Consider the following 72,089-nt stretch of genomic DNA (forward strand, 5'->3'; position numbering starts at 1 on the left):
TTGTCTCATTCGAATACCGGCCACTGTCACAACCATCATTCTCAAGATTGTGGAACATAGAGTTCAAGACAGTTGTACGGCAATCAAGGTCAAGTTGGAATCAACAAAAAATCAAGAGGAGCGCGCCAAATACATGGCACAAAGAAGGGCACACATGTTGCAGCAAATGAGTTATAGAAATCTATACTATGCTTGAAAGAGCTCTTCCCCGAAATGAACCCAAACAGGTATTTGTGTATTATACATGATAAGATGGACCAGAGCAAGACTGCCATACCACAAATTAAACCAGTTCCTAAATCTCTCAATGGGGTTGAGAGGCTTCCAGTATCCTTAACAGGAATACTCACTCATGGACATGGACAAACAGCTTATGGTCACTTTGCCTTGGGGTTATGGCCAAGTGATCCCAACTTCACAATTTCATCTCTCTCAAAATGTTTAAGAAACTTAGAAAGAGGAGAGCAACACATGTATGGTGACGAGCTCACAAAACTCAGATGCAGAACCACAAACAGATCTTTTTGATTGTGTTTTGTCTACTATGGCCCTGTATCAGCATATGGAAGTGCTGAAGGAGAGAAACGCATATTGCAAGCAGAGCATTGAGGATGCACATGCAGAGACACGTGTAGAAATAAATGTGGATACAGAGGGAAATTGTTCTTCACATATACAGTCAGTCTTTCATACTAACACACATGTGCAGGATAGGGGCAATGGCAATGCCTCAAGTTTAATGCCATCAAATTCAAGGACATTTTTCAAGAGATTGCCAAGGGCATTGTTGTTGCAACTTGACAATTGTGGTTCTGAAAATAAGAATCGTTATGTATTTGCCTATCTATCCCTATTGGTTGCACAAGGAGTGTTTGACATGGTGCAGTTCTTATGGTTGGTCATACTCATGAAGATATTGATGCATTGTTTAGTCGCTTCTCTGAGAAGTTGAGGAAACAAACCATTTTCACATTTCCATATTTGATGAAGATCTTTAATGAGTGTGTTAGCATGCATCCAGCACCCTTTCTGTTGGAATTAGGGTTGCAGGAAAGCACACAAAGCTTGGAGAAGAAGAAGCAAGAATGTACACAACACACAATGTATTAGATTGTGTCAATGTACAAAAAATTAGTTAGCCCTAGAAGGATGGGCATATATACAAGCCGGGGAAAAAACCCCTAAAGAGGGAAAAAGTGCCCCGGCGGTCCTAAGTGTATTCACACACATCACTGCCTATATATATATGGCAACAAATCCCCCTAGGAGTGATGGTGTGAAAGAGAGCTGGCACTCATGTATAGGGGAGTGCCATGCCCGAAGTAGATCAGTCCACAAAGGGAAGCAAGCCCAAAGCTTTGCGGAAAGCTTCAAACTTCTCACGAGGAAGCACCTTTGTGAAAAGATCGGTGAGATTATCCTGTGTTGGCACATAGGCCAAGCTGATCTCTCCTGCTGAGAGTCTCTCATTGACATAGTGATAATGCACCTCAATGTGCTTTGTGCGAGCATAAAAAACTGGGTTTCTCGCAACTGCCAATGCGCTCTGACTGTCAGTGAAGATAGAGGTGGCAGACTCCTGTCCAACACCTAGGTTAGCCCATAAGCCGTCTGACCCACACACACTCAACCGTAGTTGTGAAAACTGCCCTGTACTCAGCTTCACAACTAGAAGTGGCCACAATAGGTTGCTTCTTGCTCAACCAAGATATGCATGAGCTACCGAGCATGAAACAAAAACCACTTGTGGACACTCTTGTGTCATAGCAACCAGCCCAATCTGAGTGTGAAAAAGCATGTAAATCTGGCGGCAACGATCTCCCCTTGGGATAAAACAACCCAAGATGTATGGTGCCACTTAAGTAGCGAAAGATGCGTTTAACTGCCTTCCAATGCTGAGACCCTGGGCTATGCATAAACTTGCTCACCTGTGAGACTGCAAACTGAATGTCCGGCCTCGTAATGCATACATAAATGAGGCAACCAACAGCTGTCTGATAGAGTGTGACATCAAAGTGATCTCCAGCGTCATGAAGACTCAACTTCAAACCTATCTCCATTGGAGTAGTAATAGGCTTGCAGTCTTCAAGGCCAAATCTCCGCAACAATGTCTCAATATACTTTGTATGACACAAAGTATATTGAGACATTGTTGCTTGCAGTCTTCAAGGCCAAATCTCCGCAACAATGTCTCAATATACTTTGTCTGACACAAAGCAATACCTCCATCACACTGCTTAAACTGTATCCCCAAATACTGATGCAAATGCCCCAAATCTGACATCTCAAAAGAGGCATTCAAATCAGCCTTAAAATCAGCAATATGACTTTCATTTGGTCCTGTGAGCAGCATGTCATCGACATAGAGAGCAATGATTAGATGTACATCATCCACACATTTAACATATAAAGTGTTTTTTCCCCCGGCTTGTATATACGCCCATCCTCAGAATTCGCATCTGAGGTCGTTTCGGGCTCCGTTTTTGCATTTCAAGTTCTGCACAGGTGTTTTCGTCATTTTGTGCAGAAATTTCAACAGTGCAGTTTTTTGCAAAATAGGCATACGTACTCTATTGTGGACCGTGCTACATAGCACGAGTTGTTTTCTGTTCAGTGTATGCGAAAAACTGAGCCTCTTAACCTTCAAGTGGAGGATAATGTAGATGAAGGGTTTGATGTAAATGAGGACCATGATTGTGGTCCAATGCACAACAAACCTGCTGAAGAGTTCAACCCGACTCTTGATGTGTCTAAAGGAGATTTTGTGCTTATACAACCTTGTGATGCAAATTACCCAATATGGTTGGGAGTGACAACAAGTGATGTTGATCAAAACAACAACTCGATAAACTACCTACTACAAGTTCAGATACAATATTGGGCACCAATTTCAAAGAAGAAGAATGCAAGTGATGTGGAGGTTTATAAGGATTGCTAGAACAAGTATTAGCAAGAGAACAGAAATGATCCTCAACGCTGGGAAGACACTACCTGCATCACTTGGGCATGGAAGCCCAAGGGTGGACGACTTCCAGAGAAAATCAAGATTCCAAAGGCTATAATACTCAAGGCTAAATAGAATCAATTGAATCAACATGAAAGTGAGGCACCATCACACGTCAGTGCAGTTGAGCAAGAATGATTTGTTAGCACATGGACAACTAGCTTCGTAATCTTTTAGCAATGTTGTATGAAGCTACCAAACTCATAGTTCAATCATTATTCAGATTGTTAGGCTTTCTTAAGCTTTTAGATTTATGGTTCAAACATTGTTCAAGAATTTTAATTCAATACAGATGGTGATCTTTTTAATTCTATCACCTAGTCTTTCTTATAACTTAAAGTTACATTGAATATCCTTTCTTTGTTAAAGTTTTTGTGTTTGATGGTCAACTGGAGGCTATGTGATATAAACAAACTTAATTCTTGGTGTGCATGTGTGTGTGTGTGTGTGTGTGTGTGTGTGTGTGTGTGTGTGTGTGTGTGTGTGTGTGCAGGCAAATTTACATCCCACCAACATCATATATACTTGTTACAAATGTATAATAGTACATAAATCATATCGCATTATTCAAATGCTTGTTGAGAACATCCAATAATAAATCTTGCATATCGCACAGTAAACATTGTATTGGATCTAACAAAGAATTGTCCCAAAATTGTGCATATTTCTTGAAATTTCTAAATTTGAGTTATATGCCTCTATTATATGTTCTTCTATTTCCTCAAGGAGAGAATAGTTGGCATGTTGGAATTCCACTCAATAGAGAAGGCTCAACTGAGGATTAAAAGACCGTAACTCAACGACAATATTATGCTTATAGACTACATATTAGGGAAGATACAAATGCATGCCTCTATTATATGTTCTTCTTTTTTTCTCAAGGAGAGGATAGTTGGCATGTTGGAATTCCACTTAATAGAGAAGGCTCAAATGAGGATACAAAGACCGTAACTCAATGACAATATTATGCTTATAGACTACAGATTAGGGAAGATATAATTGCATGCCTTTTACGCGATGGTCGTCTTTTGCAACAATACATTGTTGATGCATTTAGTAGCGTGGAAGAATCTAGATTAGTATGGATACGCAATAACCAGAAAGCATTGCGTGCAGAAGTATACTAGGGTCTTGCAGATATGATTAATTTAAGTGATGGAGTTAATAGAGTCTCTGCACAGGCATTGCTAGACGCAGGGTGGTACTGCCATCTACATGTACTAGGGGGCCTAGATATATGCATCAATTGTACCAAGATTCAATGGCTATTGTTAGAAAGATGGGTAAACTTGACATATTTATCACCTTTACTTTGCAATCCTAAGTGGGATGAAATAACCAATGCTTTATTACCAGGTCAGGCTGCCGACCCAACTTGACTGCACGGGTCTTTTATGAGAAGCATAAGGATATGATGCGCTTATTGGTGAAAAAATCAATATTTGGAATGGTATTGGGATTTGTTTCTGTTATTGAATTTCAAAAAAGAGGCTTGCCACATGCACATATATTATTGATTTTGGAAAGTGGATGTAAACCGATCGAGATCCCTCACTATGATATGTTGGTGTGTGCTGAACTTCCTAATAACAAGGTAATGTTTCCAGAGTTGCATATCATAATTAGTCATTGCAATGTCCATAGACCATGTGGTGACTGAATATGCGCTCTCCTTGCATGGTTAATTGGAGTTGCATTGCAATTGGGATGATGCACATGGATATGATTGCATTGATGATAATGCATTCGCGTCGTGGGATTATGCACCCAAGTTGACAAAAGAGCAAATTTTGGAAATTTGCCTAAAGACACTTAAGGAATTGAAAAAGCAATGGGCATGTAAATTGATTGGGAAATTACACAAGATGGTGAGATAAAAATCATTGAAGGGTACGATATTCTCTTTGATGAGAGCGATGTGTGTAATGATAGGAATGCAACTATAGCATTTGTTGATGGTCTAGATGATGACCATAAAATTGGCACAAATATGATGTGAAATGATGCATGTGACAATGTAATTTGCAATGATGTATTGGATCATGTAATGGCAAGACTGAATGCATAGATAGCATTCACATGTTAGAGCATGAGCTTGTGAGTAACCTCATTGATTTGGATTGAGTACATGTATGTGTATTCAAGAGGTTCTAGGTTTGGACGAAGACCCATGAGGGGTGGAATACCCTCAATGGTGACATTCACGACATCAACGTCGACATTGGCTACATCCTACCCCCACATGATTGATGTATCTTTGTACTTTCACTTAATGCTTTGTAAAAGAGCAATGGTTCACATATATCACATCATTTCCACATTATGTGAGTTTGAGAAATCAAGCATAGGTTAAGGGGGGGACCTAGCTTTCAAGAATAAGAATACTTGTATTTCAAGGGGGGTGCTGAAAGTAGGAAATCCAAGTATTAGTAGTGTGGTGGATTTAATCATTTTATATTGAGGTAGAGTGGAGTGTCTAGCATGGTGACACACGGCTCACATACATGAGCTTTGTCTTTGTATAAAGGTGTGCTATCCTTTGTTGTATGGTGTGAGAGAGCTCACCACTTGAGTGAGAGTTATCTAGTTTGTTTGGGTGCCACATATTGTGTCTACTCTCTCTCTCTCTCTCCTCCTCACTCCATTGTTTGATTCATGAGTTTATTTCATGGGTGTGTGCAAGAGCTTATGAGCTCTAGTTTTCCCTCATCTCATAATTTTAACATGTCTCTCATTCCTTTGTATGTGGATGTTTCTTATTTAGACTCCTTCCCACCTTAGGCTAAGATGAGCATTGTACAACCTACCCAATCTCTACACCTTTTTAATGTGGCGAACCAAAACTAAAAGTATGAATGGCCCTACTTATGATATTGATAATGTTATAATTTAGTGTTGACTCGATAATAGTGCTCCTTGCATTCTAGATCTGAAGATTTACTTATTTTTTAAGCATACAAGTGCATGGAGATGTGCATGGAGATCTAGTATTCTTTCTCTTCAAAAAATAGAAAGTTAGGAACAAGCCCTTCCCTTCTTATAACAAAGTTTACACATGACTTAAGTGTGATCAAAGATTTCAAGATTCTTGAGACAAATCAATGGTTACAAGATACATGAGACCAGTCAAGGGTTATAGGTTAGCTTAAACTAATTAATGGCTTTACATGACAGTGTGATGTGTAGACTACACAATAATGCCCCTTGATGATTATCATGCTTTAAAAACCCTATAATTTTAAAATTATCATAAAATAGTAATTGAGATCTCGTATGCTTATATGAGAGAACATATGGGTTCAACATCAAGGGTTTATTGGTATATTTTAAAACAACCTATTGAGATATATTTACATAAGTAATATCTTTATGTAATTTTAAAAAATTAGTATAAGTTTGTATGAAAAAAGGAGTCATTTTATCTCTTAAACTAAAGCAAGATATTACTTCTACAACCAAAATTTATAAAATTTCAGATGCTTACAAGTCCAACCCATCAAACACTTAAAACCTTTGATAATGCCAACTTTAATCACAAGTGGTAAATACTCTAGCTACACAAGGGAGAGTGAGGTTGGCTAGTCATAGCATCTCTACACTAAACTAGTGATTTAGCACACTCCCATGTTAGTATTTGAAGGATCTATCCTAAGGGGTTGGGATTGTGGAGTCTCCTCATCAACATTTCCGAATCAAGATGGACAGTTGTGCCTTCTAATATATTTTCTTCATTATTATAAAAGATAAGACAAAATCAAATGAGTGGGTATTCATTAAGCCATGAAACCACAACTTTTTGCCCAAGCTTTGTAGTTCTTGTGAATAATCTTTTGTAAAAGAACTAGCCACCAATTATATTACTAAATCATGAAAAAAGATTAATCAGCCACTAGCCTTGATGCTCTAGACAACATATCCCATACCAAACAAACCACACATAAGCATCTTTGACAATTCTAGAACAAACAAACTCTGAAGCATGATTATCTGATAACAAAATCTAGTTGCTCCAAGGAACCCTGATAGTCTAGGAGCAAGCAAAGAATTTGATTCAATTAGGATCAAGGATAAACAAATGATCAATAGTTCTTGGCACCCCACACATTTTGCATGCCAACACCCCAAAGCTCCTTTTATTCATCATGTCACCTATCCATAATGCTTTGTGATATAGTAGCCACCCAAATGCATTAATTCCCAAGTTTTATTAAATCTTATATTCTAAGTCTGATGTGAAAAATTAAGGTTACATATGTTGTTAAGCCTCTTAATAAATAATTAATAATAAATAATTAAGAAGAAGGACATGTGAGACTGCATTCCTTTCCACTTGAAAGGAATGGAGTCTCCACTTAAAAGACCTAAGGGAAAACTAGTGAGAAAAGGATTTGGTCCATAGACCAAAGGAGATTTTTAGGAGACCTTAAAGGAAGCTTGAAGTTCCTCTCAATTGTTTGTACTATCTGCCCACCTTAGCATGCCAAAGATCTCTCCACTCTTTGCTAGCTCTTTTAACTCATCTTCCTCAGCTAGATTGGATCCAAGGGAAATTAAGAAAAAGATAGCTAGAAACCAGATGGATTCCTAAGTAGCTATTGAAAGTTAATCTCTATTCTAAAGGGTGGTCCTCTTATTTTTACCTTTTCTTCACCTTGCTTATGTTTAAATGAAGAGAGGGAGGGGAAGGGTTGATCCACTTCCATATCTTTAGAACCATCTTCCTCATTGGCTTCTCCTTCAATGATAATGTATGGTCCTTCAACAACCTCTAGTTCAACAACCATCATAGAAGATCGTAAAGGGGTGAATTTGCCCTAGTGGTAGTTAAAGGGGAGTTCTTATAAGGAGAAGAGGGACAAAAAGAAAGGTTAGGAAGAACCAATTTGGGAGAGAGAAAGTTTCATTATTTTTGCAACATTGAAAAGAGGAGTATTCTTCATAGATATGTCCACTCTTCTCTCATATTTTGAAGATCACGATTTGCTGGAGGAAACCTCTTGCATATAGTAGAAACATTGTTGGGTGCATTTACAATAGGAGCACCCTCATGAGAGGGAAGGGGTGGGATGGGGCATGGGGTTTGGGTCTTTGGAGGAGGAAACCATACAATTTCTAGCAAAGTGACCCAAACCCCACACTTGTAGCAGCATGAAAAAGGTTCCAATAGATGACTTTTTACAAGAAGCATTTTCATGTATGAAGAGCTATGTTAATCTCATCAAGGTGATTCTCATTTGGGCCTGATTCTCATTTGGGCCTAACAATAGAGAATCTTGGGGATGAGGTTTTAGGGTAACTAAGTCTTCAAATTTAAATGATTTAACCTCACCCAAGGCTAAAGTGATAGTTTGTGTAGGAAGGGACAAAGGGAAAATCTTTAAGACCAGGAAACTCAACCCAAATTGAGATCTTGGATGGTCTTGGTTTCTCTCATAATCAAATCATGAAAATATTGAAAAATTAGAGAGGTTGGTTCCTTATAGACCAAGAGTTTTGAGCAATAACCTTATGCCCCATAACTAGATTTTCCAATATAAAACATTCATAACCATTGATCATAAACCATACAATACATGCTACACAATTATAAACACCACTAACTCAATGAGTCATAGCATAAGGGGAAACAACACCCATAAACATAAACAATCATATTTTGTGTAACAAAAATTGGAGGTACATGGATCTCCTTAGAATTTAGTCCAAGGTAACCATCAGCCACCACCATTACAATTTTTGGGGAATGTCCCCTATTTTTTAAAGCCTTAAAAAAGAAGTTAGTGTTAACAATAATTTTTCAAGCCTGACCACTAATTTAAACCATGAAAACTCGGTTCTAACTCTAATGGGAGAGGGACTTGGGATGGTTAGACCACGAAAGTTTTCAACAAGAAGTACACCATCACCATCACACTGGACCTCTATACCTTATTCTCCTGCTCTATCATTTTATATAGCTAAGATTCATAAGTAAGGGATGTTATTAATATCCTTTAAACATGCACAATATATATGAGGTTTTTTTTATAAATGAATTTGTTAACTAATTGGGTTAACTTAACTTGGAGTGAAACTACAACTCCTAAGTATACATTTTTTTGCCAAGGGCATCTCTCTCTCTCTCTCTCTCTCTCTCTCTCTCTCACACACACACACACACACACACACACACACACACACGCACGCACGCACGCATGCACACGCACACATGAAATTATGTGAATATGTCTGGACATATCAAAGCTTAGGGTTTGGGAAGGCAATAATGCCCTCTTCCATACCTCTTCATCTCTTGTTCTTCTTCTTCTCTCCTCACTTCTTGCAGGTTTAGACAACCGTACGATCCATGGCCTATCAAATACACTACCTACCACACTCGAATCTCAATCTGACAATAATAACAAAAGGACCATGACAAGTAATCATTACATATGATACGATAAAGCTCTTGAGAGCATTGCTTTGGTGGCAATTTAGTAAGTCACTAAATGACCCTTGCATCAACAATGTTAAACATCTTTAGTGCTGCTACCAGGGATAATCTTACCACTTTGCAAGTCATGGTTTCCATTCCATAGTTCATAGAGTGAGTCTACCTTTGTGCAGCATGTAGTAGTAACACATCATGAACCACGTGTGGTTTTCCATTAGATTGGATGTATGATTATGTTTGATTTCTAGAATTTATTAGGTTTATGGATTAGGTTTATATTTTATAGGTTTGATTAGGTTTGTTTTTAAATCTTTTACTATATCCTCTTCTCTCTATAGTTTTTTATTTTAACTCTTTTTTTAAGTTTAGTAAATTTAGATCTAGTCTTATGCTCGATTCAACATAGAACATGCTGATTTTAGGTCCTAGCTAACTAGAACTATTAACCAAGGTTAATAATAGACTTAATTAGACTATAAATTAATTTCTTCTTAACTTAATTAGGCTTTAAATTAAGTTCTAGTTTTAATTTTTTTTTCTTAGTCAAATTCTACTTTTTAATTCAAAATTAGGGTCAATTTCAATTTCCAAATTAAGAGTAAGTTTAGCCACAAAAAAGGTAGGCTTAACTTTAATCTTAATTCATGTCATAATCCATGTGAAATAGCTTAAATTCTAGCTTGGATTATACTCCTTTTTGGGTTCAAATTAACCTCTAAATTATCCCCTAATCGGGTTAATAATTAAAGACTTAAGCATGTTGTGTTTCAATCTCTTATCTACTGGTAGTCCAATTATGTTATTTGGGCTATAACTTATCTTTAAATTGTTATTAAAGATGCTTAATAACTTCGCCCAATTCAATTCAGGATGTAGAGTATTAGCATAGTGCTTAATTAAGCCTTAAGAGTTAATTAATGTTAATCAATATTCCTAATCCTTATTGTTTAAGTTTTGGCTACTTCCCCTTTTGCATGCTTGAAAAAAGTGGACAATTAAAAGCAAAATATATAATAGGATCCAAACTAAATACAATGGGAAGCCACTCTTGACATAAAGACCACACATGAGTCTGAACCCTCGAGGCATGCCCGTCCCATACCATGCACCCCTAATCTTCATAATTGTCAGTGATGCTATTATTTAGAGGGATAGTCAATATTTGAGCCCTTGGGAGGCCCCTCTCTTTAAGGTCTAAGTCCCACATAGGAAATTTCATAAAAATGATCCACAACCCATGTAACCCACAACCCAATTCACACTAAGTAAAATGTCTTCTTTGCTTAGCATTAATCATGAACACGCTTCTGCAACGCATGTTACACGACTGATTGATACATCATAGAGGAGGAGATGCTAATGGTGGTTCGTACAATGAGCTGGTGGAACTCGGCTATAAAGGTCTACTAACACCCTCAATCATTATCCAAAGGCTTTTTAGATTGCACCGAATGGTCCATTGATTTCACCAAACATAAGTCTTTTCTGGTCCATTGATTTCACCAAACATAAGTCTTTTCTGGTCATGGATATGGGGTGAAGATAGAGCTCTCTATGCCTAGATGAAGGTAAGAAGAGAATTTCCTTCATGGTGGTCCTCTCTGACAAAAGGTTGAATGGAGAAAAAGCTAATGGAAGAGAGAAACCTACGATCAAACCTATCTAGCAATCCTTCAAGTATGCAAGATTTAATAGAGCACAAGCAAGAATAAAGAAGAGAAGATTTCACAATTATTCTATTGTAAGGGAATGAATGTCTATTGCTTAAGAAGAGAAGATCTCACAAGCAAGCAAGAGTAAATAAGTGAAGATCTCACAAGTATTCTATTGTAAAGGGAATGAATGTCTATATTGCTTAGTGTCAAAACCGACACATATATAAGTGACTAGTTTTCACACTAGGGTGACCAAAATTTAAAAAATGGTCCATCACTAGTCTCAAGCAAGTATATATACAAAGTTCTTAAACTTTCCCTATTTGACATTAAGCTCAACATTAAGGTCATGGTAAGCTTTCTTTATATACTCCCATGTCGTCTTACAAAAGATAGGCACCCATTCAAGTGGGTAAGATGGTTAAGCACCTTATGGTAGGATGAGCAGGCCAAACCATGATAACCAACAATCAGGAAGGGTCATTATTATGAAGGGTCTTAGGGTGTCCCTTTTATATGAAAAGTGGTTAACACTAGCTTATGATCAATCATTCTTATATTAAAAGGGTCTTGCACCATCCCTTTTAGCTATAATGTGCTTCTCTTGACCTACAATATGTTGAACTTGCCTCTCTTACACCTCCATAAATATCACTCGTTCTAGTTGTACCCCCTTGCATTGTATTATTATGGTAGGTATTGTAAGGCAACATTAAATCATCATCAATATTTCAGTTACATCTTGTGTAACCACCATAAGCTAGAATCTTATCCTTGTATGCTTTGAAGTGCTAGTGTCCTAACCACTCTACTATAAGCAAAAAATATGTTATTTGAAGGGAAAATCTTGTCCTTGTATGCTTCGAAGGGCTAGTGTCCTAACCAATGTATTATAAGCAAAAAATATGTTATTAGAAGCTTTATCCACACATTCTAATCAAAAAATAGTTTTTACAAAACTCTATGTGTGGATCTATTTTTTTTATAACTAGAACCCCTTTCAGGTAATTTACTTTATTAAGTTCTCTTTTGATGGGTTGATGAAATTCTTCAAAAGAAAGAAGTTTATATTAGAAGGAAGTTATCATAAACCCTAGTTTGTTTGACTATGTATGAGTGCATGTGAACACTCTCTTATGAGTATGAGTGTATGTGTATGTGTGATCAGTCTCTTAAGGCTAGATATTACATGGTTATGTAGTAAGCAGTGTATGTGTATGTGTATGTGTGATCAATCTCTTAAGGCTAGATATTACATGGTTATGTAGTAAGCAGTGTTGTCATGTGTCATTGTTTTAGTAAGTGTGTGACTTAATCAAAAGATAAGGCTTATGCCTACAAAAGGATTGTATTCTCTGAAGTTTACATCTAATCTGAACACACTATCATTGAGTCGTGCAACATTATCGCTTACGATTTGTTCTCTCTCTCTCTCTCTCTCTCTCTCTCTCTAAGTGTGTGAGAGAGAGAGACTCATTTAAGAGTGAAAAAGAAGTAGTAACCATTGAAGCAAACCTTTTTTTAAATTACACCAAATTGTTGACAAAGGACTTGTCTTGGTTTGTATTTATGTGTGTGTGTGTGTGAGAGAGAGAGAGAGAGAGAGAGAGAGAGAGAGAGAGAGAGAGAGAGAGAGAGAGACATTTAAGAGTGAAAAAGAAGTAGTAACCATTGAAGACTTGTCTCGGTTTGTATTTGTGTGTGTGTGTGTGAGAGAGAGAGAGAGAGAGAGAGAGAGAGAGAGAGAGAGAGAGAGAGTTTTTAAGAGCCAAAAAGAAGAGTCTAATAACAATCATTGAAGCAAACCATTTTTTTAAAACACTAAAATTATGCCAAATTGTTAACCATAAGAGAATAGGCCCAAAGTTTGACTATAAACACTATCGATATGGCTTCCTCTGCAAGGGAGGCTTTATAATAGAAAGAAGAGAATCCCCGAGGAGGAGGAAGACTTAAAGCAAGGGAAAAATAGATAGAACTAGCCCTAACAGAAGTGCTAAATTTTGAAGGCTATATAGAGGTGGCCTTGAGATCCCGATGTAATCTTCAACAGAAGCTCACCTTTGAAGTTGGGTTTCAAAAGAAGGCCAGAGGCCAAGGTAATTGCAAAAGCAAGATCTTGAACAGCCTAACAATGTTGGGTTTGTGAGGATTCGAGACCATAAATAAATATTTATTAAAGCTAAAAATAGAAGCAAGGATTCGAGACCATAAATAAATATTTATTAAAGCTAAAAATAGAAGCGAGGATTCGAGACCATAAATAAATATTTATTAAAGCAAAAAATAGAGGGGGATTCTCAAAGGCCGGCAACCCTAGGATGGTTTAGTAGTGGGGGAAGTGGCCGTTAAAGGTACGAAGGATGAAAGTGGAAACTCTTCTATTTTGTGAAGGGAAAGGAGAAGGGAGAGGGCCATTCACGAAAACCTCCCCCCCCCCCCCCCCCCCCCAAAAGCGAAAGCAACGCGTTTGTGGCGCGCGCGCGCGCGCGCGGGAGAGATAGAGACAGTGTGCGTAAAGGCAGCTCGCTCGCCTCACGACTCAGGTACTCCCCTTTCTGCCATCGCTCACCTGCATATCTGCATCTGCTCGTAAAAACCTCCTTGCTTTGCTCTCCGTCTATTTGCCTGCTTCACTCCTTGACTCCATATACGTGTGCATGTCTATCCATTTGCATCTATCTTTCTTGCTTGCATATCTACATATATTAATCTTCTTATGCAAATCATGTAGAATACACATTTGATGTCCTTTGCCTATCATATGTATGTGTTTGTACTTCGCCTATCATATGTATGTGTGTGTGCTTTGCACACCATATGTATGTACGTGTACTTTGCACATCATATGTATGTACATGTACTATGCACATCCGTTGTATTTGTGTGTACTTTCCACATCTTGCACATGTGTCTTACATGAGTCATGTATGGTATACATATCTTTATGTGCTTTGCACATCATATACTTGTTTCTTTAAGTACACAACCATTTACTTTGCACTATGATGCATTGCCTCTAGATATTTCATGTATAAAGATCGATAATGCATTATTAACACACTTTATGTGCATTATGTACCTTGCTTGTCATACACATGTTCTATAACACACCCCTCCATATACTTTGCACCATCAGGCACTTTGTATTTTTAATAAACCATGTATAATATACACACCTTATGTGCTTTGCCCATCAAGTGTTTCTCTCTTTGTTAAATTGTCCATGTATCGTTAATTACATATATATAATTTTTGAATATAAAAGTGAGTGTGTGTGTGTGTGTGAGAGAGAGAGAGAGAGAGAGAGAGAGATTAACATCATCTTTGAAAGACCCAAAGGGTCAATCAGACCGAAAAGCTGTTACATGTGATCCATGAGTAAACATGATGTCAAGACAACATGAAAAAATAAAAGACTAGCTATCGAAAGGATTGACAAGGTCAACACACTACTACGCAGACCCTAGCTTTATAATAAAGAAGGTAGAAGAAGAACCTCATATGTCCGGCCTCATAAAACATCAGCCTCCTCATGAATCGTGTACTTGGCCTCAATATCCACCATCTTTGGGGCTGTCTGTCTATGTTGTTGAAGCAAATCCTTGATCTAGAGTTGGTGAGTGGAGAGTGCGGCTCTCTAGAGGGATTGTGCTTTCCCTCAGAGGGGCGTTTGACTCTCTGGAAGGATTGTGGAGAGAGAGAGAGAGAGAGAGAGAGAGAGAGAGAGAGAGATTGAGATTTTCATGAGATTTACTATCAACTTGAATGGGTGGATAATTGGATATTGTTGTACGATGATTGTTTTTAATTTGTGATTATTAAATAAATAATGATGAGAAAAGGGAGCAATCAAAATGAACTTTAGGTACGAGCCTTGTTTTTGGGATAATCTTGAATGGTGCTTTATGAAGTGTTAGAAGCTTATTTAGGAATGACTAGGTAGAAAAGGGGAGGGAGGAGAGGAGGGAGGGAGGGAGAGATGCATTATCATGAAATATCTAACAACTTGAATAGGTGGATTCTTGGAGATTGTTGAACGATGTAAAAAAGAAAGAAAGATAAAAACGTTTGAAATTAATCTTGAGAAAAGGTAGCAAGCAAATCTAACTTCAGGCATGAGCCTCATATTTGTGATCATCTTGAATATCGCTTCATGAAGCATTGGAGGCTTATTTGGTGCGATAGAAAGGAAGGACTGGGGACTAGCACTACGTGTATGTGTAGTGAAAGCTTTTACGTTAGGAGGTGAGTTGTGCTACTTAATTTTATGGGTTGGTTTGATGTTGTGCAAATTTCAGGACATCATTGGATCAAGTTTGTGCAAACTTGAGGACATCATTGGATCAAGACTTAGTACGTGTAAAACACAATCAAGAGAGTACATAGGCACATAAATTTGTACTTGGATGAATTGAAGCAAAAAGAAAGGCACAAAATTTTATTTTTGTGAAGGGTTTTTGGATATGGGTGAAAGTTTGATTCATATGGTTGAAGTTTCATGAGTCTTATATCTAAGATAAGGTAACTTGTCAGTGAAGAGTTAAGAAAGGCACAAAATTTTATTTTTGTGAAGGGTTTTTGGACATGGGTGAAAGTTTGATTCATATGGTTGAAGTTTCATGAGTCTTATATCTAAGATAAGATAACTTGTCATCGAAGAGTTGGACTTCGAGCTATGATTGATGTTATATATCTATGGAGATTTCTTTCTTGGACGAGATTTATATAGATATTGGGCTTCACAAGTAATTTCTATGGACGAATTTGTTGAGTTTATAGACAAGAAATATCTGAATATCTCATGGATATGATGCTTTTATGGATTTTTCTATCAATGAGCGAAATGTTGATAAACTATAAGTCCACCTCTACTCCAAGGTGTGGGGCCAGTACGGAGCATGTGGTAGCGTTATGATAATTAGCTGAATTATTAATTTAAAAGCTTTTATGAGCCTTAATTGTTATAATCAGCTTGCATACTAATCTTTTAGCCTCCCTAACCCACAAATTAGCAAACCTAACCCTAGGATTAATCAACCTAATCCTAGTGCTAGCCTTTGGGACATAACAGCTTGCATGGGAGAGCCGAGCTGTGCTTTAGTGTAAGAGCTTTCGACAAATGCTTCAAAAGGAGGAAGGTTATCTACGGTTCAAGGGTGATGTTGATGCTAATGTGGCATCCTCGAGGTGTCATGTGCATCCGTTAATCCCGATGCTCAGACATGTATATTCTCATTAGCAAATATATGGGCAGATTTAGGGTGGATTTTGCAACCCTACAAGCTCTGGCAGCAATCAGCAAAAGGCCAAGGAGGAATCACGTAGGGTTGTGAAGCAGCCCATGATCGAGAGCATTGATGCAACCAAAAGAGAGCTTCTAAGACGAGAGTTCTTAGGAGACATGATCTCAGAAAGAGGTATTTTCGAGGAGGTGCCATTACTGGGGATGCACGAGCTAGAGCCGAAACCGGAACTAGAACCAGATTCAGAGCGAAAGCGAGAGCCAGAAGCCAAACTAGAACCAAGACCGCACATCAAGTAAGTGGATCTTTCCAAATCCTATTTGGAGGAGGATGTGGTTAACCTGATAGTTCCCAAAGAGCTTGGGGATTGAGCCGATAGATATGAAGTGCAGTCTTTAATTGGACGACCAGAACGGAATCGGAGCAAAAGTGTATGGATTACCCTAGTGCTCCAAGCTCTGCAGGAGGGGATGTCATGTGCATCCGTTAATCCCGATGCTCATAGACATGTATATTCTCATTAGCAAATATATGGGTAGATTTCGGGTGGATTTTGGAGCCCTACAAGCTCCTAGAAGTGCCCAAGACATAGCCCAATGGTTGGGACACCTTTTGGGCATAGTTTTGACACAAAATATGGCTTTTTGGACAATGTTTTGTGGGAAAAATAGGCAAAACTGACTTGATTACGAATTCATGCCTTTTTGAATAGGATCATTAGGCATTCATTAGAATCTTCATTCAAAGATCAAGAGGATCCATTTGTCAGTTTGCAAGGCTGCAAGGACACAGTGGTGGATCGGCAAGAGCTTCGTGGTGGATCGGCAAGAGCTTCTCTTGTCCGATTGCAAGTAGAAGGTATGGTATGCATCATGAAGCTGTGAATCAGCAAGATCATTGTATATATAGCATGTTTTGGCAATATACAGTAGATTAGGTCTATCTCTCCTTCTCTTTTGTGTCTTTGCTAAACATAGGATTAGGGTTAATCTTCTTTGCTTAGCATTAATCATGAACACGCTTCCGCAATGCATGTATGTTACACGACTCGTGAGGTGCCCTCAAGGATTCATTGAAAGGCCTCAGTTGGTCTCCAAGTTGGGGAGGGGCTAGAACCCACCTAGAGTTCGTAGGATTCCTTCCGGTCGATTCTTGCCCTAGAGGCGGGGGAAAAAAAAACCTTGATCATGGTGGATAATATGTTGCAGGCTTCCCTCCATAGTAAGGAGGTAGGCTGCTGCGTCGTTTGTGAACTCTTGAGTCCAAGAGCTCCTCTAGGATGTGGAGAGACCTTGTAAGCCTATATCCTACGCTCCCAAGAAGTTGCGCATGGCCTCGGTTACAAATACGAGGAGGGAAGGGAGCAGGAGCAGCAGAGTTTAATATCAATTCCTGGCTATTTTGGGCTGAGAAAGAGTGTTGGAATTGTCCTTAGTTAGGCTGAAGAGAGCTGAAAGGCGTGGCTGATGGCTAAATGGAGCTGAAAGATGGCTGTGTATGTTTGTTGCAGCCCACAGGCCAAAGTGTTTCTGTTAATATTGTGAATAATGCTTATGTTAGCATGTGGTGACTTCTAGCATGGTAAATGAATGAAAACACACTATGGTATCTTCTGTTCACATCCATCATTTTTTTATGAAACAGCTTTTGTATGTGCGTGCTGGCAGTGTCAGTTTATGTGAAGCAGATGCAACCATTGACTGTAACACGTGCCGATTGAGTGTTTCAAAAGGTGAAAGAGACATAGTAATGGCTGAAGGGAGCAACATAGCCCATCACATGGCTCTGACAAATGATTTCAGGTAAGGCATTGATGATTGTAGTAATGCTGAGGCTTTTCAAATGAGCTGCTTAGGAACAACCTATTGTCTGTGATAATGCAGTTTATATGCAGCAGATGCCTCAAACCAGTATGGCTTCTCAGTAACTGTGGCAGCTGAACAAGACATGCAGTTGGCTACTACCATGACAGCTGACAATTACAGTGAAGCTCAGAGAATACAGCTAAACCCCCATGAGCTGCTGGCAGATAGCACCCCAAAGGAAGATCTTGTGGTGGCTGTCCATAGGCTCCTTGAAACTCACCATGAGAATGAAACAAGACCTTTACCTGTTCTTCTAGGAGGGAAAGAAGTTGACCTATTACGGCTGTGCGCAGAAGTAACGGCTTATGGGGGCTATGAGAGAGCCACGGATACCTCAATGTGGTCTGCTATTTCTGAAAATCTTTGCTTTGGACAAGACTGTGGAGCTGCCCTGAAACTGGTGTATGCGAAGTACTTGAAGGCGTTCGAAGACGGCAGGGGGTTACTGAAAAGCGGGCTGCATCCATCCAGGACAAGTGTGGAGTTATGGGTTGCCAAGAATGCAGAAGAGTCTTCTACTGACATTTTAGATTGTGATGTTGCTGGAAGCGGTGGCAGTCTATCTCCTGATTCAAGTGACAGTCATCAGGAAAGTAATGGCGAGACTCCTTCTAAACGACGGAGGCTGTCTTACTTCCAGGAAGGGCATGCCATGGGCTGTTGTATATCAGAACAGAGGGCGCCCATATCCAAGGGGGTTGACACACTTGCAGGTGTGGTTGAATGGGTAAGGCGCCTAGCTTTGAATCCAGGAGATCCAAAGAAGGGTCAAGGTCCTCGAGGGTCCAATCAGAATGAAGCTTGGGCGGAGAATTGCTTGACGATGTTTATTAAAGTGAGAGCTGTTCTGTGGGGAAGAAAGGATATGATTTATTATGGGAGCTCATCAGGCAACATGGTAAGGTGTCTGCAACAAACTCTATGTGCATGGTTTTAAGCTGTATTTTTGAGTGCAGATCTCATCACAACTTGGCTGATCTGCAGACTAAACAAAGGATCCCACCTGCCTTGTATTACAAGGAGCTTCCCAAACCCAACAAGAGAACACTCGAAAAGCTAAGAGCCAATCAGACACGCGCTATCAAATGTGGATTGCATCTTCCTGGCAATGCATTTGATGTACAGGCATTCCGATCAGCATGGTTGTATCAGCCCCCCAATCAGATGTTTGCAGTTCGTGGTGAACAGGGAGCAGACTACTCCAGTGCCTACATGAAATCCATGAGTGAAGCCCTGAGTATTGGATATCTTTTGAACAACAAAGCGGCTCGGAAAAGGATACCTATCGGAGTGCACTTCCAGGCCCAAATTCCTCCGTGGACTGTTAAAACTGAGTTGATACACAAGGAAACTGATGGGTGGCTCAGCAGTGTCAGGCAGTCATGTGACTCAGCTAGTATGGGACTTGGTGGAAGGCTTGTGTGGCCGCTTCCGTGCTCTGAGAATATGACTGCAGACAATGAAAGAGTAGGTAGGGGACGGCCTCTCACTTGTGTGTGCGCAAATCCTATGTCTTTAGAATGTGTACGACTTCATGTGCTGGAAGAGAGAAAGAAGATAAAGGGAGAACTAGGTGAAGCTTTCAACAGTTGGGGCTTCAATGACATGGGTGAGATGGTCTCTGGGCACTGGACAAAGGATGAAGAGTTGGCTTTTGATATTACAGTCAAGATGAACCCGTCATCATTGGGGAAGAATTTTTGGGATGAGCTGCCCATTGCTTTGCCTTTAAGAACCGTCAAGGAACTGGTGAGCTATTATTTCAATGTTTTTGTTGTCCGGCGGAGGGCAATTGAGAATCGCACAGTGCCCGAATCAATCGACAGCGATGATGACGAAAGGGAGCTTCTAACCACTGAATGTGACAGTGCAGTTGGAGAGATTTCGGGGATAAAATATGGGAAGTCAGTCGAGAAGGATGGAATCATGCCGAGATGTTTTTCTTTGACACAATGTCGGGAAGCCACTTCATCAACATCTGCTACCAGCAGCTCTCCATATCCATTTGAGAAAGCCGAAGGTCTGACATGGATTGAGAGAAAGCAATAGTCAGAAAGGAGGGACTTTCTGCTGCAATGTGCTGCTTTAGCGGGTTCATTTTGCAGAGCTTTTTGCATAGTCAGCTGACCCAAAGGTTGGAATTTTCATGCAAGTAGTTTTGGTGGGTGGCGGACGAAATTCAATTAATTCTTGAAATGTACTGGGTGACATGAAATGCTCGATGATGCAGAAGGACAGCATTTTTGTGGTATTCTGAGGCAATATCGCATGCGGTGTTGATGCTACCTAATGGAAAGGGTGCAGCCACTAAAACCCAATGCCTTTGGGAAGACGAAATTAACCATGATCCCTTAAAGGGAGGCTGGATTTTCAATATGCAAAGCCCACATGATTCCGCTTGGAAGTGGTATCATGGTTCCAGCAGTGATATATTGTAAGACTTTTTTTGATGTCTCTTATTGAGGCTCAACTGTGGCTTTTGGATGCAAGTTGTTATCCTAATTGAAAATTATTTAATTTTTTTGCTCTTGGCTACTATGGAGTTTATTGGTGTGATATCCAGGCATGCTCACACGCTGGCATATATCAGACTGTCTATTAGTGATCATTAGAGTACACGTGGGACGACTTGGCACTGTGAGGTTGCATGTTGACATTTAGTTCCATCCCTAGAAAGGGTCGCTCTGGGAAGCGTCGGTAGTATACAAACTCTTCCCCAATGATGGTTATTCATGCTTCATGGTGCTTATGGCTATATGGTGGATATCCTATCAAATATCTACATTGGGACCTTGGTGAGTGGGAATGGATTGACACGACTAACTCCACGAGGAGCATACCTTTCTTCATCTACAATGTCGTAATGCCAAGTTGCTCATGCTTGGACAGACCTAGAGGCTCCACTAGGAGGCATTTGACATTACATCCTTGATTTAGTCAAGATTCTGATAGAGGCTCTGGCCCTCGTAAGGAGGAGCCAAATATCCTACTCTTTTAGCTCTTTCTACACGGTGGCATTTGCCTTGTTGAGATATCGAGTTTAACTAGGGTTGTGGACATTGGTGATCCGTTCAGGCGACAGCTTCCACACCTACACCATTGACTGGGTTAGTAAGATTATGGGCGATATGCCGCTAGTGGTTTACAGGCTGTGTGACAACCCCTTTGGTGTACTAGAATTATGGCATAGTTATAGCACCCCTTTGGTGTACTAGAATTATGGCATAGTTATAGCACCAGCTTATGTAGTTGGGTTCATATTATGGACCGACCTTTGTGTGTTATAGTTGGGGCGTACTGTTGCAGTATAACAAGTGTACGGTACCGCTTTGTTGGAGATTGCAAGTTTGCTATAAGTGCAAAAGTATTTGCAAGCACTATTTGGTACATTACTACAGGTAATCATGTCTGATAATCTATCTCAAATTATGAGCGAGAAGATGGACAAGAATAATTTCCAAGCATGAAAGTTTAAGATGACAAATTTCCTTATGGGAGTTTACCACATGTTATGAAAAGAAGCTAGAGATTGCAGATCCCATAGTAGATGCATGCATAAAAGAGCCAAAAAGGTGTTATATTGGGTGTCTGTTTGTTGATAGACTATGATTGTGCATATACAAAACGCACAAATGTCTAAGGAGACTTGGGACACCTTGGTGAAGATGTACAATATAAACATTGAAGCTCAAAAAATGTAGCTAAAGCAAGAGCTGCATAATGTGAAGATGTATAATACAAACACTCAAGCTTGGAAGATGTAGCTAGTTGCATAATGCGAAGCTAAGTATAAATGATTACTTGGTGAAGGTTAAAGGGATTGCAAATGTCCTTGCTTCTATTGGATCACTAGTAGATGATGATGATATGGTATCGGTGTGCTTGAATGGTCTTGGTAAGGAATAGAGCCAGCTTCAAAACTCCATTGGAGTTCTAGAGGACTTTCTTGATTTGTGATTGCTCTCCACATCTGTAAGGAGATGAACCTTGGGAGGAGGTTTATCCTCCGAAAATTCACATGAGTAGTCCTACTCAGATATAGGTAGAGGTAGAGGAAGATCATGATCTAGAGACTGAGGTGCAGGCTGTTTTGGAAACAGAAAAATCATGGATAGCAACAACATGAATCTAATGTGTGGCATTGGATACAAATGCGATATAGGAATTAGTACCTTTGCCTAAGATGGCAATTGGATGTAAGTGGGTTTACAAGGTCAAGCATAACTCAGATGAATCTGTGCACATATATAATGAAAGAGTGGTTGCCAAGAGTTATGCACAAATGTATCTCTGAACATGTGTATTTGTGAATAGGTCTAAGGCAAGACTGGTTGGCAAGGGTTACGCACAGATGTAGATGTATCTCTGAACAAGTTTGTGAGTTGTATGGTGATTTATAAGAAAAAGTTTACATGATGTAGCCACCACTAGGTTATGAGAACGATGCACATTCATATTTTATGTGTAGGTTACACAAAGCCTTGTTTTATGGCTTGAAGCAGGACCCATAGCATAGTTAAACACAAGATCGGGCAGTATCTTGTTACCATTGGATTTTAATATTTAATGCATATTTTTCACTTTATGTGAAAAAAACAGATAGGGGGATCATGCTGTTAGTCATTTATGTGGATAGCTTGATTATCATTGGTGATATTGATGTTGATATACATGATGTTAAGATGATTTTGAAGCAAAAGTTTGAGATGAAAGATTTGGGTGAGTTGTGGTATTTTCTTGATATAGAGCTGGTGAGATCACTTACAGATGACATTTTATTATTTTAAAGAGGCAATATGGCTTGGACATGTTGTCCAAGTATGGTATGATAGGCTATAAGCCTATTTCAGTGCCATTGGAGCAAAACACTAAGCTTTTCGTAGATATAGGTGAGCTCTTGGAAGACCCTACTATATACAGGCACATAGTGGATAGCTTGATCTACATGACCATTACTAGGCCAAATTTGAGCTATGCTATTGGACTTATGAGTTAGTTTATGTAGGTCCCTAGAAAGCCATCATTTGATGTGGCTAGATGGGTTCTCAGATACATAAAGTCCACTGTTGTTTTTGGACTTTTCTATAAGGCTCTCAGAGAGATATAGCTACATGGGTATATAGATGCTCATTGGGCTAGTAGTGTCTCAGACAAGTGATCTACCAATAGCTTTATGTTTTTTTTGGGAGTGTTGCTGTGAGTTGGAGCAGCAAGAAATAGCTAACAATTGTCTTGTTGAGTATAGAGGCAGAGTACAGGGGCAAAAGAAGCTTGTGAGGTAGCTTGGCTTCAAAAGCTACTTAGTGATATGGGTGAGCCCGTGGATAGGGCCGTTATCATTTATTGTGACAACATACAACATGCAATAACCTAGTCTACCATGCTAGGACGAAGTACATCGAGGTGTATTATCATTTTATAGGGAGATGGTTTTAGCAAGTGACGTGGATTTGGTGTATGTTAGCAGAGATCATGTGGCTGACATCTTTACGTACAGATAAGCTATGCAAGTTTAGAAGATTACTCGGAGTGTAGTGTGTGGAGTTGAGCTCAAGGGGGAGTGTTGAGTTATCAAGCTCAACTAGTGATGATAGCTTGCTTGCTTCCGCACTTATGCCACTAGCTAGATTGGTGAGATTCTGGGTGATATGCCGTTAGTGGTTTACAAGCTGTGTGACAAACACTTTGGTGTACTAGAGTAATGGCATAGTTAGAGCGCCAGCTCGTGTAGTTGGGTTCACATTATGGATGTATATTATAGTAGATTAGTACTTTTATGTTATAGTTGTAGAGAAGAGAAGAGAAGAGAATATAATAGAATAAAATTTAGCCTTTTGTGTGCTTGTCTACTCGTGTTGTGTGCACTTTTCTTGCAAGGAGCTTAAGCTCTCCCTCTCTCCCACAATAACACAAGACCTATTTACTCCATAGGTTGCATTACTATGTAAAACATGCATGAAAAAGTGTGCACGAAAAATGTAAAATATACAAAGAATATAATATTAATTATTGCCACTAATGTGGTGGAGGATCAGTCAATTCATTCCTTTAACGAAGAAAATTCTAATGCCCTTATCATTTGTATCATCCTTGATATTTCTTGTACTACTCTTGCCATTTGTATCATCCTTGATATTCCAATTGTTGTATTATTCTACAAAATAGGGAAGAAAAAGTGTCCTCCATATCTTATTAAACATGCAAAAAATAAAATAATAATTATCGTCATTTCTATCACCTAACTATATAATGGTTAAAAAGTTCAGTCAATTCATTCTTTATACGAAGCAAATTATATAATGTCCTTATAATTTGTAACGTCCTTAAAAAAAACTTCTCTCTCTTTCTCCCTCTCTATCTCTCACGCTCTCTATCTCTCTCTCACTCTTGCATGCTACAAATGCACATCCCCCAATTGCCCTGATTTAAAAGTCTTGACATGTACAACTGGGGTGTTTTGTAATAGTGATATCATATCTTTCACCTCTAATGGTAGAATTGCTTATCGTCATTATAAAGATCTCATGCTCCAGTTTCTTTATTACCCTTTCAACCACAATGGTGCATGACAATGACAAGACATGGTCAATTGTCTTTGTTGTAGCCTTCTACACTCCGCTTCTATACCTTGATATTTATGCCTATCCAACATGTCAGGCACGAACATTCCCTACTCTCCATCGTATTGTCGGGACCATTGTTGTACACATTTCAGACTGCCCTCAAATTAGCACGCACCTCGTAGCCATGAAGCCAAAGAAATCTGGTGCTAGAAATCCCTTCATCTCCACCACCTCATGTAGCATTCTCCAGAATAGAACTTGTGCAGCTGTATCCTCCTTCATCTCGCATCATGTAGCTAATGTCATGAGCTCCTTCACACTACATCTCCAAAGAGTATTAGTTTTTTTTAAACGTAAACATTGACACCACTTAGTAATCTCTTATGCCCCTCACTTGGGATCATACACATGAGCAGCCATAGTGGTCGAGCCTTGAACTCTCCGCACATGATCAAAGCAAACCCATGCCCTCTTCAAATCTCCATTGCTAGTTTGACGCATTTGGTTTGACTAAATCTATTCCAGAAGTAGGCCTAGTTTTGTTGACATCTTAAAAACATAACATCATTCGTGTTCCTCGGCTACTTGCCCTGGAAAATGGCTAACCATGAAAGAACTCATAGGTGCATTGCTTCAACTCTAGTATACTTGACTATGGTCCTTGCGCATGCCCACCTGACTTTGACGTTATGAGGTGACGAGTAGCAATTAGTCTCTGCTTCTACAAATCCTCTTTGTCAACCCTCAACCCTTAGAACATGTGAGAGGAACACCCTAAGGCTCTTTGTTAAACCCCAAACTTATTGTGACCAACCTCTATCGAATAAACATGAACCTCCCAAGAAAATGTCACACTGAATTTATTCCAAATAAGTAGATATGGTTTGATGCTAGATATTGGGTAAGTGCACACCCAACTGACAAGCAAACCAGTGACACACTTAAATGGAATAAAAAAAATACTACTCTTAGCTTCATATAAAAAAGCCCAGGAGAATAATGACCAACCAACCCATCACCACCATAACAGACCCAACGAAGACAAACATGGTTGATAAAAAAAAAACTTGACTCTATACAAGAAACCACTGCTGGGTACAACCATAAGGTAGATACATGACTTTGTCTATCAAAAGATACAAATCATCCACATAAATTTAGTTACTATCCACCTCTTCTTCCTCTACAATTTCTACATCTATAACCCAGTTTAGAAGATCTCGAGCAATATGGACATTACTCAACCCTGTCGGTAGTTGGATTAGGACAAACCACTCATACTCAGTGCGGAAAGAACCTACAATGTGGGAAACCCTCAGTGGATATGTCTTGTAGCCAGAGTTCTAGTACAAGTGAGAGAATCATGGTGTTAATCCTTTATTACCCCCGAGTGCATGCACACAACACCGCACACATAACACACACAAGGCTTGGAATAGAGTAAAGCTTTACAAGGTTTCAAATATAATAGACACCACCACAATGACACCAACTCCTCAATACCACATACCCATGATTATTCCAATGAGAATCATCACCATAACACACTCTCACAACACACATGCACACAAGATACCCCTTGCCAGCATCAAGCCAAAGATGTTCTTCATTATTGTTTGAGTATTAAAGTCAAGTGATGTAGGTAGCCTCTCCATCCAAAGCAGAGGAACATGCCCCACTCCATAAAACATCAAAAATGATGTCCTCTTTTGAACATTATGTGAATAGCCTCCACCATTGATTTCTGTGTGAACAGAGCCGGCTGCCAACTAAAAACTCAGCATGGTTATCTTGTTTGAGCTTAAGGTGATCAATGCAGCAGCATCTCCCCCTCTGCTCAGTACTCACTTGCAAGCTACTTCGAATCATATCACTTATTTATAATGTTCAGTGCTAAGCACCCTCGAAGGCGACTGAGTCTTCATTCCTTTCTAGTCCTGTTGTTGGCGGCGCCTCACTCTACACATGCTTGCCATCACTTCTCCAGACGACTGCCTCACCTCCCACTATCCATTCTCCTTCTATTTTTAGCTTTGATTGCATCTTCTTGGCGTTCCAGAGAGTCCCCCCGTGACCAGCTCTTCGACGCGCTCACGGTCACCTTCAATATGACGTTGATATTAAGGTATTTAATGCCTTAATATAACGTCCCTTCAACTACCCCATAATATCTTGGTATATGGTCTAAAACTAATATATTTCCGTTACTAATATACAAACCAAAGATGATGCTTTAATGCCACCACACCTTGGTTATTCTCACCAACCCTTAATTCAAGGGAATCTCCTCCCAGCAAATTCATCATCATCACTTGAGTTGTGATGTTCCCCCACACCATGCATAATGCTATATATACAAAATGTAAAAATGCACTTCAAAGCATAATCCCCTCTACTCAGTAAACAACCATGCTGTGATACCTACCCTAAATGCAAACCAACCATCAGTGTTTTTGACACACAAACTCCAGAGTTTTATACAAATATACATGTTTTTTTGGTTCATTTTTCTATCCTCATGTATTTTGCCCCCCCCCCCCCCCCCCCCAATTGCTAGAGAATTCATGCTCGACAGGGGTACACATGCCAAAATCTCATTCTTCTTTTTTGTTAAGAAAAACCTTCATCTGCAACCTGGTCCCAAAATAACTCATCTTTTGTTATGGTCATAAGACGAGCTATGTATTTCTTTAACCTATTCACTCTCTTCTTATGCCACTTTCCATCTAGATCTACAAGTTGATAAGTTCCATTTTTTAATTTTTCTAAATTTACACAAAATGGTCCTTCCCACTTGATTTGGAATTTTGTTTGAAACGTACTATCCAGCCTGTTGTTATATTTGAGGACAAGATCGCCTCTTCCAATGTCTTTGTCTTTGACTTCCTGATTGAACCTCTCTTGATTTCTCAGCAACACTTGAGCATAATGCTCAAAAGCTTGAACTCTGTCAAGTTGTATTTTTCACAAATACAAAAGTCTTTGTTGTAAGGCATTACTACCTGCTTCTTGATGTTTCATTAGTACCTTTACTGCTACTGGTATCTCAACTTTTATAGGTAACAAAGCCTCCTTTTCAAACACCAAATGAAAAGGGGAAAACCTGGTTTCCTCTCTTTGATTGCAATCTTGTAAGCCCACAAATCACTTGGCAACTCTAAATCCCAAGTTTTACCATAACCTTCCATCATTTTGGTCAACATCTTCATAAGTTCACCATTGAACCTTTCATTCATCCCATTACTTATGTTGAATTCTCAACTTAGCACACAAATGAGTCATGAGATCCCCTCTAAATCCTGGTCCAATATTTGAGACAAGCTTCAAAGGTACACCAAACTTACAACAGATGTCTTCATATACAAACTTGGCTACTTCTTTGGCTTCAACCTACTTCACAGCTCTAGCATCCACCCATTTTGAAAGATAATCCACAGCAGTAAGAATGTAGCATTTTCTTCTAGATGTCATGGGCAAAGGGCCCCACTACATCTTTCAAACACATCAAAAGAGAGAAAATTATGCCTGAGCTCATACTTTAACACCCTTTTATCCATTTGCTGACATTGCATATACAAGACCTACACCAATGAGATATATCTTTTTGGATATACTAGGCCAAACATAACCTTCCAAAAACACTTTATGCAGAGTTATGTTCAAAGCATAATGACCACCACATTCTCCTTCATTATTAGCTTCAAGGATCCTATACATCTCCTCTCTCCACGGCACCCTCCTTAGTACCAAATCTGCACCCTTCATATATACACAAAAGGCTTTGGAAGGAGATGATGTTAAAACCTTCTACAAGAAGCAAAGATCACACTGATCATTACCTGCTCTGCTTCACTATAGCCTCTTTCCATGGCAGTTTTCACCCTACTTGCATAGTAATAATAGGATTCATGTCAAGATTTCTTTTTCCTTGTTGGAGTAAGATTGCTCCTACAACATCAACGCACCTATTGAAGGATTCACATAGAACACCTTGTCCCAGTCTCAGGAGCTTGCACATAGACACTGCAAAATCATTACTATGATTAGGCAAGGTTGAGGGTAAAGGATACATATCTCCCCCTCTTCTAAAAGGTTTATCACAATTAAGGCCCCCATTCACCACAATTAAAATAATTATAAGGTTCAAACCTTCTTCTAAGCACTCCTCTATCTCTTCCATTTCCTTCACTACGTCCTTCACCACCATAAGCTTTAGGTCCTAGACTAGGTGGTCTACATCCTCTACCTCTACCTCTTCCATCCCCTAGCAAATTCAAACTAAGGTTCTTGAAGAGGTTAACTACTTCATGCATCTCCTTTTTTAATTTATCATCATTTTGGCTTTTCACTAAAACAGCCGAGGTGAGGTTTGCACTAAATTTGTAGCTTCTCCTTTGACTTCCTCCTCCATAATCTCCATACTATGGCTTACTTATTTGCCAAGTTGATCCAACCTAATCATTTTCCACTCTTTCTCCCTGGCTAAATCCACAGGTTCTTCAAAATTTTGACTATTTTTCAACTCTACTTTCAACCTTAGATTCTCCCTTATCCCATCAACTTTATCTTTTTTCAACATAGAAGAAGGGATTTTATTCCCTAAAGCAACACACGACCTATCCCACATCTTTGTGAAATGATAAATATAAACATCCACATTATCTTTCTAGGTAAGTGCCAGAATTTCATGCCACACCTGATTAGGATCTCAGTCTTTTGGTAGTGCTACAGGAACTCTTGTTTTGTAGCTTCATAATAAGTGAGATCTTGTGGAGGGTCTCTGGCTTGTAAAGAATCTTCATAAACCTTCAACCATTATCGGGCATCATCCTATAAGTAGTAATAAAGAATCCTTAGCATAAAGATAGGCTCTTGTCTATTTTTTATTAAGCAAGTGTCCAATTAATCCATAAATTCATCTTCAGGCGGCAACCCATGGAAAAGTGAAAAATCTTGAGCCATATCAACACAATTGACAAACCAAAGGTTTTTGAAATAGGTTCCTCATTGGGAACACCAAAAGGATGTGAGGTGAGAAGAAATTAGTCTGTGCCGCCTACAACTCTTTGTCAACCCTCAACTCTTAGAACATATGAGAAGAACACCCCAAACCTATTGTGACCAACCTCTATTGAATAAACATGAACCTCCCAAGAAAATGTCACTGAATTTATTCCAAATAAGTAGATATGGTTTAATGATAGATATTGGATAGCTACACAACCAACTGACAAAAGCAAACCACTGACACACTTTTATGGAATAAAAAAATACCACTCTTAGCTTCACATAAAAAACCCCAGGAGAATAATGACCAACCAACCCATCACCACTATATCAGACCCAAGGAAGAAAACATGGTTGATATATATATATATAAACTCGACTCTATACAAGAAACCATTGCTGGGTATAATCATAAGGTAGATACATGACTTTGTCTATCAAAAGATACAAATCATCCACATAAAAGTAGTTACTATCCACCTCTTCTTTCTCTACAGTTTCTACATCTATAACCCAGTCCGAAAGATCTCGAGCAATACGAACGTTACTCAACCCTTCTGGTAGTTGGAGTAGCATAAACCACTCATACTTAGTGCGGAAAGAACTTACAATGTTGAGTGGGAAACCCTCAGTGAATATGTCTTATAGCCAGGGTTCCAATACAAGTGAGAGAATCATCCTTTGTTACCCCCCCACACTTAATACAACATATAACACGGATTGCTACAATTTGGGAGTGTTCAATGAGATATAAATATACCTTATGTTCAACCTTCCTCTCCTTGAAATTGAACTTAGCCTAATAACTCAAAACCCCGTTAATGTGATGCCCATGAGTAGTATCTTGAAAGAGTGCATTCACACAACACCCCTCACATAACACACACACCTCTTGAAATAGAGTGAAGCTTTACAGGTTTTGAATATAATAGACACCACCACAAGGACAACAACTCCTCAATACCACATACCCATGATTATTCCAATGAGAATCATCACCACAACACACTCACATTATATCTCCATTCAAATTGGAACCCATTTTTAAGCCACACAAAGATCTAATATGCGTGAGTGTGATATAAAAATTACTTTAATAAAGTTTAAATTTCATCATCTTAGTTGAAGTATTAAATTCATATCACATATCAGGTTTTAATAAATTAGAATTTCTCTCATGGTTGCTTGGTTTTTTTTTTGCTCAGTGTTTTGGATGCCTTGATAACAAGATGTAGGAGCTGCAAAAAGTAGTGCACAAAAATAGTAGTGCAAGGGACAGGCAACATTTGGAGCATTACTTTGAGGCTCTAACTAGGGTGTTCGAATTGTCACCATCATCCAACAATAGAAGTCCAAGGAGGAGGAGGCAAGAATATGGTAAAGAGGCAGCTCTTATGAGGGTTGTGTACCAAGGTAATGTCGAAGCATACACTCATGTAGTGGAGAAAACATTTGGGTGGAACCGTGGAGGCCGTCCTCAGGAAGTTCAAGGTCAAGGTATTCCTACACGGTGGAGTCATGGTTGGTAGATCGGGCCCCATCCAGCATAGTTTGGATGGGAACATCCACCTACTTCTCTACCATAACCTACACATTGTGGGCGAGTTGCCTTAGAAGGTCCAACATTGCCTCCTTGCCTATCCTTGCACTAGACCTCTCACATTGCTAGCACACATACCAGGCTAGGATTCTTCGTGAATCCTTCCAACCTATAGAAGACACCACCTCCGTAGACCACCAACTCACTTCCAACACTTCCTACAAAGACATGATGGTCATTGCCTCCTCCAAAGCCACTCACATCTTTGGTCCTCACCCATGCCACCAAAACAATCTAAGATAACCCCCAAAACATCACTTGCTTTTCCTACAAGTAAAGTGAGGATTAGATCTTGAATCTAAAAGCTAAAGAACGTGATTGAAGAGGTCACGTTTTTTAAAGAAGCTAAATAAAACCAGGTTGTCAAGCAAGATCAACATTTCATCAACCTTTGTTTATCCAAGTTCACAACAACAACAAGTATAATATATATTTCTTAAGATGTTGTTCATATGATTTTGATTTTCATGCGCAATGTTCTCTTTGAAGGTCCAATAGCTGTTCTCTTTAGGGGTTTGATGACTTTCTTGAATCATTTATCATCGTATTTATTGTTATAATTGGGTTGGAGTCTTGAGTGTATCCTCTTAGATTTCAATCGTTACAACTTTTACCATGATTATTTCATCACGTTATATTTTTCATTTCAATTGGAGTTTTGTTTTTAATGTATTTTAACAAGGCTAGTTAGCCTCTCTCACTAATATTTTATTTTCCAATTTAAGACATGATTTTGAGTGCTTAATAAAACTTGATCAAGGATTATTAAGACTTTTTTAGAGGCTTATTTAAACCTTAACAACTAAGGTTTACCAGCCTTAGTAGTTTCAAAGTTGATAAAATACTTAGCTCCTAAGCTTAATAGACTAAAAGCTTTAAGGGCAAGCACATGGCCTTTTGCCACCTAGGCACAACTTCTTTTTAACATACTATGAATCTATAGTAGGATAAGTCAAGTTATTTCATCTCGCTCGATTTTAGGTTTCGTTGGGTTTTGGTCACTTGCCTTAAATTGGGTATACATAATTAAAATCGATACTTGCACAGAATGCTATGGAAAATTTGTAGAGCTAAAACGAGGTTTGAAATGGCCTTGAATCCAAATTCTTGAATCTCCTACGGATGACTCCCACACAATATAATGCCCCCTCACTTCATCCCGAAAAGCGGCTCTAGATGTGATAGTGCACCTTACTATTGTGCTTACCTATTGCTCTTGCCTACCTACGTACAACAAAGATTTCCTTCCAAATCAAAGGGAAAGAGATGGGATTACCCTTATTATGTGCCGCTTTCTTTGCTTTCCTTTTTCTTGCTTCTTGAGCTCTTCACATGAATTAACGCTTTGACACCATGAGAAGATTTGAGGGTGAGGGTGAGGGTGAGCTTGAGCTTCTTGCAAGCAAACGCACATACACAAGAGTGAAAAGGCACACAAAAGAGATGGATGGTTGAATTTTCTTCTATTCACTTAACCATAACATAAGGATAAGAGTGCATACTATAAGGAAAAGTACTATTCTACTATAATATACAAAGGTTAGTTTATAGTGTGAGCCCAACTACATGAGCTGTTGTTATCATTATGCCATAACTCTAGTAAACCAAAATGGCTATGTCACAACCTATAAAGCACTGGGTGGCATATCACCCATAATCTCACCAACCATGCTATCAGTATAAGTGTGGAGCTTTCATCCTAGTGTATCACCCAAATTTGCACTTCTTAAGCTCAATATCTCAACACTTATGCATGATAGCCACCTTCCCATCCTCTCTAGCCTCTGAACCTTTCATAAGGTCCTTGGTTTCTTGACCTAAATCTGTAAGAATGAGGGGTGGAGGGGCTAAGGTCACCATGGTGGTGGCTGTAGTATGTGCAAAAATATAGATGAACAGAGAACAAAGAAACAAGGTGAAAATTACACATGAGTGGTGCAAATACCAAAGTATTGAAGTATATGTAATTGTTCTTAATTATAAGAAGTAAGCCTCTCTAAATGTCGATGGAGAGAGGTAGGTAGTAGTTCCAATGGGCTTGTTCGATCAAGCTGCATGTGCGCATGTATGGATGCTATATGCATATGGGATGCATGTGCATCCCATATGTATGGTAGTGTCAAACATACTTTAACACTCCCCCCATGTAAAACCGAACATTGCTTGTCTGATCAATATAGTTAGGCTGCATGTGCGCATGTATGGATGCTATGTGCATATGGGATGCATGTGCATCCCATATGTATGGTAGTGTGAAACATACTTTAACACTCCCCCCCATGTAAAACCGAACATTGCTTTGAATGTGAGGGATGTATACTATATTTGTACAAGAATGAATTAAAAATGGTTACATAAAAATCAATACATGAAAATCAGCCCGGAACAAAATGGTTGTCTGAGTAGTAGCAGTAGCTTCTTCTTAGAAAAAACCCCTCTTAGCTAGATCTTCTAAATGGAATGTTCCTCTCCCAATCTGAAATTTCCTTTTAATGATTGCTTTTACTTCTTTTTGGACTGGGATCCTGATAGATAAGCCTATAGATTTGCAACAACAACAACAACAACATTTTTGTCAATGTTCATACTCATGTTTAGCTTCGATCAACACAATTGTAAATGACTAGCTGTAGGCTTGGGATTAACAAGGTTGGGGCTTGCCTGCTATTGGCAAAATTGAAAGAGATGATGGCAGCAGATACATTAGACCAAGGTAACAACACAAAATGATTTGATTACTACTAAAACATTTTCAGCAGCGCAAAGAGTAGAGGGCAATTTATAGAACGCATGTAGGAAAATAGCATAGATAACCTAACTAAGACCAAACATTAGCATATTTGAAGAGCAAAAAAGTAGGCATTATGAGGGCATAAATTGAAGGCTTCTTTAAGGTTTTGGCTATGCCTACTAGAGAAAATGGAACACTTACTATATAGCTTAACTCGGAAATATGGATTCAACATAGGTAATTTTCTCTACATAGGAAATGAGCAAACTAGAGAAAATGGAACACTTACTAGATAGTTTAACTACTAAATATGGATTCAACATTTATAATTTTCCCTACATAGGAAAATCTGCTCAATATAGGCAATTTTCTTATGTAATGAATGAAAATTCCATAATTTTCTCTATGTAGAAAATGTGCCCAATATAGGTAACTTTCCCTATATAGTGAAAATCTTATATATTTCCTAGTTATACTCTATCTAGTAAGTGTTTCATTTTCTCTAGTTTGCACTTTTCTTACATATGTTCAGTTATAAATAGGAAATTATCTAGTGAATACGTTTTTTTTCCTTACATATAAGAAATAATCAAATACTCACCTAACATAGGTGTTTTTGTCTCTATAGGTAATATCCAAACATAGGTAATTTTGTTTATGTATTTTATAAATCACATAGTAAAAATTCATCTACATGAAGATGCAAGCTACCTAGAAAAATATTATATATTTTAAAGTTTGTAAATACTCTATGTATACGTTTTAAAGTTAAAATTTTACATAGAGAAATAGTTAATTTCTACCACACTATAATAACTATGTATCAACTCAAATTTTCCATTAAATATAAAATTAGAATCAAACTTCTTCTTTTTTAAACAAAGTAATGGGAAGTTCAAAATTACTTTAAAAACTTCATATCAAAAACTTGAAATATTTGTTCATAAATTTTAGAGAGTTAAAGATAGCTAAAAGAGCTAGCATGTTTTGATAGCTATTTAAGCTACATATCATGATAAAATCTCCACATATTAAGGCTATATATCATGATAAAATCTCCATATCTTTCAAAATAAGTGAATTAGATTGTGCATCGAATTTAACTTTTCTATTTTCTATGAGCTAATGCACAATCTCAATAATCACAACTGCACTCCCTAGATTTTTCGTGTCTTTGGTAGTTTCTAAAACTACTATTTGTCTTCTTAAGATTCAAATAGTAGTTTCTAAAACTACTATTAATCATCTTAAGATTCAAATATGTAGCCTTGAGAGAAAAGTACATATCCTGAGTGAATGGGCTCCTTTGAGATATCACTCACCTGGGTCCATAATACCAAATATTAGGTCTCAAAGTATAATAAGTCATCCAAAGCAAAATTAATAACATGATTAATTATGCATTCTTGTAATGCTATATCACTTACTTTATTAATCTCACTTGAAGTGATTGTGATCCCCCATGTTTGATCTCTCAAATCCAAATTTGAAAAAACCAATATTATCTTAAAACTAAAATCAAATTATACTAACCTAAACAATGATAGATAACATAATTTAGTTATAAGAATATCTCAAATTTTTTTCTTTGACATCTTCACCTCTTGCACACTTTTTTATTGCATATGAATCCTTATCTTCTCGTTCATCTCTATAAAAAGAAGTTAATAATCATTAACAATGATATAAGAAATAAATGAGTGAAAGTATATAAGGATACTAATCTAGTTATATACAAGAGTAAACATATACTTTTTATAAAATTTTCTATATGACAATTCTTAATGCGATGTGATAAGATGTGAGTGGATGTCATAAGATGTGAGTGGATGTGATAAGATGTGAATGTGATGTGATGTGATGTAAATGGATGTGATAAGATGTGAATGTGATGTGATGTGATGTAAATGGATGTGAAAATATGTGGATGGGATGTGATGTGATGTAAATGGATGTGGATGTGGATGTGAAGAGATGTGGATGGGATGTGATGTGACGTAAATGGATGTGGATGTGAATGTGATGAGATGAGATTGAGATGTGATGATATGTGAAAGGATGTGATGTGATGTGAAGGATGAGAATGAGATATGGATGTGATGTAATGTGGATGGAATGTATGTGATGTGATGTGGATGCAATGAATGTGATGGATGTGAATGGGTGTGATGAATGTGAATGGGTGTGATAGACGTGAATGGATGAGATGTGATGTGAATGGAAGTGAATGTGATGTGATGATATCTAAATGGATGTGAATGTGATGTGATGTGATAGACGTGAATGGATGAGATGTGATGTGAATGGATGTGATGCGATGTGAATGGATGAGATGTGATGTGAATGGATGTGAATGTGATGTGATGATATCTAAATGTGTGAATATGATATGATGAGATGCAAATGGATGTGAGTATGATGTGATGAGACGTGAATGGATAAGATGTGATGTGAATGGATGTGATGTGGATATGGGTAGATGTGAATGGATAAGATGTGATATGAACGGATGTGATGAGATGTGATGTGGATATGGGTAGATGTGAATGGATAAGATGTGATGTGAACGGATGTGATGAGATGTGATGTTGTGAATAGGGGTAAATGTGAATGGATGTGATGTGATGTGATGTGGATATGGGTAGATGTGAATGGATGAGATGTGATGTGAAGATAGATGTGGATAGATGTGATGAGATGTAATCTGATGTGATTGGATGAGGATGGATGAAGACGATGGGAATACATATGACTGGATGTGGAATAAGCAATGTGAATTGATGTAGAAGAATACGGAATAACGAGAAAGGATGTGGAATAATGTGGAAAGATGAGAGTTCGTTATTAGAAACTGTACTTAAAACCTATTTTTAAATGACTGTTTTATGTCAAGAATGCTGGGAAAGCATTTTGACCATCTTGTGAATGAGGTCAGGGAGACTTAATTGATAAAGTTGCAACAACTGACGGAGAGTCAACGGAGGACGTATCGCGTAGCAAGGTCGACCGAGGTCTTGACCAGCCTCGGCTCGATTTAAATGGTGAGCTTCCGGTACGGTGGATAAGGGACCAAGGAAGCGGCCTATGAAAGAAGCGCTAGGTGACCTGCGAAGGAGCCTAGAGGGTGCTGACCATACGGTGCTTAGGCTCTGGGTCGCCGAAGATACCCACGCGTGCGTCGACTCTCTGCAGAGCAGAGATCAGCTTGGTCTATGTGCCTACACATGACATGGTAGATTTATTCACGAAGGCTCTTCCGCGTGAAAAGTTCAAAGCTTTTCGTAAAGCTTTGGGCATACTGCTTTTTCAGGATTGATTGACCATACCCTGTACATGTTCACATCATCACTCTAGGGGGGATTTGTAGCATTATATGGTAGTGATGTGTGTGAACACACTTAGGACCGCCGGGGCACCTTTTCCCTCACTAGGAGGTTTTTTTCCCCGTACGTATCTACTCATTTTGGAGTGTGTACTTATCTTCCGTATCTGGCACACATTTGTTCATTCTAATCTAGTGAGTTTGTGTGCTCTCAAGCTTCTCTATCTTATGTGTATGCATTGTTGCAATCCTAACCCTAATTCCAACAGGCTCCCCAATGAGCTTTTCACGAAGTATGTTGATGAGTTGAAGGTCCCTCTCGCTTCTTATTTTCAGGAGGTGTGGAATACAAGTATCATGCCTGCGAGTTGAAAGATTGGGCTTGTACGTATATTGCCTAAAGTTTCATCCCCAGTTAATCTACGTCAATGGAGACCAATCACATTGATGGGGGCCATGTAGAAGACCAATCTTCCAATCATCTCATGGAGCACGTGGGCATTTAAGGGTAGTTGACCTTGATGAGGATACAACCGAACCTCAAATATCGGTAGATGTCTCCCAAGGAAGTGGAGGACTAGCTCACCTCCTTGTACCGCAAATATTAGACCTACACCTTCTCGTGTAAATTGGGACCAACCTTAAAAGTTTTTTATTCAAAAAATGGATTGTCTGATGCATTTAACTATGGAATTTTCTTAAAGAAAATAGAAAAGGTTATCTCTTTCATGTGAGTATGTTTGTTGCATGGATTGCTACATGAAATGTGATGCAAGAATACGACAAGACTGGTACCCTGTGACCACACAATCACATCGATTTTCACAGTGACTGTAAAATCACGTTACTCGTACACCGTGATTTGTCCCTACACCATGACTGTAAAATCAAGTTGATCAAGATATAAGGTTTACTATTTTTGGCCTCGTAATCCTACAAATCGTGATGAGAATCTCATGAAGATAATCACGACTGTGACTACATAATCACGGCTGTGATTATGTAAGTCTCATAGTTCTCTACCCATCCATAAGGTATAGCCCTTATGTAAATGCGTAGAGCTCTATGCATAAGGTAGATCCCTTATACAAATGCATAGAGATATATACATTTTCATAACATATGTAAATACGTAGAGCTCTATGCATAAGGTAGTTCCCTTATGTAAATGCATAGAGATCTATGCATAAAGTAGTGCCGTTATGCAAATGCAAAGAGATCTATGCATTTTTATAAGGTCTATACCTTATATGTAGATCTCTCTTTGAGCTTTAAGCATAGAGTGAATCCTTATGAAAATGCATAGAGATCTCTTTGAGCTTTATGCATAAGGTGAATCCTTATGTATATGCATAGATCTCTCTTTGACCTTGGTCCGAAAAGGGGGTGGGTATTGAGATGTCAACCTCAACACAAGCTAACACTCACCCCACGACGTGCCTGGGTGACCGTTTTACCTTCACACCACTGGCATGTTTGGTAGCTGACACGACAGATCTTTGCTAGTGATTTTATAGCTGGACTACACCTACCTAGTCCAACCGAGTTATGGCATACTTATCTTGCCAGCTCACCTCCTTAGCATGTTCACATTATGGACCGCTTGTACGTAGTACTCTAGTAAAAAAGAAAATTCACTTATCTTTCGGAGACCTCTTTTGAGAGCAACAAGGAGAAGAAGATTTCAGCCTTCCATCTTTGTGTGTGTCTTATCCATTGTTGTGAGAGTGTGGGTGTGTGTGCTTGCAAGAGCTCAAGCTCTCTCTCTTTTCATGGTATCAAAGATGGTTCAGGTTAAGGAGCCGAGTAGCAAGTAAAGGAAGCTACAAAGGAAAAGGAAGTGGTACATGGGTAAGAGCATAATCATATCTTTCTCTTCTTGTTTTGGTACGACACCCCTTGGGTAGCTCGGGGAGCTACACGTCTCCGCGATTGAGGAGATATCTTCATAGGTGTGTAGGTACTTGTATTGTGTGAAGTACTTTGTACTAGAACTTTGTGCCCAGGTTTGTGTTTTGGGTGTGTTTTGGCCTCCGTTTACCCACCACTGTAAGGTGTTTTTGAGTACTTATGGGAAGTTTTGGTTTGTAACTGTCCCTATTTGAAATTTGGTTACTACAATGCAGCAATGCATTTTGGGTGTCCAGACAGTGATTGCACATGCATTGCTAATTGTGGGTGTATGTACGAGTACTCTGGTCATGTGTTGTGACATACAGATTGTGCAGGAGTATTGCTCTATACGAGTTACAACAGATATTGAATGTTGCAGGTTGCATATATAAATTGTCTATTTGTAGATTTCTGGTTGTTACAAGAAGAGATGTCACAACATCAACCAAATTATCAGTCATCATAAGCTTGACTAGAACAACTTCCATGTGTGGAAGTTCAGAATAATCAATTTCTTGATGGAAAAAGGATTTTGAGACTATGTTGAAGGAGACAATGAGGATGCCTAAAGTGAACACTACTCTAATAGAGATAAAGGCATTCAAAGATAAGAACTAGGGTGCAAGGAAAGTCATGTATTGGCTTTCAATCAGTGTGACAGACACTATATTAGGGCGTATACTCAAATTTAGGTAGAGGTAAAGGTAGAGGTTGCGGTCGAGGCCAAGGTGGTGGCCATTTTAGAAATAAGAATTATGGATAGTAGCAGTCCAATGATTTGCCAACAGCAGCAACATCAAACACACACAGGTGGAAGAGGCCAAGGGGAGCCAAAGAGGCAGAGGCAATTGGCAAAAGATAGCAACCAGTATTAGGTTCAAAGGATTGCTTTTATTGTAGAAATGGAACAAGGTGTTAGAGTTGTTTTCTGAACTCGGGCATGGATCTGGTTGATTGTCCTTGCTGGTCCTCAACGGATGAGTCCATGGCTCTTTTATATGGATCTGTTGGTTGATCTTGCTGATCTTCAACGGAGTCCATCTGGATTTTCATAAGTGAATATATTTTCGGGTACTATGAGCTAGGAAGTATTGAAAAGGCCCCTGAGTGGACAGGTGGTGAGCGTTCTAGTTGCTAGTGCCATAGGTACACTGATGAAAGAATGATTAGAAATTAGAATTCAACCTAGATATTTTGGAGGATTATGATGAGTAATACTATGGTTTCATTAAAAGATTGTTTTAAAGATGGTTGAATCTATAAAACAGGCAATTTCATATTAGATGTGTAAGTGGTGTGACTATCTTAAAGTTTGCTTGAAGTGCCGGCTAGGGGGCCTGGGAACTCTTTTCCCTGGTACCCGGGGCAAAACATAACCAAATTCCTAAATGGATCCTATCACTACAGTGGTTGGGTGGTTGGCTAACCCATGGGATTAGATGGGGTTAGGCTGGACTGATGGATTCCTAAAATGAGACTCAATTCTGTTATGGTACGATAGATGAAGTAAATCCCGGATAGTCTTTGTTCTATGGAAAAGAATCAACGGGCGTTGGTCTCTATGATCCAAGTGCAAGTCTCTTCCTTGATCTGACTATGTGACTTATAGGTTCCGTCGGATCACTTTGGTTAGTTAAGGCTCTTGACTACATTAGAATAAAAATATCCTGGTGGAGGAATCGCCTGTGCTTTCTGGGCGAGGGAAGTTTTTCCGGGTTCGATTTTGGAAGAACCGAGGGATTAGTCTCTTGTCCGGATATCCGTGGGGGCGAGCCTCCGAGTGAGAGGCTCTGCTCTGCGTAAAGCAAGAAGTGCTACTTCCGTTGCTAGTACCCTCGAATTCGTTGCGCAGAGGGGGTAGGGATCTTTCACATGTATTTAGGGTTTGATTCACCTTTAGGTCCTGATATACAACAACCATATTCTTATGGTTTCTAGGAAGGTCGAAAGAAGGAGTGCCTTCTAGTAATAGGATTTGGGCCCGAAGGTATCTCTCAATTGCTTAATTGTACAATTCTTTGTGTCTTTAGAGCAATGATGGTGGTTTTCTTCTAATTGGCTTACACAAGGTTCCACTCTAACAAAGGGAGCGATTGTACCACCGATATTGGAGGAAAACCACCATCAGTGTGATAATGAGTATGATGTTTCTCTACTCTCTCTTATAACTCTAATCTAGAATGTGTGCATATAACTAGGATAGGACAAGGGCAAGCTTTTTTACTAATTGACTTATTTTCTCTTGGTGCTTCTTCTTTTGTTTACCTCTTTCTTGGGCAATTATGCATTGCATATAACGATTGGCTTACATGAGGATTTCCACTTTGACAGTGTGTTGGAGGAAAATCTACATCAATGACACCAAGAAACTCTTAACAAGCAACACTAAAAGCAACTCTTTATAAGCGAGGATGAAGCTCTTGAGCTTGGCTCAAGCTTGCCGATTTGGTAAGTTCCCCATATGACCCTTGCATTTACAAGCACTAAGCAACACTAAGCAACTCTTTACAAGCGAGGATGAAGCTCTTGAGCTTGGCTCAAGCTTGCCGATTTGGTAAGTTCCCCATATGACCCTTGCATTTACAAGGTTTAATAAAAAGAGGAGGAAGAAGATACATTATGCTTCTTCTTCTTCTTCTTCTTTTCATGCTCGAGAAGTCCAAGAAGAAAAAGCATGCCTTCTTCTTTATCTGCATCATCATCATCATCTCTTTCTTCTTTCCATACACGTGAAGGAAAAGAAGAAGGAGATGATAAAGAATAAGAAGAAATTTCCATACGTGTGAAGGAGAAGAACAAGATGATAATGAATAAGAAGGTAAGAACAAGATGATAAAGAATAAGAAGCCATGCCTTCTCGCTTCTTTGTGAAGGACAATCATCATCATGTGAAGGAGAAGAAAAAGATGATAAACAATAAGAAGGTACACCTTCTCACTTACTTGTGCTTCTCTTTGGGGTCATGCCTTCTTGCTTCTTCATGTGAAGAAGAAATGAGAAGAAAAGAAAGAGAAAGAGGAAGAGGAAGAGGAAAAAGAAGAATAAGAAGAAAAGGAATTTCTACTTCTTCTTCTTCACCATTTTACTTTTCTTATTCTTATTATTCTTCCTCACAAGAAGAAGATATTTCTCTTACTCACAAGAAGAAGATATTTCTCTTACTCATTCCCCCTTCTTCTTCTTTCTCTTCACATACATATGAAGAGGAAGAGGAAGAAGAAAAAGAAAAGCAAAAGAAAGAATTTCTTCTGTTTCTTCTTCACATACATGTGAAGAAGGCAATGACACTGAAGAAGAAGAAGAAGAAGAAGATGATGATAAAGTAGTAGCCTTTCCATAAATGCACCACATGAACAAGAGGGTTGCTTTTGTATTATCACTTCAAATGGTGGGACATCCCCTACTCATCAGCATCCTTTGTTTTCACATAGAACATTTCTTTGACACCAACCTTGTATACAACCCCGCCCAACAATGTTTGCTTTCATATCCAATGCTTGCTAAATCTATTCAAATGCAGCTTTAGATATACCTCTTCTATAGGGAAACTTATGGCTTTTTTCTTCAAGAAGGTCACTGTCACCATGTGAAGTTGTGGATGTTGGAGATCCTCAAGTGAAATACCAATATCAAAACCTGCACGAATAAGCTTTTGTGCTTCCCCAATTTTCAAGGAGGTTCCCTTTGCAATGGGCCATACATCAGGATGACTAGGGGGTGGATGTAAAACTAGTGTTTGAATCTTCCATGTATGTCTCACATCAATATTGCAAAAATAGCATATCTTATCTTTTGTCCATTGCTGACAATCACTTTAAAAAAAAGAAATGACATCCCCACCTCGCAAACTGCACATCACTCCAAGTCTATGGTTGCATCCTTTTTCTTTACAGAGTCCACCCCATCTACTGTCACAGAGATAAATTCTAGTGTGTGACTACAATTAGCAGCATTTTCCTCTTCTCCTTGGTGAAGAAGCCTCTTTGCTCAAAGAGTCTTCTTCTCCCCCTTGAATTTTATCATATCTATAAAAATTGGAGTTCCCATCAGTGCATCACCAACTATTCGTGAAGTGGCTCCAGGAGATGGGCTGGTCTTTTACCTTGACAAAAGTTCTATCTATTAGCATTTGAAGATCAGGTCCACTACCAATGTATTTTCCCTCCATGAAAGCTAGTTGTCAAGTGCATTGCAAGATTGGATTTATCAAATTTGTGACACAAGAATCATAGAGGCTAATTTTGTGCTTATAACCCTCTCCTGCTAGCAAACTCCCATGTTTTGATTCTAATAGATTAGTCTTGGGCACCAATGCATTGATTGTGGGATCCCCACCCTGCACACACACATGATTCTTAGGTCTTGACCCAATCTCATTTTAAGAAGAAAACATATATCTTACAAACAACAAAGAGCTTTTATGCACCTATACAAGAAAGTGTCCCAAGTGTCCTACTCTTAAATGCCACCAACTGAGCTAGCTATCAAGTTTTGCAATGCTCTTATGTGTAGCTTTACCTGTTGCCCATCAAGCACGAATTTTTCTAAATAGTACAAGAGCATCATCTTTTGTCTTGCATGTCCTCCACTTTTCATAGATTGCAATGTGCACCTCACTATACTGTGAGAAAATATATTTATTGGCATGAACATTAAGGTTATCTCTCCAATGAAAAAGGCACGAGCGTTCTTTTCTAGCCATCTTTTTGCCATTGTTGTAAAACCTATGAAGAGCATTCCAATTCGCTCCTACCTCATCAGCCATAAATCCACAAAAATTTTATAGCTTCCCTCATTGATCAATCATAACTAAATTTAGATTCTCCCATAGTAAGACTTGTGCCTCTTCATCTTCTTCCTTGAACTCACATGTGGCAATTGTTAACAACTCTTGGATACTGAAAATAAAATTAAAATATGAGAGAAGTGTGTTAAGGGAACTATTTGGACACTAAAAACAAAATTAAAATATGAGAGAAGTGCGCAAGGAAACTATTGATCAGTGAAGGTTGCTAAAAATGAGACTACTTACAAGGGGTCATGCACATGTGTGGCCATCGTATATGTCATCCCTCAATTCTATGAACATGATCAAAAGAAAACCCAAAGTGTCGCAAATCACCATCACTGTCAGCATCCATTCGATCCACAATGTCCACCCCTGAGCCTGATCTTGTTGTTGACATCTTAAATATAAAACATCTCTCATCTAAATTTTGAGCTTGTAAAGGGAAACAACTACCATGGAAGAATGCAAAATGAATTTTTTTCTTCAGTTCCAAGATTTCTTCTATCCCTTCACCTTGTGGTCGATTAGTCTTTCGACTCTGCATGACCATTCGCTTTATCCTACACACAACAAATATATCCATAAAGATTGTGTTTTGAAATTTCCAACTACAATACATAAAAGTACTAGGAATCACTTACTTGCTAAGCTTCAATAATCTTTGGAGCTCTTGTGCCATCTCTTAAAACTCTTTCTCAAACATGTGTTCTCCCACCTTTCTATCTTCATCTGTAAATGCTTTCAAAATTAATTCCCTAGCAATAATCATCTGAATCTTTATCGGAGCTGCATTGTGGTCCATGCTAACTACTCAAGCAACAAGGTCTTTTGTGTTTCTCAAAGCTGATCTATACATCCCCTTTGGTACCTTATGTGTATACATCCCCCGTTGTATAAGCAGTCTACTGTGGGAAGAGTCTTTGGTCATAAAGTAGTATACACACACTAAGCATATCCCCACACACATAGGAACATGCTTACAAAAGAAGCACTCCAAGTTCCCAAAACTACCCATTGCCAAAGAGCACTTTGGAGGAGACTTTAATAATTTCCCTTTCCAATAAAGTATGTTTGGAACCTTGAACGGGCAAGGAACAAACATCTTTCATTTATACATTGATAGGTTCCACCACAAAAGATTTTTCTTAGAATAAATGTTTTGTTGGATCTGGTTTGTGTTTGTGGTTTTGTCCATGCATATACATTGTACTTCTATTCCATTCCCTCCATCCCTTTTCCATTTATCAATTCATGAATAGAATTCCAGACACAAAGCTTGGTAGATCAGTCACTTTACCCTTGTATTCACATTCTTCCACCAACTTTATGAGGAGATCAGTATAGGAAATAGTCCAAATTATTTGGAATGTGGTTCTTGAAATATACTCTTTGCTTCAATATCCAGGACAATGTTTTCATCGTATGATCCTTCTTATCTGACTTCCTCTCATCAATTACTCTGTGAAAGAATATCACTCTGTCAAAATTTCTATGGCACAAAAAGTCAAAAGTTTCACTTTATTACATAAGACTCTGGGTTGCTTTGATCTACTCTTGCTAAAAAGCAAGAAGATAAACTACATTCAAGTATGAAATGTTTCTCACTGTCAATCCCTTTCTAAACAAGTGTTGGACAAAGAACTTGATAAACCCCATCCATTTCAATTAATGCCTCTAACACCACATTATGATTACAATTAAGCTTTTCTTGTAGCATTTTATGCGAAGCCTTTCCATCCATGAAAGGAACTTCAATAGAAGTTGCTCCAACATTTTCCAAGAAGACCTTTGCAGATCTGTAACATTAATAGATTAATGATTTATTTACTATTTTACATTCACTTTTATTTCATATTTATATCTTATAAACCTCACAAATATTATCGATTAGTTATAATTCATTTAAACATTGCTATATGTTATTTAGTAAAAATTTATCAAAATAAGTTTTGCTATTTTAATTCGAAACTAATATTTATCAATAATGATTAAAAAAACTATTTTATGTGAATAGTAATCTAATCTATAAATTAAAAAATAATATTTTCTTATTATTTATTCAAATATTTCTTATTTAATAAGAAATAAGTACATATATATATTTTTACATGAATAAATATATGTGTATATATATGTATGTATAGGGTTTCATGTGATAAATTAATGAGCAAAAGTCTTGCATTAATTTATGCCTAAGGGTGAGTTTTAGGAGGACTTAGGTAAAAAGCGAAGCATGTGTTTCTTCATAAATAGAGATATTCATCTACCACCAAAGGATAAGATTTTGTTTGAAAATAGAGTACGTTTTTCCTATCTTGCTTTCACATAACCACCCAAGGAGAGATATGATCTAGTATTTAAGGGAGGCGAAGCCTCAGCACTAAGTGACACAGTGCATTAAATGAAGGGAGGCAAAGGTGACCATAGGCATCAAGAGCTCATCACACCTACCTTTATTTTTCCATCAATCTTGTGGACATGAAGATGAAACTGTGAAGACTTGGTGCTAGGGTGAAAGCATGTATAGGTGGTACCAAAAAGGAGTGTCTTGGACACTCCTTTTAGCCACCCCTTTGGGAGGAGAAAGAGGCTTAAATTTGAAATAGAGGCGGGCTTGAAAATGCAACTGAGCATTCATTAAGGGAATGGCGTGCCCATTAAATGCTTCTGAATATTCTCTCTCCTCCACTCAATCTGCACTCGTCCTGCAATCCATTGGCATGCTGTGACTCTCTCTCTCTCTCACTCTCCACCTCTCTCTCTCTCTGCCATAGCCTCTGCTTCCCACCTACACAAAAGGGCCTCTCTTCCCGCCTGAGCGCAAGCTGTATTCATCTGTACTATCTCCCTCTCTCCCTCTCTCCCTCTCTCTCTCTCTCTCCGTGAAGACTACAGTTGTGCTTTAATGGTCTTCTTTGCAATAACCTCAGCCTCCTAGCTCCCTCATAACTGGCTCCACATGGAGTCTCATAGTGTACAGAATGGCAATACAGGCTCCGTATATCTTCCACCATTGTCTATCACACAACACATCCCCCGAGAGAACTTCTGCCAGGTCTTCGAAACTACTGGGTTGCAAAGAAGAGGGAACAAAGAAGCATTGAGAAGAGGATGGCACGTACATGCGAGGATGGTGACATTGATGAGCGAGAGGCAAAGAAAATTTGTAGAGAAGTTTCTCAGTGCTGGCGCAAACAAACAAACGGGCTTTCCGAGGGCCTTCAAAGATTCTACAACAGCTCCTCCGTCATCCAACGTTCTCAGTGTTGCAGCACACGTCAGAGACAGTTGAGAGACTCATTTTCTCTAACATTTGTCATACATTATCTGAGGTGAAGACACCCCATTCAAATAACGAGTTGTTTTTAAAGTAGGCTACTGTCGTGGCATGCCTCATTTGGTGTTGACAATCAAATGAGTGGTAGAGAAGTTGCTAAGGCTTTAGGAGTTCATCGAAGGAATGTCATTGCGGCCAATTTTTGGCTGCAACATGAAGCGGAGGAAGGGCCATTGGGTACAGAGTTACTCACAGACTAGTATGTCAATTTGTGTAGTCACTTCTTAGCAGCAAGTGACTTAAGCATCTTGTTATAGATGGTTGTATATGGTACTCCCACTCGGGGGAGGTATGCCATTGGGTACGGAGTTACTCATAAACTAGTATGGAACTACTAGTGTGATGATAGTGGGTACGTAGTTACTCACTACTAATACATAGCTGCTAATAAAATTAAGATCCTCGAGTGAAAGATACTCTAGATCAACATTTTAAATTACCAAACCACAATCCATGAGTATCGATGCCTCATAAATATGTTGACGTTGCTCAAATCGAGGGACCGATTTGTTCGATGGTATGGAATAAGCAAGGAGAGTGGAGTAACTTAAAAGTTACACATCACTAGTCCTAGTGAGTTGTCGAGGTCATCCGTAGTTTGATGATCCCCTCTACCTATCAGATAACATTCAATTTTGCAAGCCCTGGCATTTAATCCGTAGTGATTATGTGTTTGGTGTGAGATATGGTTATGAAGTTCTTACAAGAGTACTCGTTTATTTGCTTGTCATTGGTTATAGCTTGGTAGAGATTGCCACCTGTGATGGGTAGGTAGCTTTGCCGCTATAATGAGGAGGCAGCAAATAATGTTCTCATAGTTATACTTCATACCAACACCAAACAGGGATAGGATGAAATTCCTAAGTTCATCATCACGAAGTACTGTGATGTTTGCATTTATATTGAATGTATGATGTAATGAGACATTGGGCTTGTGTAATTACCATCAATTATCTAGCAACCTATGGCTTCGCAGCAAGCTCAGTCATTATCTGTGGATTGATAATGTGGTTATTAGTAGTTTGGAATTTTTCTTGATAGATGGTACAACCCACCCAAATGATTCATAAGTGTGTAACCGCTTATGAAGGGTAATAATATGCAACAATGAAGCACTTTGTTACAAGTGTGAAACCACTGATCTGTTGCAAAGCAATTTATCAGTAGTACCACCATATGTGCATAGACACTATACCACATCTTCTTGCAAGATGTTTAAAAGTTTCTTGGAAGGACTCAAGAATATAACATATGATATTAAACACTAGTGCGTAGTCCGCTTGAGAGTAGAGTTTTTGAGGACAAAAACCTTTATTGAGGGAAAGGAGGGATATCCTCAAATATCACATAAACTCGAATAGTTGTGTGAGTCCAGACAATACTTGAAGGAATGTGTCTGGTAATAGCAACAAAGAGTTGTAAGTGATTGGATGTAACTCCAGACACCCGTAGTGGTGCAAGAATCTTTATCAAACATCTCCACATATAATATGGTCTGTCCACAGATATAGTATGGCGGCATAAGAGATAGGAAGTTTGATTGTTATATTTGAAGGGAAATTTTCAAAACTTACATTTACTCTAAGTTAGAGTCGAGTTTAGCCATCCGTAGATTGATGGTAGTTAGAAACTCAACAAGATTCTGGAGCATATGCTTGTGCAAAGATGTTACTCTAAGAGAGAAAGTATCTCTCAGCTTTGGAACTAATCCTTGTGATGCATGATTAGATTGGCTCTAGTTTATTTCTCCTATGGCCGTAGAGCTTTCCAAGGAGAAGTTTTAACAAGTTGGTGATGCAACATGGTAGTGTAGTCTACAAATATCTAGTAGCATAGTCTAAGAACTTGCGCTACTACAGTGCTCTCCAGTACATTAGCTTCTGTGCTAATCACATGATGCAAAATCAAGGCATGAAATTTGCCTTGGGGTTTTGGTTGAAATACCAAATCACGGCTTGCGTGAGTACTACTAGACATTTTCTTACCAATGACTTCCCCAGTTTGGGGGGGTAATGTCACGTAGCCTGTAATGGCACGTCAGATTGTCCATAACGGCGGTCGAGCTCGACCAGACACGTGGGAGAAATATGCTAATTACTCCATTGACGACGGGTACTTACTTTACAAGGGTAGAGTATGTGTACCAACTATTGGTGACTTTCAGGCCCAAATTCTTAAAGAAAGTCATGATAGTCCAAGTGCGGGTCATCCTGGGATTCAGAAGACCTATGCACTAGTAAAAAGACAGTTTTATTGGCCTTGTTTGTTTAACGACGTCCAGACTTATGTGCTGAAATGCAGTAAGTGCCAGGTCAATAAACATGAACGTCTTAAGATTGGAGGACTACTCCATCTGCTGGAGATTCCTCAAAGGAAATGGGAAAGCATTTCCATGGATTTCATTACCGGTTTACCCAAGACGAGTCGAGGGAATGACTCGGTGTGGGTGGTAGTGGACAGGTTAACTAAAATGGCAAAGTTTATTGCCACGAAGAAAACTGTAAAAATGCCAGAGTTGGCAAAACTCTTTATTGAACATCTCTACAAGCTATATGGCCTGCCCGCAGATATAGTGTCGGATAGAGATAGAAAGTTCAACAGTCATTTTTGGAGGAAAATCTTCAAAAAGTTGGATACTACTCTGAGTATGAGTACGGCAGATCATCCGGAGTCTGATGGTCAAACTGAAAGAGTTAACCAAATTCTAGAGAATATGTTGCGTTCTTATGTTAGTAAGAAGAAATCTAATTGGGAAGAGTACTTGCCCTTATTGGAGTTTCATGTTAATGTATGGATTCCAGCCGAGATCTCCGATGGCTGTAAGCCTAGAAAAGGAGAAGATTCAATCTGTCAAGGATTTCCTTGAAGATATGAATGATATGCTCAGAGCCGCACGTGAGAGCATTCGTAGCGCTCAGGATCGCGCTAAAACTTATGCGGATAAAGGACGAAGAAAGGTGACCTTTGCAGAAGGTGACTTTGTATTCCTCAAGGTTCCTGCGCAGTCAGAAACCATGAAAACGGGAAAGTGTGATAAACTTTCTTCGAGATATTGTGGTCCTTTTAAAATCCTTAAGAAGATTGGGGACGTAGCATATAAACTTGAGTTACCGGAGAGTTCTCAAGTCTATCCTGTCTTCCATGTCAGTAAACTGAAGAAATCAGTTCACGGGTTAGAGAACACAGTTTCTCTAGAGATTTTGGTGGACTTGATAGAGCCACCAAAGATACCACATGAACCTGAAAAGATTCTACAGTATCATGACAGACAAACCCGACATAAAGTGTACCAGGAGGTACTTGTTAAATGGACAGATAGGGATGAGGAGGTGGCAACCTGGGAACGCCGTAGTGCAATTTCCAAAAGGGTTCCCCAGTTTGTTTTCGAGGACGAAAACTCTTCTTAAGGGGGGGTAATGTCACGTAGGCTGTAATGCCTGTGGTGACCGATGGCAGACCGGATGGCCATGTCCGGGGTTCAGTGGGAGAGAACGTCCATGCGGAGTCATGGGCGGCCAGGCTAGTGTGGATGGCAGGCCACACACTATATAGCTTGGGGGATGAGGGGCAATCCTCATTCTTCCTCTATGGCTGGGTGGTGAGCCAGAGGTCGTCCCCTCTTGTGGTAACGCCCGTAGAGCGGCGTTACGGATATCTAACACTTCCCTTGGATTCTTGTCACCGTCAATTGCATAGGGCAAGCATCATCACCAGTGAAATCAGGGAAATCGTGTTTCAGTTTTGGTCGATGGAAACTCGCATCTCCCCAAACGAGAAAGATGCTATTCGAAAGAGGATAGGCAAGAGTGCGCATGTACTGCATCGAGTGCATCTACTCTATTTGCCTCAGGTATATCACTGTGTTGAGAGTGTGTTGTAAGAGCTACACAGTTGCTCGCATATGATTGATAGTGTATCCGGATATGCTCTTCTATACGATACTGATTTCTAAATGTCAGTGGTTTAGAGTGCTTGACAGTACTAAAATTTTGTATGATAGGGCATTAGAGTGCTTTACCATGCTTCCAAATGTTTGCAAGTGCCTCACAGTGCATTACAATGCTTAACCATGCACTATAGTGCTTTACAAAGCTTTACAATTGATTTCAGATGCTTCTGAGTGCTTCATAGTGATTCCAAGAAATTCCAAGTCATGAGTGCATCTTAGTGCTTCTGAGCATTTTCAGACCACTTCTGAGTGTCCGACAGTGCACTATATTGCTTAACCATGCTTTATAGTGCTTGACATACTTCTTCAAGTGATCACAAGTGCTTCTAAGTGGTTCATAGTGGTTCCAAGTAATTTTATGTCATTCCAAGTGCATCTAAATGTTTCTGTGTGCTTCTAAGTGCCTTTTGTTGCTTCTGAGTGCTTAATAGTGCCTTTTGTTGCTTCTGAGTGCTTAATAGTGCTTCAAAAAGCTGCCATGTGCCTGATGCTTCCAAGTGCTTATGCTTGTAATGGCTTAACAGGAGCTTCTAACTGCTTCCAAGTGCTTATAAGTGCTTGTAAGTGCTTCCAAGTGTATCTAAATGTTTCTGTGTGCTTCTAAGTGCCTTTTGTTGCTTCTAAGTGCTTCTGTATGCTTCTAAGTGCCTTTTGTTGCTTCTAAGTGCTTAATAGTGCTTCAAAAAGCTGCCAGGTGCCTGAGAGTTCTTCCAAATGCTTCCAAGTGCTTATGCTCGTAATGGCTTAACAGAGCTTCAGAAGTGATAATAGGAGCTTCTAACTGCTTCTAACTGCTTCCAAGTGCTTGTAAGTGCTTGTAAGTGCTTCTAAATGCTTCCAAGTGCTTGTAAGTGCTTGTAAGTGCTTCCAAGTGCTTGTAAGTGCTTCCAAGTGCATCTAAATGTTTCTGTGTGCTTCTAAGTGCCTTTTGTTGCTTCTGAGTACTTAATAGTGCTTCAAAAAGCTGCCAGGTGCCTGAGAGTTCTTCCAAATGCTTCCAAGTGCTTATGCTCGTAATGGCTTAACAGAGCTTCAAAAGTGATAACAGGAGCTTCTAACTGCTTCCAAGTGCTTGTAAGTGCTTGTAAGTGCTTCCAAGTGCTCGCTAGAGCTTCTAAATGCTTGCTAAGTGCTTGCTAGTGCTTCTAAGTGCTTGCAAGTGCTTCCAAGTGCTTCTAAGTGCTTGCTAGTGCTTCCATGTGCTTCTAAGTGCTTCCATGTGCTTCTAAGTGCTTGCTAGTGGTTCCAAGTGTTTGCTAGTGGTTCTAAGTGCTTCCAAGTGCTTCTAACTGCTTGCTAGTGATTCCATGTGCCTCTAAGTGCTTCCATGTGCTTCTAAGTGCTTCTAGGTGCTTCCAAGTGCTTCCACATGCTTTACTTGCTTCTAAGTGTTTGCTAGTGTTTCCAAGTGCTTCTAAGTGCTTCCAAGAAATTCCATGTTATTCCAAGTTCATCTAAATGGATCCTCAGGCTTCTAAGTGCTTGCAGGTGCCTGAGAGTGCTTTATAGTGCATTACAACCATTTACAAGTGCTGCCAGGTGTGTAGAAAGTGCTATTAAGTGCGTCTAAGAGCTTTACCCAATGAGTGTCATAGCTTTACACTAATTGAAAGTGCGTCATAATGCTTACCAATGCTATAGGTTGCTTCAGAATGATTTATAATGCTTGATAATGTGTCTAAATTTGTCTTCTTTGTCACAGAGGGACTTCTATATGCAGTTCCAAGTGGCTCATCCTAACATAAGGATCTCCCTCAGATGTTTTGAGGGTCTAAAGCCATACTTCGTATGCAAGTTGAAGGACCGCAACACTTGTTGCTGTGAATACCATGTGCAGCTTGTCTACTTCAAGGAAGCTCTTAATCAAATGCGCCAGGGAAGATATGGGCTACATGGCCGGCCATGTAGTTGTTTGCATGGCCGGCCATGCAGTTGTTTGCAGGTGCCTTGTTTGCAGTTCTCATGATGGAACAGCGTAGTGCGCGGCCTCCAATGCCACATTTCCAAGCTTAATAGACCTGTGGGAGTCTGTATTATGCCCAAAACCCATTGACTGTGCTTATCATCGTAGACAATGTCTTTTGGGTACATGCCAACATTGTGGCATTAAACAGATCTCTTTATGTCCACATGAAAAAAGCGATGACATCTCTATGATGACTGTCAAGCTTTTTGATAACGTTCCTACACAAGAAGTGGATGAGAACGGTCAAGCAAAAACTCGGAAAGCTCTTGTTGTTCTCCAAGTCAGCTCGAGGACTTTCACTTCCTTGCTTCAAAGCAAATTGGGAAACTTCATCAAACACAATTATAAGTACAGATGGTGTAAGATTCTTCCCCAGCCTCTCAGGATGTCCAGTATCTTCCCCTGTAGTCAAACCCCTCTTCAGAAATATCAAAGATCTTGTTTCTACCTGTTTTGGCCTAGAGAGAGAAAATGTTCTAGAGAGGGATTATTTAGATTTTGAATATTTTTGGATAGAAAAATTTTTCATCCTATTAATATAAGTTCCCTTGAAACAGAAGTTTAAAAAGATTTCCAGAATGTGCATTAGAAATCAAGTAAAATCTACTCAAGAGGCATTATCCTGAGGGTCAAGATTTTTTCAAAATTTTAAATTAAGGTTCCTATGGGCCAATAAGATCAATCCATGTGTGGGGAGGAGATAAATCCAATTTATAAAAGAAAATACCCAAAAATGAGTAAATGCTCACATAAGATGAAGAGTTGACTATGTACAAGGGTTATTAGTAAAAAACTATGAGTATTACTAAAAAAATGAGATATTTTGGGTATAATCATTCCATTTTGATATATATGTAAGGAAGGGGAGTTCCTTCAAGGAGGTGCATACTTCACATGCTTGAATGAGTTTTAAACTCAAAAATAATGTAATATTTTTATCTCTCCTCTCTCTTGGATCAAACTGAATCAAAACCGAATCAAAAAGGAACCAAACTAGGTCCAAATTCAAGAAATCTAGAAAATTCTACAAATCAATTGGTCTTGGTTAGTCTTTTTAAAAAAAATAGGAGAATTATACTATGCCAAAATTATGCTGAAATAATGCTAATTTTTATTATTCTCTAAAATTCTCTCCAAATTGAAGAAATTGGAGCTTCCCTCTTTCTTCAATCTCCATTGGTGACTCCATCAGCACACCAAACCAATTGATTGGTTGGGGGCCTCTACCGTGAACAAAGAATCAAGCAATTTGTAAGATAAATGGTGAATTTTGATCTTTTCTATAAATTCTCAATGTTTCTCTCTTCTCAACCCTTCTCAAGCTTGAGAAGCTTAATTGGAATGGTTTTTGAATGCTATTGAAGTTAATTGATGAATGGTAGTAAAGAATTACATAAATTTCTATTTATGCTTAATTTTAATGGTTTTTATGTAATTTCTCTCTCTCACTCAAAGAACGGTCATTCTCATGACCTATTCTCAATCCAAATGAAGCTTTTCATAAAGCTTTTCTTTAATCCAAGATTAATCTATGCTTGAGGCCAAATTAATGGCTTTTTTCTATGCTTTTAGTTTATGTATTTCATGAATATTGATGATTCAATCCATTATGGGTTAATGATCCAAATAGGGATCATCCTAATCATTCCCTTAATGTTAAGCTTTATCCTTTAAAATAATTGAGATTTATCAGTCATAGCAGCGGAGGTATGGTAAAATGTTTATAAAAATTACACATAAAATAATTTCATTCAAAGCATGAAAAGAGGACTTCCTACCATATTCTAGAAATTATCATCCTAGATTAATTGAAAGAATTTCATTGTAATCATGGAGAAATTGATTTTTATGTTATGCATAATTGATGAATTAAGAAAAAGAGGATTTCTAGTAATTAAATTTTATGTTAAAAAGAGTAATCCCCATCGTATGATTATTCTTAAAGGGTTATTTTCATTCTATACATAGAAAAATGTATACTAGAAATATTTATTTATAAAAGTGTGATTTTCATCATAATTGATTTTTATGCATAAGTAGATGCATAAAAGAATTTTTTTATATTAAAAGTGTGATTTTCATCATAAAGGATTTTATTCATAAATTAGATGCATAAACGAATTCTTTTATATTAAAAGAATGATTTTCATCATAAATGATTTGTATGCATAAACATATGCATAAAAGATTTTTTTATTAAAAGTGAGATTTTCATCATAAATGGATTTTATGCACAAATTAGATGCATAAGAGAAATTCTTTTATTCTAAAAGTGTAATTCCTACTAAATTAGATTTATGCATGTAAAGATGCATAAAGAATTGTATTTTTAATTCAAAAGAGTTATTCTTATCAATTTTGATTTTATGCATAGATAGATGCATAAAAGATTTATTTTTATTCTAAAAGTGTTAATTTCATTAAGATGGAAATTTATGCATAGAAAGATATATAAAAGATTTATTTTTATTTCGAAAGTATTATTCTCATTAAATCGGAATTTATGCATAGTAAAATGCATAAAAAGATTATTATAAAAGTGTTATTCCTACTAAAGTTGTCTTTATGCCTAATAATATGCGTATGAGATGTGCTAGGATGTGATAAGAGGAGCATGAGATGTGGTAGGATGTGATAAGATGTGCATGAGATGTGATAGGATGTGATAAGAGGTGTATGAGATGTGATAAGATGCGTATGAGATGTGATAGGATGTGGTAAGATGCGTATGAAAAGTGATAGGATGTGGTAAGATGTGTATGAGAAGTGATTGGATGTGATAAGATACGTATGAGATGTGATAGGATGTGATAAGAGGTGTATGAGATGTGATAGGATGTGATAAGATGCATATGGGATGAGTTAGGATGTGATAAGATGAGTTAGGATGTGATAAGATGTGTATGGGATGAGGTAAGAAGTGTATCTGATGGGATAAGATGTATATGGGTTGTGATAGGGCGAGAATGGATGTGATGTAAAAGAATAGATGTGAAGGGGTATGTGGTTATATGAATGAGAATGTAAAAATGGATGTATGGATGTGGATGTGGATATGGATGCATGAATATGGATGTGTATGTATAGAAGTGGATGTATGAATGTAGATGTGGATGTATGAATGTAGATATGGAATATGGATAAGGATATGGATGTAAGAATGTAGATGTATGTGAATGTGAATGTGGATGTGTGAATGTGAATATGGATGCATGGATGTGGATGTATGAATGTTAACGCGGATGTGAATGAATGATATAGATGTATGGATGTAGATGTGAATGTGGATGTATGAATGTGGATGTAGATGTGAAAATGGATGTATGGATGTAGATGTGGATGTGGATGTGGATGTGGATGTGGATGTATGAATGTGGATGTAGATGTGAAAATGGATGTATGGATGTAGATGTGGATGTGGATGTATGGATGTGGATGTGGATGTGGATGTCTGAATATGGATGTGGAAATAGATGTGGGTGTATGAATATGGATGTGGAAATGGATGTGGATGTATGGATGTGGATATGGATGTGTATGTATGAATGTAGATGTGAATGTGGATGTAAGAATGTGGATATAGATGTGAAAATGGATGTATGGATGCAGATGTGGATGTGGATGTATGGATGTGGATATGGATGTGTATGTATGAATGTAGATGTGAATGTGGATGTAAGAATGTGGATATAGATGTGAAAATGGATGTATGGATGCAGATGTGGATGTGGATGTATGGATGTGGATGTGGATGTGGATGTATGAATATGGATGTGAAAATGGATGTATCGATGTGGATGTATGAATGTGGATGTGAAAATGGATGTATGGATGTAGATGTGAATGTGGATGTGAATGTGGATGTATGAATGGGGATGCATGGATGTGGATGTATGAATGTGAACGTGGATGTAAATGTATGATATAGATGTATGGATGTAGATGTGAATGTGGATGTATGAATGTGGATATAGATGTGAAAATGGATGTATGGATGTAGATGTGGATGTGGATGTGGATGTATGAATATGGATATAAAAATGGATGTATCGATGTGGATGTATGAATGTGGATGTGAAAATGGATATATGGATGTAGATGTGAATGTGGATGTATGAATGTGGATGTAGATGTGGATGTATGAATGTGGATGTGAAAAATGGATGTATGGATTTCGATGTGAATGTGGATGTGTATGTGGAATAATGAATGCAAAAATGTATGTGAATGGATATGAAGTCGATATGAGCGAATGGATGAGATGAGATGTCATGTGAATCAGAATGTGAATGAATAATATAAGATGTGAACGAATGAGATGTAATGAGAAATGGATGTGATGAGACGTAATGTAAATTAAGAAAGATAGGAATGGATGTTATGTGAAGTGAATGAATCTGATGTGATGGGATGGAAAATGATGTATCTGGTCAAGAATGGATACACATATGATTTGGAATTAGGTTAAGTAATATGGATTGATGTGGAACAATCTGGAAAGACGTGAGTTATAGAAACTGTATTTGTGACCTGTTTATAAATAACTGTTTTATGTCAAGAATGCTCGGGAAGCATTTTGACCATCTTGTGATTAAGGTCGTGGAGACCTAACTGATAAAGTTGCAACTGCTGAACGGAGAGTCAATGGAGGACGTCTCGCGTAGCAAGGTCGGCCGATGTCTTGACCAGCCTCAGTTCGATTTAAATGGTGAGCTTCTGGTACGGTGGATGAGGGACCAAGGAAGCGGCTATGAGTGAAGCGCTAGGTGACCTGCGAAGGATCCTAGAGGGTGCTGACTATACGGTGCTCGGGCTCTGGGTCTCGTCGAAGATACCCACACGTGCGTCGTGGAAGATATTGGAACAAGAAGTAAGAGCTGTTTTCTGAAACCGAGTATGGATCTAGTTGATTGACCTTGCTGGTCCTCAACTGATGAGTCCATAGCTCTCTTATATGGATCTGTTGGTTGATCTTGTTGATCTTCAACGAGGATTCCACCTTGATTTTTATAGACGGATTCTTGGAAGTTTATGATCAATAACACTATGATTATATTAAATGACTGAATTAAATACATTTGAATCTAGGAAAAAGGCAATTTCATATTGGGTGTGTAAGTGGTGTGACTAGAGTTAAATTTGCTTGAAAATTTGGCTAGGGGGCCTGGGAACTCTTTTCCCTGGTACCCGGGATAAGACCTAACCAAATTCCTAATTGGATCCCATCACTACAGTGGTTGGGCGGTTGGCTAACCCATGGGACTAGATGGGGTTAGGCTGGACTGATGGTGGATCTATAAATCGAGACTCAATTTCTGTTTAGTTCGATAGATGAAGTAAATCCCGGACAAAAATTGTTCTATGGAAAAGAATCAACGGCTGTGCTTCTCAATGAGGAAAAAAGCGTTGATCTCTATGATCCAAGTACAGTCTTTTTCCCTGATCTAACTATGGGACTTACGGGTTCGGTCAGATGAGCTCAGTTAGTTAAGGCTTTTGACTACGTTAGGAAAAAGTTATCCTGGTGGAATCGCCCGTGCTTTCCGGGCAAGAGAAGTTTTTCCGAGTTTGGTTTGGAAGAATCGAGGAATTAGTCACCTGTCCGGATATCCGTGGGCAAGGCCCCGAGTGTGGGACCCTGCCCTGCGCAAGATGTGCTACTTCTGCTGCTAGCACCCCGAATCCGTTGCGCGATGGGGACAGGGATCTTACAGTTGGTATCAGAGCCAATTTGGCTAATGAGGATCAACCGAGAAGCCAAATATGTCAAAAAAATTTCAAGAAGCACTAAAAGGTTGTAATTGTGTGATAAAATTCATACAATTTGATATTCAAACTGAAATTCGTAAATTGGTAATTGGGTCTTCAGATGGAAGTACCGCAATTATATGGAATCCCTGACTTGCTTGAGGCCTAGACATGATGGTATTTACCTTATAGTTCCAAGAACCATGACTACCTGTATATACCGAGGGTATAACTGCAGCTCTTTACTAGCAGTATATACGAGTAAATCTAAGACTTGAAATTATAAGCATTAATGCTATCCAGATGATGAATTCGAATGTGGTTGATATGATTTTTAAATTCTGGTTGTGAATTGATGAGTTGATTTGGATTCTGATTGAAAAATGATGATTTTTGAAATTTGGTTGAAATGTAATAAGCTGAGCAAAACCACAATGAGGATGAATGGGACGAGTAAATCTAAGACTTGAAATTATAAGCATTAATGCTATCCAGATGATGAATTCGAATGTGGTTGATATGATTTTTAAATTTTGGTTGTGAATTGATGAGTTGATTTGGATTCTGATTGAAATTATAAGCATTAATGCTATCCAGATGATGAATTCGAATGTGGTTGATATGATTTTTAAATTTTGGTTGTGAATTGATGAGTTGATTTGGATTCTGATTGAAAAATGATGATTTTTGAAATTCGGTTGAAATGTAATAAGCTGAGCAAAACCACAATGAGGATGAATGGGACGAGTCCCTATGATGATGTCCATAACTGGAATGAGGATGAATGGGACGAGTCCCTATGATGTCCATAACTGGAATGACGTTAATAACTCAAGAAAATCACTATGAGATTAGTGGATTGTGCTGGTAGATTGCTGCTATTAACACTTGACCCAGTGGATCAAGTTAAAGGAGGTCAAATTAAAATCTGCATAAATGAAAAATTTCCATGAAGGACTGTTCAGATAGAAATTTCGGTCTAATGGACCATTATTGTGATAAGGAATTGAATGTTATGATCTGAGTGAATTGTTATTTAATAATGAGTTTTATATAAGGGATCTTTATCCTAGGATTTTATTTGGCTTCACCAAAATATAAGCAACCCATAATCAGTTGGATCTTAAGAAAAAGAATTCTCCTCTAGTTTTGCGAGATAAGGACATCTCACGTTTTTTAAGTGGGGTAGAATGTAAGATTCCTCCCCAGCCTCTCAGGATGTCCAATATCTTCCCCTGTAGTCAAATCCCTCTTCAGAAATATCAAAGATCTTGTTTCTACCTGTTTTGGTCTCGAGAGAGAAAATGTTCTAGAGAGAGATTATTTAGATTTTGAATATTTTTGGATAGAAAAATTTCTCATCCTATTAATATAAGTTCCCCTGAAATAGAAGTTCAAAAAGATTTCCAGAAGGTGCATTAGAAATCAAGTATAATCTGCTCAAGAGGCATTATCCTGAGGGTCAAGATTTTTTCGAAATTTTAAATTAAGGTTCCTATGGGTCAATAAGATCAATCCATGTGTGGGGAGGAGATAAATCCAATTTGTAAAAGAAAATACCCAAAAATGAGTAAATGCTCACATAAGATGAAGAGTTGACTATGTACAAGGGTTATTAGTAAAAAACTATGAGTATTACTAAAAAAAATGAGATATTTTGGGTATAATCATTCCATTTTGACACATATGTAAGGAAGGGGAGTCCCTTCAAGGAGGTGCATACTTCACATGCTTGAATGAGTTTTAAACTCAAAAATAATGTGATATTTTTATCTCTCCTCTCTCTTGGATCAAACCGAATCAAAAAGGAACCAAACTAGGTCCAAATCTAGTCCAAATTCAACCAAACTAAAATCTAGAAAATTCTAGAAATCAGTTGGTCTTGGTTAGAGCCTCCCTCTCCTATAAATAGAACATGAGTCTTTGTAAAAAAAAAATAGGAGAATTATACTATGCCAAAATTATACTGAAATAATGCTAATTTTTACTATTCTCTAAAATTCTCTCCAAATTGAAGAAATTGGAGCTTCTCTCTTTCTTCAATCTCCATTGGTGACTCCATCAGCACACCAAACCAATTGATTGGTTGGGGGCCTCTACCGTGAACAAAGAATCAATCAATTTGTAAGCTAAATGGTGAATTTTAATCTTTTCTATAAATTCTCAATGTTTCTCTCTTCGCAACCCCTCTCAAGCTTGAGAAGCTTAATTGGACTGGTTTTTGAATGCTATTGAAGTTAATTGATGAATGGTAGTAAAGAATTACATAAATTTCTATTTATGCTTAATTTTAATGATTTTTATGTAATTTCTCTCTCTCACTCAAAGAACGATCATTCTCATGACCTATTCTCAATCCAAATGAAGCTTTTCTTTAATCCAAGATTAATCTATGCTTGAGGCCAAATTAATGGCTTTTTTCTATGCTTTTAGTTTATGTATTTCATGAATATTGATGATTCAATCCATTATGGGTTAATGATCCAATTAAAGATCATTCTAATCATTCCCTTAATGCTAAGCTTTATCCTTTAAAATAATTGAGATTTATCAGTCATAGCAGCGGAGCTATGGCAAAATTTCTGTAAAAATTACACATAAAATAATTTCATTCAAAGCATGAAAAGAGGACTTCCTACCATATTCTAGGAATTATCATCCTAGATTAATTGAAAGAATTTCATTGTAATCAAGGAGAAATTGATTTTTATGTTATGCATAATTGATGAATTAAGAAAAAGAGGATTTCTAGTCATTAAATTTTATGTTAAAAAGAGTATTCCCCATCGTATGAGTATTCTTAAAGGGTTATTTTCATTCTAGACATAGAAAAATGTATACTAGAAATATTTATTTATAAAAGTGTGATTTTCATCATAATTGATTTTTATGCATAAGTAGATGCATAAAAGAATTTTTTTATATATTAAAAGTGTGATTTTCATCATAAAGGATTTTATGCATAAATTAGATGCATAAACAAATTCTTTTATATTAAAAGAATGATTTTCATCATAAATGATTTGTATGCATAAACATATGCATAAAAGATTTTTTTTTATTAAAAGTGAGATTTTCATCATAAATGGATTTTATGCACAATATAGATGCATAAGAGAAATTCTTTTATTCTAAAAGTGTCACTAAATTGGATTTATGCATGTAAAGATGCATAAAGAATTTTATTTTTAATTCAAAAGAGTTATTCTTATCAATTTTGATTTTATGCATAGATAGATGCATAAAAGATTTATTTTTATTCTAAAAGTGTTAATTTCATTAAGATGAAAATTTATGCATAGAAAGATGTATAAAAGATTTATTTTTATTTTGAAAGTATTATTCTTATTAAATCGGAATTTATGCATAGTAAAATGCATAAAAGGATTATTATAAAAGTGTTATTCCTACTAAAGTTGTCTTTATGCTTAATAATATGCGTATGAGATGTGCTAGGATGTGATAAGAGGTATATGAGATGTGCTAGGATGTGATAAGAGGAGCATGAGATGTGCTAGGATGTGATAAGAGGTGTATGAGATGTGTTAGGATGTGATAAGATGCGTATGAAAAGTGATAGGATGTGGTAAGATGTGTATGAGAAATGATAGGATATGATAAGATGCGTATGAGATGTGATAGGATGTGTATGAGATGTGATACGATGTGTATGAGATGTGATACGATGTGATAAGAGGTGTATTAGATGTGATAGGATGTGATAAGATGCATACGGGATGAGTTAAGATGTGATAAGATGAGTTAGGATATGATAAGATGTATATGGGATGAGGTAAGAAGTGTATCTGATGGGATAAGATGTATATGGGTTGTGATAGGGCGAGAATGGATGTGATGTAAAAGAATAGATGTGAAGGCGTATGTGGTTATATGAATGAGAATGTAAAAATGGATATTTGGATGTGGATGTGGATATGGATGTATGAATATGGATGTGTATGTATGGAAGTGGATGTATGAATGTAGATGTGGATGTATGAATGTAGATATGGAATGTGGATAAGGATATGGATGTGGATATGGATGTAAGAATGTAGATGTATGTGAATGTGAACGTGGATGTGTGAATGTGGATATGGATGTGGATATGGATGCATGGATGTGGATGTATGAGTGTGAACGCAGATGTGAATGTATGATATAGATGTATGGATGTAGATGTGAATGTGGATGTATGAATGTGGATGTAGATGCGAAAATGGATGTATGGATGTATGGATGTATGGATGTAGATATGGATGTGGATGTGGATGTGGATGTATGAATGTGGATGTAGATGTGAAAATGGATGTATGGATGTGGATGTGGATGTGGATGTGGATGTATGAATATGGATGTGAAAATGGATGTATGGATGTATGGATGTGGATATGGATGTGTATGTATGAATGTAGATGTGAATGTGGATATGGATGTGTATGTATGAATGTAGATGTGAATGTGGATATAGATGTGAAAATGGATGTATGGATGTGGATGTGGATGTGGATGTGGATGTATGAATGTGGATGTGGATGTGGACGTATGAATATGGATGTGAAAATGGATGTATCGATGTGAATGTATGAATGTGGATGTGAAAATGGATGTATGGATGTAGATGTGAATGTGGATGTATGAATGGGGATGCATGGATGTGGATGTATGAATGTGAACGCGGATGTGAATGTATGATATAGATGTATGGATGTGGATGTATGGATGTAGATGTGAATGTGGATGTATGAATGTGGATATAGATGTGAAAATGGATGTATGGATGTAGATGTGGATGTGGATGTGGATGTGGATGTGGATGTGGATGTGGATGTATGAATATGGATATGAAAATGGATGTATCGATGTGGATGTATGAATGTGGATGTGAAAATGGATGTATGAATGTGGATGTGAAAATGGATATATGGATGTAGATGTGAATGTGGATGTATGAATGTGGATGTGGATGTGGATGTGAAAAATGGATGTATGGATTTCGATGTGAATGTGGATGTACGAATGTGGATGTGTATGTGGAATAATGAATACAAAAATGTATGTGAATGGATATGAAGTCGATATGAGCGAATGGATGAGAAGAGATGTCATGTGAATGAATAATATAAGATGTGAACAAATGAGATGTAATGAGAAATGGATGTGATGAGACGTAATGTAAATTAAGAAAGATAGGAATGGATGTTATGTGAAGTGAATGAATCTGATGTGATGGGATGGAAAATGATGTATCTAGTCAAGAATGGATACACATATGATTTGGAATTAGGTTAAGTAATATGGATTGATGTGGAACAATCTGGAAAGACGTGAGTTCATTATAGAAACTGTATTTGTGACCTGTTTGTAAATGATTGTTTTATGTCAAGAATGCTTGGGAAGCATTTTAACCGTCTTGTGATTAAGGTCGTGGAGACCTAACTGATAAAGTTGCAACTGCTGAACAGAGAGTCAATGGAGGACGTCTCGCGTACCTCGGTTCGATTTAAATGGTAAGCTTCCGGTACGGTGGATGACGGATTGAAGGAAGCGGCCTATGAGTGAAGCGCTAGGTGACCTACAAAGGGTCCTAGAGGGTGCTGACCATACGGTGCTCGGGCTCTGGGTCGGGCTCTGGGTCGCCGAAGATACCCACACGTGCGTTGTAGAAGATATTGGAACAAGGAGTAAGAGTTGTTTTCTGAAAGCGAGTATGGATCTAGTTGATTGACCTTGCTGGTCCTCAACTGATGAGTCCATAGCTCTCTTATATGGATCTGTTGGTTGATCTTGTTCATCTTCAACGAGGATTCCATCTTGATTTTTAAATTATCTACTGGGTACTATGAGCTAGGAACTATAGAAAAGGCCCCTGAGTGAACAGGTGGTGAGCGTTCTGGTTGCCAATGATGCCATAGATACTCCGATGAAGGAATGATTGGAAATTAAGATTCAACTGGATACTTGGAAGTTTATGATCAGTAACACTATGATTTCATTAAATGACTGAATTAAATACATTTGAATCTAGGAAAAAGGCAATTTCATATTGGGTGTGTAAGTGGTGTGACTGGAGTTAAATTTGCTTGAAAATCTGGCTAGGGGGCCTGGGAACTCTTTTCCCTGGTACCCGGGACAAAACCTAACCAAATTCCTAATTAGATCCCATCACTACAGTGGTTGGGCGGTTGGCTAACCCATGGGACTGGATGGGGTTAGGCTGGACTGATGGTGGATCTATAAATCGAGACTCAATTTCTATTTAGTTCGATAGATGAAGTAAATCCCGGACAAAAATTGTTCTATGGAAAAGAATCAACGGATGTGCCTCTCTATGAGGAAAAAAGCATTGATCTCTATGATCCAAGTACAGTCTTTTTCCCTGATCTGACTATGGAACTTACAGGTTCGGTCAGATGAGCTCAGTTAGTTAAGGCTTTTGACTACGTTAGGGAAAAGTTATCCTGGTGGAATCGCCCGTGCTTTCCGGGCAAGAGAAGTTTTTCCGAGTTCGGTTTGGAAGAATCGAGGAATTAGTCACCTGTCTGGATATCCGTGGGTGAGGCCCCGAGTGTGGGACCCTGCCCCGTGCAAGATGTGCTACTTCTACTGCTAGCACCCCGAATCCGTTGCGCGGTGGGGACAGGGATCTTACAGATGGCAAGCTCAACAAATTAAAGAGTGTTTGGATAAATTTCTAGATGATGTAGTGGATTTTGCAGAGAATTACTCCTTCAAGGTGCAGAATGAAATTCAGTCAATGCATTGGTATTCAACTCAGGTGACAATCTTGGTCCACATTTCGTACCTGCCTGATGTGCTTGGTACCATTCGGAAGACAACCCACTTCTACATCTCTAATGACAAAATCCACGACACTTTGCTTGTGCGGCACTGCTTTCTTTTGCACAATGAGTGGCTGAAAGCTCAAGGATGCAGTGTCAAGCGACACTGGTGGGTGTGGTCTGATGGCGCTACTTCACAATTCAAAGCAAGGTGCCCTTTCTATTTTGTAGCCAGATACTTCAATATGACAGGTATTGAGATGATGCACAGTTTCTTCGCATCCGGCCATGGGAAGGGCGAGCACGATGGGGTTGGTGCGGTGCTCAAAAGAGCTCTCACACAGGAGCAGCTGAAATCTAATGGATGGGTGTTACATAACGCTTCAAGTGTGGTGGCATTCCTCAACGCAACCCTCAGGAAAGAATGTCCATTGACAGGGAAGAAAGTCGATCGTAGATTCTGGGAGGTCAAGCTCGGTGATGTAGACAGAGATAGAGAGTGGGATTGCATGCGGATCAAAGGGTCTCGATCCTTCCACTGTGTCAATGGCTACTATAGTCAATTAGATATGCACGGGCTACGGTGCAGACCATTGTCCTACTTTTGCCATGTGTGCATGAAAGGCCAATGGAGGAGATGTGTAAACAAGGACCACGTTGAGAGGTGGCAGTACTTGCGAATACAACCGACAGTCAATGTTCAAAACGATGGAGAAGCGATGATGAGTTACCAGGAGCCCCCATGTATGCTGGCCACCATGTATGCTGGCCACCATGACGACCTAAGTGATGCCTTGATGGTTGGCCAGAACTTCACAGAGTGAATGCAAAAGAGCCAGGCGGTGCAGACTTCTACATCTTGAAGTGCACTAAAACCAAGCGCTTGACCATCAAATCTGAAAGGGATGAATGGCATAACCGTATTCAAAAGAACTCATTTGTCGTTTGAGGGACTCTTCTACGACAAGGTAAATGGCCAAGATGACACCTACATTCTTTTGGATGACAAGCCCCCTGCTTTTATCTACTCCCACCTGGTGCGATGCATCAGATTTCCGATGTGCTCGGTAGAAGGTGAGCCTAATGTATATGAATTGTCAAATGATGTATTTGAACAAATCTATAATAGCATGCCCCCCCCAGAGGAGAACTTGTAAGTTCTAACTTTCAAGCTAGCACAATGTGTCCTCCTAAGAAGCACTATTTCACACGTTCAACTCTTTGACAGCACTTTTAGTAGTAGACAAGCACTTTAAGACCACTTGATAAGCACTTCTAGTACCTACACAAGCACTTCTAGGATCTACACAAGCACTTTCAGATTACTTGAAAAGCACTTTAAGTACCTAGACAAGCACTTTAAGTAACTAGACAAGAACTTTCAAACCACTTGACCAGCACTTCCCAAACAATTGAAGTACCTACACAAGCACTTGACAAGCACTTGGAGGCCACATGGTAAGCACCTGTCACGTACTTTTAGTACCTAGACAAGCATTCCAAACCACTTGATAAGTGCTTTAAGCACCTTGACAAGCACTTTCAGATTACCTGACCAGTAGTTAGCCAGCACTTTCTAGTACCTAGACAAGCACATGTTTAGTACTTTCAGACCACTTGAGAAATTCTTGTCAAGCACTTCAGTACCTGGACAAGCACTTTAGTACCTGGACAAGCACTTTTAGTATCTAGACAAGCACTTTCAAACCACTTGACAAGCACTTTTAGTGTCTAGACCAGCACTTTTAAACCACTTGACAAGCACTTCAGTACCTAGACAAGCACTTTCAGACCATCACTTTCTTAAGAGTCCACAAAATGCAACCACAGTATAAACTAAAGAAAATGACACCAGATCGACACAAAATCGTTCCAAGGTCAAAACCATTTTTGTTTGTATATATGTCAAGGAGTGTTGGAAGTTAGCCACACAATAAAGGCACAGTGTCAGAGTACATTAAGCTACACAGTAAGGGCATGGTGTCATGGCAGTGAAGGGGCTACAGGCAGTCCTCTGTACAATGGGAAAAATGCCAGCAAAAGCACTTCTAATTTGTTGTTTTACTCTTTGGACGCTTATACTTTCTTTCTTTAGGATCCAGGTTGGGGTAATTTTCGGCAACGTGGGGGCTTCAATTTCTTTCATTTCCTCAACATTGTTCCATAGGATTCTCCAATTCGACCGTTGCAAGGCATCATCCATGACATCAAAACGGCACTCTCAGACAGTTTTTGCTCTGTCAGCACTTTCTGCCCACTGCAACACAAAGTCAGCCACATCCTGTTTCAGAAAATTTTCCCACTGCCCCTTAGTCTGCTTCTCCACTTTAGGAAGGATCACATAGCATGCAGGATCATTAGAGTACATTTTATATAATGAGTCATCTAGCACAAGTGTATTTGTCTTATTGAATTTCAGGAAAATATGCCAGAAGGTATCCAGGTTTTTCAAGAACATTGGCCTAGGACGATAGCCATCCACTCATGCATTTCTTGGCTTGAGGCAGGCACTTATCCATGGCTATCTCCAATTCGCTGCCTCTGTGGAAGGTCCACACAAATACCTCTGCAACCTGACTCAACGCAAGTAAGAACACCTCTACATCCTGTCGTACGTAATAGGTGATGTTCTCATCCTCACGGACTTTGGAAAAGTACAGCGTTGAGACATTTGGGGGAATATCTGTCCTGAGCTTATCGTGCACGCACAAAAGAATCTTGTTGAAGTCAACAATGACTGCCAGGTCTTGAGAGTCATTGAAGCGTCGAAACTGATAGCGTGGAGGACAGTGCTCAATGTGCTCTACCTCATCAGTGGTGGGTGGTAGGGTTTTCGAGCCAACAACTTGAATTTTAACTACATGCACAACAATTAAGATGGTCAGGACACGCACAGACACTGAGACAAAGGACTTATATATTATATTGCTGCAAAATAATGCGGCTTGCATGAGCAAAAAGCTACAAAGTTGCAAGAAGCTAAAGCTTCTTGCATGCTCGGGCTTTGGGGAAAATTGGGTTAGTACTTTTCTTGGGGTCCCGAAGAGGCCCATCCTCCACGTGCCTTTTCTTCTTCTTCCACAGCTCTCCTACAACAAATTGGAGGGTCTCTTCCATATCTGGGTCCAACTCCTCTTCAGTATGTACACCTTTGTCGATGCGGCTTGGCTCTCACTTGCAAGTGCATATATCACTTGCAAGTGCTTGGACCACTACTTAAAGGATAGAAAAATGCTTGAGTTCTCAAAAGTACCTGCATAGTGGACACCTCCTCCATCTCTGCAGCAGACATCACAGCACCAAAAGCCACTGAGACCACCCTCTCCAGCACTCCTATCTCGGCTTCCTTCTTCAGAATGAGAGCTTCATTTTCTAGGGGAGATGCTTTTAATATCTCCATGTCTACTCTAAATCTCTCCATCTCTACTATAATCGGGGCATAGGTCGAATAGGTGCCTTCGTTGCGTAGCCACAAATCCCTCTTCTCTGCTAAGACCAATTTAGCAGAACCAACCTTCGCTTCAGCAATATGGGCCTGCCCATCAAGATCTTCAGCAATTCTACCTAACCATTCTATGTATAGGGACTGGGATGCAACCTCAGTCGGTTTTGCAGGGTGATTAGACACTGTCAAGGCGTAGGAGTCAACAGCATGCTCTGTTTGTCCATATAAGACAGAAACACTATAATCGGACATGAACTTGCTCACTTTGCGATTCAAACCTCCCTGTTGAGCCTTCACATTCTCCAAGACCATACCACCCACCACAGCCCATGCAATCTTGTGACTTTCGGGTTGAGCTTCAGTATAGCTGCACAATTCTCAAAGGCAAACCCCCTAGCAAACTTTGTCATTAGTTCCCCATTAGAGGGGGCAACCTGGTACACTCTGATACAAAAGATGGCAAGTGTTGTATAGGTGATCCTGCACCATATGCAGGAAGACCTTTGTCTTCTTCTTTTCGAGAACTTTGAAGACAGTCAGCCACTCCTCAGGTGGCAAATCCTCGACAGTAAGGTCTTTTTCACCTTTTGGTGGTACCATCAATAGCCCCTAAAAGGAGGGAAGTTTAGTGTTTTTAAAATTAGTAATATGGAAAATAGTGGGCCATCATAAAATTAATTGGGCCCCCCTCTTCAAAGCATGCAATGATTTGGGGCCCCCCCTTCTCGTGATATGGAAAATAGTGGGCCATAATGAAAAGGATTGGGCCACCCTCTTTAAAGCATGCATTGATTTGGCATGTCGCGCGTGCCCCCCTTCTCCCTCTACTCCTCTTCTCCCTCTGCTCCGTTCTTGCATTCCCTCTCACCAAGCGAGCTTCCTGCCCATTCATCCCTCTGCTGCCTCGCATCACTCACGGTTTCACCGTTTCACAGCCGTGTGCGCAGAGATGAGTGATCCCACCCCCAAGAAGAACACCCCCCTAGGAGGTGCAAGAGACCCTTTGCAGATGCTGACTCAGTCGTGCAGACCCCTTCACCGATGCTAGAGAAAGGTGAAGCTTCCTAGACAACATGCAGCCCCCCAATAGGAAAGTCCACTCGAAAAGGTATTGTGCTCCTCTTCCATGTCTGCTGCATGCACATATCCTTCTTACACATCTCCTCCATTGGCTTTTATTTGCACATTGTTTCCCTGTCAATGCATGCTCCCCTTGAGAACTAACGTTTGCTTGTTCTCTTATTGACAGCGTCAATAACGTTTGCTTGTTCTCTTATTGACAGCGTCATCTGAGTACCCCAAGCTCTCCCATTTTTGCTACTCAGCCTGCTGAGTACGGCTTGAGCATGGAGGGCAAGCTGCCCAGTGGTACCACCTATACATGCTTTCACCCGCTAGGATCCATCTGAGAAGGTTTCCCATTTGAATATCTTTTGTTTTCCTTTGTTTGAGCCTAATGTCTCACGGCTATTGAGACTTGTCCTTTTGCAAGTTTCGGGTTAACAGAGGGTTTGGTTTGAGTAAGTTGTGTATGGGATGATGAAACCCTATGATTTGATGCCTTGGATGGGCTGGGTATGTGGTTCTCAAGAAGCTATTAAGTTGAGTCAATTGGGAAAGCATCTGTAGTTTTGATGAAATTTGTTGTGAGAAATTAATTGTGAATGAGGATCTAAGATCTGAGGAGTCTGCTTAGAGTCAAATCTGAAGGTAGCTGGTAGTTTATAGGTCAGCTGAAGCCAGCAGTACATCAAGGAAAGTCATCTAGAAGGGTAAAAGGGTAGACATAGTCTTCCTGGGTTGAGAGGAAGTGGCGGTTGATTGAGTTTGACAGTTGGATGAAAGTGTTCCAGAGTCAGCTACGTGTAAGCTGCTATCCGTTTGAGGGTTGTTAAGGTGAGTCTTTGTGTGGGCTAGAGTGACTGGGTAATTTTTCCTTGGAGGATACATATGTTGAGTCAATTCAGCTAGAGGATTCAATTAGCTATCAGCACAGCTGTGGGCTAGAGTGACTAGGTGTTTTTTCCTTGGAGGATTTAAGTCAGTGAGTCAATTCAGCTAGAGGATTCAGTTAGCTATCAGCACAGCTGATGGTCAGATGAAGTTATTTATGTGCCTATTTGGTTGGATCTATCTAGGATCTTGAGTGTTTTAGTGTTTCGATGAGTTAGAGGGACACAGGGGTAAAGAAGTTGGAGTGAGCTAGATTAGCTAAATCAGCTATGTCAGATTCAGTCAACATTCAGTCAAGTGGGAGTCAGCAGAAGGTCAGTAGAGAGTTTCCGAGTGGTTTAGCAGCAGGGGTTTGAGATAAGGTACTTGAGCTTTTTGGATGATTGAGGAAAGTCTATAGTGTTAGAGGACAAAATCTAATAGTGGTCAACATGGAACTGAATCAAGGTCACAGTCAAATTGCAATCATCAACATGTGTTAGCTGGGGTTGATTTAGGTCAGAAGGGTATCAAATAGAAGTCAGCTATGGTGTGTAGGTTGAGTATCAAGGCTATATGAGGTCAGATCTGACCTAGGAGGACTTCCAGAGTAATCAATAGATTATGGTGGAGAGTATTTTTCCTATCTTGCTTTCGCTTAACCGCCTAAGAGGAGGTATGATCTAGTATTTAAGGGAGGTGAAGCCTCAGCACACTAAGTGACACGGTGCATTAAATGAAGGGAGGTGTAAGATCCTTGTCCCCACCGCGCAATGAATTCAAGGGTGCTAGCGGAAAGCAACGGGCGATTCCTCTAGGATA

At 38.9% G+C, this 72,089-nt stretch overlaps 1 protein-coding gene across 1 annotated transcript; it reads left to right on the plus strand.

Moving 5' to 3' along the window:
- Positions 1 to 13,537: 13,537 nt before the first annotated feature.
- Positions 13,538 to 20,726, plus strand: LOC147633896 (AT-rich interactive domain-containing protein 2-like). The gene is made up of 4 exons (XM_086804961.1): positions 13,538 to 13,638; positions 18,012 to 18,140; positions 18,222 to 19,101; positions 19,188 to 20,726. Exons 2-4 carry the CDS (start codon positions 18,088 to 18,090, stop codon positions 20,250 to 20,252), a joined length of 1,998 nt encoding a protein of 665 aa, XP_086661087.1. The 5' UTR covers positions 13,538 to 13,638; positions 18,012 to 18,087; the 3' UTR covers positions 20,253 to 20,726.
- Positions 20,727 to 72,089: the final 51,363 nt, after the last annotated feature.

Source organism: Cibotium barometz, chromosome 11 (genome assembly GCF_041138505.1).
Source record: "Cibotium barometz isolate CiBa-2024 chromosome 11, ASM4113850v1, whole genome shotgun sequence".
Taxonomy (NCBI): domain Eukaryota; kingdom Viridiplantae; phylum Streptophyta; class Polypodiopsida; order Cyatheales; family Cibotiaceae; genus Cibotium; species Cibotium barometz.

What these genes read in the sequence shown, in the direction of transcription:
- LOC147633896 (XM_086804961.1), top strand. Translation starts at nt 18,088, where the DNA reads ATGGCTGAAGGGAGCAACATAGCCCATCACATGGCTCTGACAAATGAT. An exon ending in GCTCTGACAAATGATTTCAG is followed by an intron (nt 18,141 to 18,221) that starts GTAAGGCATTGA and finishes GTGATAATGCAG; the next exon opens with TTTATATGCAGCAGATGCCT. An exon ending in GGAGCTCATCAGGCAACATG is followed by an intron (nt 19,102 to 19,187) that starts GTAAGGTGTCTG and finishes GCTGATCTGCAG; the next exon opens with ACTAAACAAAGGATCCCACC.